Source organism: Phyllostomus hastatus, unplaced genomic scaffold (assembly GCF_019186645.2).
Source record: "Phyllostomus hastatus isolate PE091 unplaced genomic scaffold, TTU_PhHast_1.1 phas_contig_36, whole genome shotgun sequence".
Lineage (NCBI taxonomy): Eukaryota > Metazoa > Chordata > Mammalia > Chiroptera > Phyllostomidae > Phyllostomus > Phyllostomus hastatus.
In genome coordinates, this window is record NW_025333862.1 from 2484504 (window position 1) to 2536228 (window position 51725).

Consider the following 51725-nt stretch of genomic DNA (forward strand, 5'->3'; position numbering starts at 1 on the left):
CTGAATCCTCCCTGTCTGGCCCATTAAAAAAATCACACAGGCTTACCCAGCACCTTGGCTGATACCTGTGGTGGCGTGAGCAAAGAAAAGAGGAAGGCAGGCTTTACATGAGCCTCAGGCCAGCCAGAGACATAAGGAAGGGAGGAAGCCTGCTATTGCAGAGGCACGTGAGAAGTGTATAGTGACCATGGAGCCTATCGTCACTGTCATCACCCACTTTCTACTGGCTCTTCACGTACCACCAGGTATGGGCATACATCAGACTCCAGGCTAGTGTTTCACATGATTATGTAATAATATCCCCTCTAGATGACATATGTCCAAAGTACCAAGTTGGCACTGAAGTGTCCTGAGTATCTTTAAAGATAAATAAGACCCACACTCTGCTCTAAAGGAGTTTATCATCTAGCTGAGATGTCACAACCATGAGACATGATTCTCAGAGAGGCACATCCAAAGATAGACCCATCAACATATTCTGACCTGTGCCAGGGGATTAACATGATCTCGTTTAATCTTCACCAGAATCCCCTGAGGTCAGTACTATTATTATCCATGGGAGAAAACAGGTGTACAGAAGTTTAGGAATTTGTGAACCTGGAATGGTCTGAATGTGGAGGAGCCTGTGTTTCTACCATGTTACATGGCTACTTGAAGGTAAACATGGACCGAGCACACATAAATACACACCCAGCTATTGACAGACAGCACCTTACAGGGTGACAAATACATCAAAGAAGCAAGCACACGTAAGGTAAAAAAAAAAAAAGATATCGGGGTAAAAAACAATCTACAATCATGCTATCAAATAATTGATCAATACAATAAGCAACCAGTGAATGCATAAATAAGTGGAACAGCAAGTGGATGTTTCTCTCTTTCCCCCCTCCCTTTCTCTCTAAAATCAGTAAAAAAGAAGTACTAGCCCAAGCTTTTAAAAAAGAAGAAATAAACACACATACCCCGACCTGACATTAGACATAGAAATACCACAAACAGCTCTCTTTCTTTTATTTACTTTTTAATCCTCCCCTAAGGGTATGCTCATTGATTTTAGAGAGAGATGAAGGAAGAGAGAGAGGGAGGGACAACAATGTGAAAGAGAATCATCAATTGTTTGCCTCCTGTATGTGCTCCAACTGGGGATTAGACCCAAAACCTAGGTATATGGCCTGACCGGCAATCAAGCCTGCAACCTTTTGGTGTACAGGATGATGTTGCAAGCAAATGAGCCACCCAGCCGGAGCAGCTCTCCCCCTTTTAAACATGGATAAATCCCAGCTTGGTGGGAGCTAAGGATCACACATGCAAGAATATCCTGTGATTTATTTGTGTTCATAAAGCCTTGACCCATACTGCCATGATGAGCTATTTTTTTCCACCATCCCCAAAGGGAACATTCTCTCTGCTAATTTGTTGAGAGGATCAAGTGAAGAGATAAGGCAGAGGTAGAACAAAAACCTGCCTTCACCTTGACAACTAACTCATGCAGTGATACATCAAAACAGCTGCACACTTGGGCACCCAGGCATACACTAAGATAAACACACAGAGGTCATGGGTGCCCAAGCACACTCAGAGAACTACAGAGCCATCTCCCACACACACATATGCACATCGAACCCTCTCCCTACTTCCTTTCTAGCCAGGCACCTGTACCTTCATGGCGGCCTCTATGCATGTATATATTCCCTGAACCCTCCTCTCGCCCTGGCTAAGCCCACACTCCTTCCCAAGTTCTCAAACACTGTGTCTAGGGTATGGTACATCTGTTAAAGAATAGAGGAGCCCTGGCTGGCATAGCTCAGTGGATTGAGCACGGGCTGCGAACCAAAACATCGCAGGTTCGATTCCCAGCCAGGACACATGCCTGGGTTGCAGGCCACGGCCCCCAGCAACCGCACATTGATGTTTCTCTCTCTTCTCTCTCTCTCTCCCCCTCCCCCTCCCTTCCCTCTCTAAAAATAAATAAATTTAAAAAAAAAGAATAGAGGAACAACAGTGCCACTGCTGGCCTTAGCACAACCTGGTCATGATTTCAGAGGAGGCCCTGTCATTTCTATGCCCAGGATTAATGCCAGATGCCACCCACTTCAGAATGCCATGGAGGGATCCCTGTGAAGTGGAATCCCCTCATCCTCCCTCCACTGATAAGTCCCTTGTTCCCCAGTTTTATAGGGCTGGGCATCTGGGCTCCACCCTATCCCTCTCTTCCATTTCCAGCCAGCTAAGAGGGAGCTGATGACACAGATATGTCTGGAGGGTGGCATGGGACCTTCCCCACTGTGTGATATCATGTCTTCTACAATCTGGCAGCCTGAGGTGGGATGAAGATTCATCAAGGGCAGAAGATGACAATGGTTTGATGAAACAGATGTTCTCGGGCAGGAGGTGATTAGCACCAGGTGGCGGCCTCTGTGTCACTGAGGTTGAGCAAGAGACAGATTTAAAGAATAGGTCATTTACCAGTTTGTCCACACCCAGCTCTGAGCAAGGTGAGGAGACATCAATACTCACTAATACTGAATACTTGCTCTGTGCTAGGCTCTGCTGTGAGTATTCAGCATGCACCTGCTCACAGTTCTCACAACAACCCACAGGGGAGCAAGACTGTTACCTGTTTTGCAGATGGGAGAGGAGGCCCAGAGAGATGATCCCACTTATCCAAGTTCACCTGACTAGCTAATGGTAGCTCCCACATACAAACACAAGCTGCTTAACTCCCAAACTTAAACTACTAACATTCTTCTTTCTCCTGCTTCCCTTATCTGCACACACTTATTTGTATATGCACATGTGTGATCTCTCTCTCTCTCTCTCTCTCTCTCTCTCTCTCTCTCTCTCACACACACACACACACACACACACACACAATGGTGCCTATGCAACCTTTTGAAATAACTGCCTTTTTCCAATACTGGTGTATTTCTCCTAGCACATAATAGGAGTTCATTTGTTGAATGAATGAATGCAATTCTGGAGGTCCAGCAAAAGAGTAATCAGTGAGAGAGCTGTGTGCAGGTGGTTATGGGGGCAGAATGGGACAAGGGGGATTTCACAAACATGCTCACTTCTAACTCTGGGTTCCCAGCCTGTCATAGCACCTAGGAAGGGAATGAGAAATGTGGTTCACAGGGTTCCCTGAGGTGGAAGAGGGTCTTAACTCTCTCCCGCAATGAAAACAGATGACAAGAAAACTTGAGGGGAAATCTGGGGGGAGGGTATGGGAGCACACAGCCATTTCAGCCCAGCTCAGGTCCTGCTTGTCACCATTCCCTGCTGTGTCTCACAGTCTTCCCAGGTCTCCCTCCCAATGGCCCCTGAGCTTTGAAAAGCCCCAATAGCCTTGAAAACACAACTGTCCACACATGGACTCTGCAGAAACCTGGCACCCCTTGGCTGTCCTGGCTGAACAGTGGACAATTCCCTCTTTTCCCTAGTCCAACTGAAACAAGGGTGGAATTTTTCCAAAGGTTCTCTATTGGGAAAGCAAAGGGAAAACAAAGCCAGAAATAAAGACTACAAAAACAAAGAAACAGATGGGATAGTGGGGGTGAAGGAACTTGCTATGGGAGAGAGTGGGCCCAGAGTTCTGATGCTGCTGTGCCCCTGGCTCCCATAGCACTCTATCCTCAGCCCTTTGATGGCATTTACTCACTTTGCACTGTCATCATTTCAGGGCTTGTTTATATCTGCATCTCCATCTTGGCAGTGAGTGCCTCAAGACCACTGTTAGCTCTTTTTTGGCTCCACCCTCATGCCTAGCACAGTGCCTGGCAAGGAGTAGAAGCTCCATAGACATTTGCCAAATACTTAAGCAAGGAAGTGAGCAATATGGTGAGTAAGAGAGGAAAACTGGGTTCTTTCTGATAGCTAGATTGCCTCTGTGGTGGGCACTGTTGCTGCCTCTGGAGTTGTCTCACACTGGTCATTTTGATCCACAGCTCACAGAAAACTTCTCCTGTGTCAGAGCCAGAACATTTCAACCCTCAGGAAACAATCTAGGGGAGGGGAGGGTGCTGGAGATCAGATTCAGCTAGAACAGAAACTGCATCACCAAGGCCAGGACATTGAAAACAAAGGGCAGAAAATAATAGCTAACACACATGGAGCATTTGAGTTACCAAAATAATCTGATGAGTTAGAGCTGTTAAGAAAACCAAAGTTCAGAGAAACTAAAATTTTGTCTAGTGAGTGGTAGACTAGATTTCTTATCCAGGTATTCTGACCTCACAGCAGTCAGGACCATGTTTCTATGCTGCCTCTGTAGAGGATAAACCATCATCCTGAGAAGGTCCTGTGGTCTGGTAGAATAAAAAGGTGCAGGTCCAGCCAGCTGGCAAAACAGGGTGATAGGGAATCCAGGTGAGCAGGACTGCTCACTCCAGGTGGGCACTGAGGCACCAAGCACTGGCATGGAGGAAGCCAGCTCCTGAACTAGATGTCCCTGGGGATAGAGGATTGGACAGAACAAACCTAAGACTTAGGGGATGAGGCAGGTTACCAATGAGGAGTTCAGGCATATGAAACAGAGCTTCAGTGTTCCCAACTAAGTCAAAAATTTTGGAGCTAGAATTCCAGAACCAGACAGCACAACCTTGAGCGGACCTGAATTTGCCAGGTCTGTAGTCTGCATCCTCTACTTGGGGAAGCTTCCCAGGATCTTCGTTTCTCCATTTCCTCATCTATAAATTAGACCTGTTATGAGGACTAGACTAGGTAGTGCATTAAAAGGGCTAAAATCCTTAGCATGGTGCATCATCACCTGTTAGCTGTGAGGAGTTCAAGATCTGAGGGACAATCTAGCTCAGTTCATTCTTAACCCTGCCTGTATGTTGAATCATTGGGAGGTCTTTTAAAAGATACTGATGTCTGGGTCCTACCTCAGACTAATTAAAACATGATCCCTGGGGGTGAGGACAGGCATGAAACTTTAAATGTGGGGGTGAAAACCTCTACCCAGTCCAATTCCTTCACTTTATTGATGAGAAGTAAAGGACTTATTCAAGTTCACACAGCTAATTAATGGTAGAGCAAGTCCTGTATGGCAAGTTGCTGCCCTCCCTCCAGTGCAGCCCAGGGCGATTTTCAGTACTTCGTGGCTCAGCTTTTGCTCCTCATCTTTGGAATAGATGAGAGGCAGAGCCTAGGCCCACCCAGTGTCACTCAGCAGAAATTAAGGTAAAGAAATGGGGGTAGCTTGAGGAAATGAAGAAGAGCCCTTGAGGGCTACAAGAAGCCTTGGGCAGACTAGGTTAAGGGATGGGGTAGAGGGATTTCGATACTAAATGGCATGAGATTCTGACAAAAGAACCATCACACGGGAACCTTTCTTATCTTGATTGTAATAGTCTCTCCAGTACCTTGCGCAGGCACATAGCTAAGTGGTTAACAAATGCTGGGAGAATGTCTGGATGACACCACAGCATAAAAATGAGCATGCACTGTGACTGGTTTGCCAGGGGCACTCACATCTCCAAGAGGCAATGCTGAGAACATCCAGACAGGAGCATAAGAGTGAAGGGATTCCAGACTTGCAGAGAAACTGAGGCACAGAGGAGACTGAGCTCTCTGAAGTCCCAAGGAAAGCTGGTTATGTGGGAGCAAGGATATGGCCCTGCATCCCAATGTTTGCAGAGCATTCTGTCCTAGCTGGGCATCTGGAACACCAAAGGACAAACTAACAGAGTTGTACCCTGGGTCAATTAGAGGGGGCCTGGTAAGGGAAGAAAGAAGTAGGAAGAAGAAGGCAGGGGTCCAAGCCAGGCTGCCTTTTGATAGGGAGAATGGGGAGGCGGGGTGTTCTGGGCCAGTGGCTGGGTCAGATCTCCAGCCAAAGCAAACCTACCTCAGGAGGCTGGGGGGCAGCTCCCTCCCTGCCCAGATGGAATCAAAGGAAAATAGGAACCCTAGAGGGCCCAGCTGTGACCTTTGCCCCAACACTCAGCAAGAACCATTAACTCCAGCCTCTCCATCACCTCTGACATAATTTTCCCAGCCCAAAGAATCTCTGGAAACAGATGCATCTAACATTTGCTGATCAAGTGCCAGCCAAGAAATATCAGGTTCTTTCAGAGGGACAGGGCCTCATCCCCAGCCCTATCTTCTCCTCCAAATGTATCTAAACCCTGTTGTCTATCACAAGGGCTCTCTGTAAGAAACCAGGGTGGTCTCTGCCCAAACCCTGAGCCTTTCCTTGCTTTTGTGCCAAGAGTTAAAGGGATCAGACTCATTTTTGTGGGTTATACTAATAGACAAAAGAGGAGTACCTGCCCTCTTGATCTTCTTAATCCAGGTATCCAACAGGTAGTTCTCGAATAGATACAACTACAGGAAACTTCTCCTGTTCACCTGAGCTGATCCATGAGCTGAGGTGGAAATAACCAGAATTTGGGAATTTGTGAGTTATCAGAGCTACAAAGGAACTGCTGAGATTTTCTAACTCTATTCTTTGTTGTTCAGACGAAGATGCAAGGCCAGAGTAGGGGTGCCTCTTGTTCAGCATCACACAGCTGGTTACTGGCAACACTATAACCAACTTATAGACATGTACCCTTCATGTCTATAAGCTATGTCTAGAGCATGTCTAGAGCATGTCTAGAGCATGTCTAGAGCATGGCAGGGGCCATAGGTAGTGGAAGTGGGAAGACAGAGGCCCAGAACAGCCCTGGACTATCATGCTCAGGGAGGTGGGTTGACATGGGCCCCTAAGTAACACCATTTATCCTTTTCTGCTTTTCCTTTATACTTCTACCTGTGTGACTAGGTGGGACACACACGTGAAGCTCTCTAACCCAGAGAACAGTAAGAAGACAAAAGAAGTAGGATCGGAGCAGGGGCAGAGAGGCTAAGGGAAATTCTTCTGGTGTTCTTTTCTCTTTTACATTTTCTAAATTCTTTCTAAAATGGCTTTAACAATAAAAAATTATAAAAATAATCTGGGGAAAAGATTAAAGGTAAGAGAAGCAAAAGGAGTCAGAGGAAGAGGTTTTCAGAATCCATTTTGAGTAGACTGAAAAGAAAGACCAGAAAGAAAGCAGAGGAGCAGATATTAAGGGAGAGACAAAGCAAAAACCCAGTACCATCCCTGTAATCCAGTGGGGAAACTGAGGAAGCAGCAGGACTATGAACAGCCACTCTGTGGCTTTGAGCTAAACCTTTCCACCACAAGGTCACTACATTCTTTAGGAAGTGGGAGGAAAGAGGGTTGGAGAGACAGGGGAAATAAAAGGCACCTTTGTTGGAAACTTGTCATTCCCTTGCCACTCCCGCCCCCCCAAGGCCTTTCCAGACTCCCTTGTCCATCCTATCATCCCAAGGCAGCTTCCCCTTGGAAGAATAAAATTTCACCCACACCCCCAAAAGGTCCCAGAAGCCTGGCCTTGGTGACAAGACCACAAGCCCTGAAGAAGAAGAGAGAGAGTTGGAGAGAATGGAGCAGGGCTGGAGGGAAAAACATGACTGCCCAGAGAGGGCTGGACATAGGGAGGAGAAAGAGAGCAAGCAGGACTGGTAAGCTTGGCCCAAATCAGGACTGGGGCAGAGAAGAGGGGTGAGGGGGCGGGAGGAAGAACAGTGTGGGTGATAGAAACTCCCAGTGCTCCTTCTCTCCCACTCTCCCTCCCTCTCTCTCTTTCTTGATCTTGAAACAACCTTCAAGTCTGGGCTGGAGGCCCCAGGAGGCCAGTCACTTAGGAAACAAGACAGTTCCTTGGAGACCTTGAAAACCCAACTGCAGCTGAGCTGCACCCCCACCCCCCTTCATGTACATACACATGCACTCCCATGAATTCTCCCATGAACTCTCACGTACACCCACACACACTCCCTGGCTGGCCACATGCACACACACACACTCTCACACATCACTACACAAACAACTGATTTTTAACAGACTGACCCCACATCCAAGTGAGTGTTGCTTTCTGCTGTCTTAAGGAGTTTCTACACTGAAATTACCATTTGGTACATTCACATGGTCTTTTCCCCCCGACACAGATCTCACATAATCATGTCCACACACACACAGATATATGTACAGATGTGCGCCATGTACTATCCTCTGTCTCATTCTCTCATTTTCCCTCTATCTCCTACTTCCCAGATTTGCCCACACCAAGCACACATTGGATTTAGCATCCTCCATCCTGCACTTTGTCAATTGCCTCTCTGCCCTATGACTTTCAAACCCACTCCCCAGACCAGTCATCCTGACTTTCCCATGTCTTACTTTCAAGTCTTTTTTACTCTCTGTTTTGTTCCTCTCATTCCAAGGGCCTTGATCTAAACTGATACCACTGGCTGTGTTCAAAGAAAGAAGTAGCCCAACCCAGGCACCCCAGATCAAAAGGACCAGACTCCATTTATGTCCTGGAGTCTGACTGAGGTCCACGGTAGAGGAGCAGGAGGGAGACTCCCAGGGTCTCCACACTTACCTGAGCAGGGAGGGTGTTCAGGGACACATGGGTGAGAAATGGGTCCTGGATATCCTGTCCACTCTTTCTTTCATCTGAGCCCCAAATATGGGAGCATCAGTGCCCTTGGGGCTGTGCACTGGCCCCAGTACAGAGCATGGCAAGGAGCTTCGCCAAGCTGTATGGACACAGGAGGGCACAGTCCTTTCTGGTTCTGGGCCTGGCCACAGGGACAAGAGCCAGGGCCTTGGAAGGACTGGGCAGTTCTGGGAGGTACCAGCAGGGTGAGGGTGCAAGAGTAAAAACTGTGACAGCCCAGCACCTGTTATCTATACACCGTTTGGTTTGGAGGCTGTTGTTTGTTTGTTTTTTTTTTTAATCTATCTACCTTGTGTCCTGAAGAGGGCTGGGCAAAAGATAACCCAGGATGCCAAAGCAGGATGCCAAAACTAAGGAACAGGTGCTTCCTAAATCCCAAGTCATCCTCTCATCCACTCTGACCCCAGAGCAAAGTTGCCCTTCAGCAGCCCCAGTGTTGAGTGACCTGGCCACCTGTGGCTAGTGACTTGTAGTGACTTCCCTACCAGTCTTTCCTGATGTCTAACCATAAGACTTCTTGCTACATCTTCAGCTATGTCTCTCACTCTTTTCTCCACACAGGGGCTTGAACTAGGTCATTTTCCTCTGTTTCCTCCTGCTGTCTGTTCTCCCTCAAGCTCAAATTCAAGGTTAGTTAAGGGGCCCATGGAGTGATGGTGTCTGCCCCATCCAATCCACCCTTCTACTTGTAACCCAGGAGTAGAAGAGGGGTGGAATTTGGGTGTGACTTTCCAAATCCCTGTAATGGAAAATCTGGGAGGAGGCCTGTAACTTGGGGAATTCAGACTTGAGCCCTGTGTCCTCAGAGTGGATTTGTGGGAGGACAGGTCTATAATCCCTCTGGAAGGAGTCTCCTCTGGGGCCAGGGATGGACACAGCCCAGCCAGTGGCACCTGAAGCCTCTGAACCAAAGGTCCCATTCTCTCCCTCCTCTCATCCTAGCTTCCTTTGGGCTCAGGGTGTTCAGACCTGCCCCCAATCCACTGGCTTCCCTTCACTCCCTCCATGTGCCCAAGAAATGGGGACCCTCCAGGGGAATCCTTCCTCTGAATACTCCAGGGAGAAGGCAGGAGTGGGTTTTTCTTCTCTCTCTGCCCCTTTTTATTCTCCTTTCCTCCCTTTGCACTTCATTCTTTGACTCTTATCAAATGGGCAGCAACAACACCTCCAGATCAGCTGGTCCCACCCTGGTTCATCTCTTCTACCCCTGTACTAACTGGCACAAAGTTATGGACACCCCTTCCCACCCCTTCCAGTGAAGACAATGCCCTCTTGCTGCCTTCTCCAGACATTTTTCTGCCTTTGCAGCCTCCTTTGGCTCTCACCAGGGTTCTTCCAAGGTACCTCATATACAAGGGTTAGGCTTGAGTTCCTGCACTAGCTACTGTTTCCAGCTTCAGTGTCCCTATAATCTCTACAGTAGGGAACAATCTGTTTGTTTCTCTGAGGGGGTTGGATGTAGTAGGATCAGGAGACCTGGTTTCTGGTTCTATCAACTCATATTGTTTAATCTCTCTGGGCCTCAGTTTCCCCATTGAGAAAAAAAAGAAAAGGTGGACCATATGTCCTCTAGTGTCCTAGGATTCTGGGAGCACTACTCCCCTCCACTTGTCCCTAAGGGGCATACATTCCCACTCTCCCGCTTCTCCCAGAGCACCGGGAGGGGGTTGAGGGGGAGCACACAGCAGGACAAACTGACTGCCACTGCCAGTTGCTTAAGAGGCGGGAGGGGAGGAGTCCTCAGGGATCCTGTTTCAACAAACGTTTCTTTCCAGAAGAGGGGAAGGCGGAGGCGAGGGGGAGAGGGGCCTATTTAAAGCTACCCTGTTGCTGGCCATCTGTCTGGTTGCCTGGGTCTCTGGCCTTCCCAGACTGCAGTTTGGGCTTGTGAATCCTCCTGCTAATCTCTCCAGTCTAGATCCCCTCAGCCACTCGCCCCAAGATGGGCCGTGGGGTGAGTATCCCCAAAGAGCTGGGGTGGCTCTGTGGGAAACAGAAGGGCTGTCTGGAGGCTAGAGGGAAAGCATGAGGTGGGATGGGATGTGGAGGGAGGGCCAGAGAGAAGCTGACCCGCTGGGGTGATTTGAACCTGAAACTGTCTCTTAGCTACAAACACACACACAGATCCACTCCTCACATGCCCAAATGTTCTTCTCTTCGGCACCCTATGATCAGCATCACATCCCCTCCAGCTTTCACTCCAGCGCCTCTGAATCTCTGTCCTATATCTGGCACAGCCCCTCCTCTCTCACCGCATCTCCTGGCCTTCCAGCTGAAGGGATATTGGCACTGTTGATCCTCCTGCCTTCACCACTCCTGAAAATAATAATTTCTCTGGGAGTCCCAGCGTGAGAGGATGAAGGTCCAATCTGAGATCAAAGAAGGGCAGGAGAGCAACTGCTCCCCAGTCACCAAGCAGCTCTGGAAGCCAGCTCCAGGGGCCCTGAGTTCCAAGGACAGCTGGGAAGGGTGTGGTGATTAAAAATGATGTGCCCCCAGGCTCCAGCCCAGCACTCCTCCAAAATCTCCTAGCAGCATTGTCTGGGCCACGGGCTTTGAGGACTTTCCCAGAGGCTGGTGAGAGCTGCCAGCCCCCTGCCTCCCACCCCTGTCCAGCACTGCCAGTGATACTCTGCAGCACTGGGTATGTCAAGGAGAAGGTTAACAACCGTGACTCGGGGAGAGGGACAGGCACCAGGCCTTGGATACTTGGAAATGAAATTTCTATATGGAGAAAAGTGGCTCAATCCTTTTACACACTGCTCCTACTACTTTCCCTTTGTGCAATGCTGGGCACAGAGGGAAAGGGCACAGGGAGCCATGGGGGTTGCTGAGGAAAGAGGGGGCCTATGGGATTGTGGGGTGTTTCTGGGCTCAGCAGGGGTCAGGCAAGGACTTGTTATTGCACTGAGTTTAGCAGCTGGGAAAACTCTAAGCTTGGACACCAGGGTTCCTGAGCTAGGATGGGAACTATAAATAGAACCTGTGTGTATATGCACTCAAGTCTGCTTGCCTGCAACCCATGTGCTCCTCATATGCTGAAGTTGATACATATATTCATGGATGAGCACTTGTTTTTGTCTCAGTGGGTAAATTTGAGAATGTACAAAACTCCTAGCATGAGTGGACATCAATGACAGTGTGTATGTTGGAAGTGGGGGTATTGTAAGTGTCTGTGAGGAGCTGTCTCTGAGGGAGGGCTTCATGGAAGAAGTGGCAACCGTGGGAAGATATTCGCTCTTGGGACCTTCAGCTGCACCTTGGTGTGAGGTGGGGTGGGGTGTGGAGGGAGAGGAAGGAAGGAAACTCCTGAGGAAAAGGGAGTCCCAGCTAAGTTGTAGGACCTCTTAGGAGAAACCAGGTGACCCTCTATTCCCCCACCACAAACCCTCTCCACTGTTCCACCTTAGAACAGGGTAGACCCTAAGCCATTTGATCTTGACTTCTTTAGGGTACTACAGCTGCTTGGAGTCTGTTATTCTCTCCCAGCATTCATAAAGTCCCCTTCCCTGCCACCCCTAGCATCAGGTCAGGGAGCAGATCCAGTTCTGCTTGGACTGAAAGAATGGGTAAAGTCGGAGGACTTAGGGCTGGAACTTGGAATTCAGCCTACCAGAAGACCTCTTAGGACAAAAAGCACCCCTCCATCTGCATCCCCACATTGGGATTCACTCTGCCTCTATCCCTTTTCCCCTGCATCTTCCCTCCAGATCAAGGACTAACTGTCGCCCCATCACCCTGTGCCCATAAAGGGCAGTGTTGGAGTTGGGGGAAGGAGCAACACTGGTGGGAGAGAACCCGCCAGCTCCAGCTGCCACCAAGAGGCTGGGGGTGGGGGTAGTGGCTAAATTCCAGCTTCCCCCACTCTGTCCCTGCCTCTGGCTTTCTCAGAAAGAACTCTCTGTTCTCCTTCAGCATTCAAGCCCCAGACTGGAACTTGTTGGTTGGGGGAGGGAGGAACAGTCTTTGGAGGTGGGGGGAGTCCTTGCTTCCTCTCTTTCTTTCTTGCTTGGGCAGCCTGCTGGCCCCAAATCTCCACAGGCTGCTGGCGAGAGAGGCTGAGATCCTTGCCAGGGCAGGGGGAGGGGGAAGGGGCTGTGTGTCCTAAACTATGTGCCAGGAGAATGGGTGGGAACTGAGGGAAGGGGGTGCTCATGAGGCCACTAGCTCAGCCACCATCCAATATACCCAAAGTGCGTGAGCTGGCAATTTTTTTTTAAAAACCAGGCATTTGATTCTAAGCCTCATGAACTTTATTTTACATATGAATGTATAGAAATTCTCAGGCATTCTGGTTCCTTTGCCCCAGCTGCACACCTCCTCTGTGTACTGTATGGTGGGGAGAAGGGATGGAAGCCTCCACCTCCTCCCTGCCCCTTTAAATCCAGACAGCCTCACTAAAGCTCCAAGGACAACAATAAAGCTCATCCAGCCTGATCATTTGCTTTTCATCATTTCTTAGTCCTGTCCCACCAAGGACAGAATTAGTGAATCCAAAGCATTTTGATCTATTCAATGAACAATCTTAAGTCACTTGGGGAAGGGAAAGGCAGCACTCTTTGCAAGCCCTCCCCACTTCTCTGAAGGGCTGATTCAGTCTCATGGACACTTTATATGGAGATAAATGCAAACTGTAGTGTCTAGGGAAACATGGTGTCCACTCCCTCTGCACACTTCCTTTGATCTTGATGTCACTGGTCAGACTCCTCCCTCTATAAGGGCTGGATTCTGTGTCTATGATCAGGATAGCTGCTGCATTCTTGGAATTGTTCCTGAATCTGATTGGAAACAAAGGCATTATACTGGAGCACCAAAGGTTTTTGAAGCAGTGGGACTACTCTGTATGATACTGTAATGGTAGATGCATGTCATTATACATTTGTTTAGACCTGTATTATGTATAACACCAAGAGTGAACCCTAAGGTAAACTCTGGACTTTGAGTGATAATGTTGTGTCAGTGTGGGTTCATAGAATGAAACAAGTGTGCCACTCTGGTGGGAGATGTTGATCATGAGAGAAACTACACATATGGGAATAGGGATATAGGGGAAAAATTCCTTCCTGTACTTTCTGCTCAATTTTGCTGTGAACCTAAAACTGCTCTAAAAGAAAAATGTACTTTTAAAAAATGCATTATACTTCATAAAAGGGCAAACATCTTAGCCATAAATTCCATCTAGGTATCCCTTTCTTATGAAAAAAAATTATACCTAATATAGAAAATCTCATCCTGGAACAACCAGCATGGAGGCAGAAACTGAGCAGCCCCTGTGACAAGGACACAATATCTTGAGGGAAGGGCAAGACAAGGACTTGGAGAGAAAGGGAGTGAAAAGATACTTGTCATGGCCACCTTAAACCTTCCTAGCCTCCTCCTGTCTCATCTCCTCAAGACAGCCTTCCCCTGAGAAGAGGAATTTCCCACCCTCTTCCCCAGAAGTTCCCTGTGAGTCTCTGGAAGCCTGGTTTGGGTAAGGAGAGCTCAGGTGGTGAAGAGGAAAGGGAAAATGTTGACCTCATGAGGCTCCTGCTAAAATGTTTACCTGATTTCACCAGAGGTCCCAGGGATGCCTAGACCTGAGAGCGACATGCATTTTAGTTTTAGATTGATCCTCCAAGACATTTTTTAAAACTTTTGGACAAATGGGGCCTGGTCTATTTACCCCCAAAGTCCTACAAATTGCCTCTTGCCCAAATCCCCTCTGCAGAAGGCCTGCCCTCTCCAAGGGTTCTTGTTTTCTGAACACACTCTGACCCTCCAACTACTGACTTCTCTGAGTCCATGAGCCCTGCTCATTCTATGTCCACTTTCTACCACCAAGCCCTATTGGCTCCTCATCTTCCTCAAGACACTTCCATGTCCTCACCCCTGCCTCCCCAAAGACTCTTACTCCCCCAGATTCCTAACTGTCTACTCCTCTCTGAATAAAGTAACCATGGTGTTGGGACAAAGACATCCCTGCAGGGTGCTTCTGCCCCCTACCACCCACCCAATCCTGCCCACCTCCTTCCAGCATTTTAAATGGTATATGGTCATGGTTTTAAAGTTTTGGTTTATTTTGTTTTTGTATTTAGCAGTAGGATTCTTTCAACAAACAAAACCTTAGCAGAAGCCCAACTATTAAACAATTAAGAGTGGGCTTCTGCATTTTGCTAAGTGAAATAAGCTGGGCTGTAAAAGACAAGTACCATATGATCTCACCTTTAAGTGGAACCTAATCAACAAAACAAACAAGCAAGCAAAATATAACTAGAGACATTGAAATTAAGAACAATCTGACAATAACCAAAGGGAGGTGGGAGGGAATAATGAGAGGAAAGGGGGGAAAGGTTTTCAGGAATAACTATAAAGGACTCATGGATAAAACCAAGGGAGAGTGGAATCAGGGGAGGGAGGTGGGGAGGACTGGGGTGGGGCCAGGAGTGGTGAGGAGTAAATGCAGACAACTGATACTTGAACAACAATAAAACAATTAAAGAAAAAAGTGGGCTTCTGAGTCCTGAGCCTCTCAGTCTTTTGTGAAATTCAAACATAGAGCCCCATGACTCTGCCAATAGTTTTCAAGCTGAGTGCTTGGGGTATCCTCAACACCCCTTGCCCCCACTAGGATATCACTGCTTTGAATCCACTGCCTCCACTCCCAATGTCTGGGCTCCCTGCTGTCAGGTGTGAATAGAGGCTATAGGCTGTGTCTTCCTTGACTCTCTGGAATCTCCCTTTTTCTGCAGGCTGGACGTGAATACTCACCTGCAGCCACTACTGCAGAGAATGGAGGTGGCAAGAAGAAACAGAAAGAGAAGGAGCTGGATGAGCTGAAAAAGGAGGTGGCCATGGTGAGGCCCACAGCCTGCCAAGCTGGGCTGTGGAAAGGGGTCCCATGCTAGGAGAGGTGCCCCACAGTCTGGTGCACTCGAAGAAGCTCATGCCCCTGGCCTACCCCGCACCTTCCTTCACCTCTCTGTCCCTCATTGACCTCACATGCATTCTAAACACACAAACACACACGTGCGTGCACACGTGTGCATGCTCTCACACATGCAAAACCTCGCTCCCCAGAGTAATTTGGTTTCCCTTCTCCAGGATGACCACAAGCTATCCTTGGATGAGCTGGGCCGCAAATACCAAGTGGACCTATCCAAGGTGAGTGGAGGGCTCTGGGGAGGACACCAAAGAGGTGAGAGAACCATGCAGCAGCAGGGTGCAAGGGACATTAAAACTGTAATCTCTCTTTACAGATGGGGAAACTGAGGCCCAGTGACTAGTTGATGGCAGAACCAGAACTAGAACCCAGATTCCCTGCTTTCTAGTCTATAGCTCTTTTCCTGTGTACCTGAAAGCTAGGACTACTTAGAACCCAGACTCCAGAGGGTCCTCCAGGCAGGACTGTCCCTCTACTTCAAATAGCTTCAGTGATGCACAACCTCTCATGGTACTGATATACATGAAATTGTGGTATGACCCATCACTATTCAACACAGTGGTATGTTGGGGATCTGCTATGTATGAAGTATGTGATAAATGCTTTACATACACTTTTCCAATCTTTACAACAACCTTCAGAGATAGGTGCTGTGGGCCTCTTTCTTAGAGTAAGGAGACTTAGAGGAGGAGAGCAATTTCCTAAGGTCACAACTATAATAAGCAGCACAGTCAAATTGCCAAGCCCATAACTTCAAAAAAAAAAACATTATTAATCAAAAATGTAATAGTATAACCTCTTCCTGTAGGCCTTCCCTGATTGCCCTTTTGAAAATTCTATGCCTCCATTCCTTTACCTTACTTTATTTCCCTTGGTAACACTTCACTCTTTGGCAGTAATGTTTACTGATTGTGTGTCACCTCCCTAGATCATAAGCTCCAAAAGGCAGGAACTTAGTGGGTCTTATCTATCTCTGGGTCCCCAGAGCTAATAATAGAGCCTGGCACTCAATACACATTTATTAAATAAGTGAGTGCATAGATAGAAAGATGAATAAAAAGTGGCCTCTGCCTTTAAGAATCTCAAAGTCTAGTAGCAAAAGGGAATGCAAACATAGAATTCCAGTACCATGTGGTACTGCCTAGGATACAACATGATATGGAGAGGGGCATCTGAATCAGCCTGAAGCTAGGGGATCTGGGCCAGGCGATGCTTTCTGGGAAAAGTGATGGGCGATTGCTGAAGCTGGATGACATTGATGGTCAATAATGTAGGGCTCTTCTTAAATCCTTGGTGAAGTGGGGAATCTGAAAGAAGAGAGGTAGGGGGAGGGACCAATTGAGATGTCTTTCCAGGAAGCCTCAGCCAAGCTACCTCCAGAGGAGATTATTGTGGCCCAAAATGTGTCTCAATCCAATGATGACCAGAAAAGGGGCCACACTCAAAGTTCTCCTCAGCCTTCAAGGCCTCTGACACCCATTGCCAAGACCACCTCTTTCATGTGGCCTCTCCTGATGGTCCCTTACCCCTTCCAACCACGTGGGATTTTCCTCTCCGCTTGGATATTATTCTCTTCCAAAGTGTTGGTAAGAAGTGGTGAGGGGCTGGATTGGTTCTGGATACAAACTCCTGCACTCCCCCTTGCCTCCTGCAGGGCCTCACCAACCAGCGGGCCCAGGACATCCTGGCTCGAGATGGGCCCAATGCCCTCACTCCACCTCCGACAACACCTGAGTGGGTCAAGTTCTGTCGCCAGCTTTTTGGGGGCTTCTCCATCCTTTTGTGGATTGGGGCCATCCTCTGCTTCCTGGCCTATGGCATACAGGCTGCCATGGAAGATGAACCATCCAACGACAATGTGAGCTGGAATGCCTGATCCCTGGACCAGCCCATGACTTTGTCCTCTAACCCCAAATCTCCAGAATAGCTGGGAGGCAGGGAACAAGACCCTCACGTCGTAGTGCTCTGTAGGCTGAAAAGGGGTGAGGCTTCTATACATATCTATAAATACCACAACACACACATACACAATCATTCATGAATGAGAAAGTCTATCTCTGTTCTTTCACACTTAAGTGGGCTTGTCCACCATTCCTTGGTCTTTACTTGCTAGTGATATCCTAGTTCTGGGAACCCCGTAAGACTCTGCATGCCTCCTCCAGGCTTAGTAGGATGAAGACTAGAAGATTGAGGAGGAGATTAGAGAGAACTTTTCTCTACCATTTTCACTTCTATTCACAAAGATTGCATTTAATCCTTGTCCCACTTGGCAGCTACCCCTTTAGGGATGGGAGATGGGCATGTCTCTCAAACACTTTCCCTTCACCAGCTATATCTAGGTGTGGTGCTGGCAGCTGTAGTCATCGTCACTGGCTGCTTCTCCTACTACCAAGAAGCCAAGAGCTCCAAGATCATGGATTCCTTCAAAAATATGGTTCCACAGGTAGCTGGCCAGGCTGGGCTCTGGACTGGGGCATAATGTTTCTAGGAAGGTCTAGATCATCCCTTCTCAACTTCTTGTGCTCTGAAATGAAAGCCTTGGGCCAAAAAGTCCCTCTAGCTCTCCACACCAGGACCTAGTTTTATTGCTAAGAGTGCCAGGCTTCTTCTTCTCCTTAGTGGGGTTGAAGGAAAATTGGGAGACCAGTAAGAGAAGGAGGTAGCGGTAGAGACAAGCACTTCATTAGATGCCTGTGGCCTCCCTATAGCAAGCCCTCGTGGTGCGGGAGGGCGAGAAGATGCAGATCAATGCGGAGGAAGTGGTGGTGGGAGACCTGGTGGAGGTGAAGGGTGGAGACCGCGTGCCTGCTGACCTCCGGATCATCTCTTCTCATGGCTGTAAGGTGAGGAGATCATGCCAGAGCAACTGGCTGGGCCTATGAAGGCTGTATGGACCTGAAAGGGACTCAGTTAGAGGTCAGAAGATTGGGAGACCCAGGTCCAAATGCCTACTCCTGCCCACATACCTGACAGCTGCACCTTGTCTCATAAATAGTGTTTATGCATTGTCTCTTTGTATCTGTGTGTGATGAATGCTCTGTGCCCTAGGTATTTCTTTGATATCCATTTTATAGCCTTCTTGTATTGAGTACCAATTATTGTCAGATGCTTTATGTACATTCACATGTGTCATGTGATTCAACTCTGTAAGAATAGTCTGATCATGCATGGCTGTTGCATGTGGCCACACTAGGTAGTGCCATTTTCATAAACTACATTGTTGGTGGTACCCCCTGCAGTTGTGCAATGCATAGATTCTGAATACATTCCACATTTTACAGATGAATGAATGGAGGCTGTTTTGGTTAAGTAATTAGCCCAGGGTCACATAAGAATTTAGTAAGAGCTGAAATTCCAAACCAGTACAGGGACAATAGCTGAGTAATGCTATAAATGTGTGATGAGGACAAGTGTAATTTTGTTCCTCATGTCATGGAGATTGAGTACAGTTGGAGTCAGGAGACAACTGTATGTGCACAAGTGTGTCTGCCAGTCTGATGACTATACCTTTCCTTCTTTCTTCCTAGGTGGACAACTCATCCCTAACTGGCGAGTCAGAACCCCAGACCCGCTCCCCTGAGTTTACCCATGAGAACCCCCTGGAGACTCGCAATATCTGTTTCTTTTCTACCAACTGTGTGGAAGGTGAGAGGCTACCTTAGTTGGGGGCTCCCCATCCAAGCACCCACTAAGGGAGGAGTCTGAATCTTGAACTCCCAATCAGGATTGGGGGCTGTGGCTGTAGTTACTTGTCAAAAAACCCTGCTAGAGAGGAGGGGATTGAGGGTTTGAGGGTGGGGATTCCTAAATATTACAGAAATAGTACCATCCAGAGAGCAGGGTATTGGCTGGGATGGCATGACTCCATGGAAAAGTGACCCCCCTACAGACAGATCTCTGTTCTGTCCAGCCCAACACTGAGTGAACTCCAAATACCCTAGGTATTTGGCCAAGGTCCCCCTACACTCATACACACTCTCATACTCACACATATGACACACATACTCACATATATCACATACTCATATATACACAAATCACACGCATCACCCACTCACATGCATACATGTTCACACACATACACACACATCATACACTCACATTTACACATGTCCCAAGCCAGCCTTGACTTCTGAATGTCTTTGGCTTGACTGATGCCTTCTGTTTCTTTTTCGTGTGGGACTAGTTGCCTCCTTCTCTGGTCCTTGCTTTCACCAGAGCCCACGCCTAGGGAAGGGAAAGGAAGACTTCCATGCCAGATGGACATTTAGGCCCTTCTTTAGGCTATATCTAGGACTGTGCTTCACCAAGAGAAATTGTCATGCTTAGGCTGCCCAGTTTGCCCCATTCCTGTTCTGGGTTCTAGAGATGACCAAAGGCCAGAGAGAACTCCCAAAGCTGCCACCAATTAGTGGTTAGGGTCCAAGTACAACTGCAGCCTGTGCCTTCTGTGATCATTCCAGTGAATCAAGTCAGAACTGACTCAGAGAGGGAGTATGAGGCAAGAGCTAGAGGAAGAAAGAGGCCTGAAAAGACCATGGGCTTCAGAAAGTATGTCAAAGAAGACTTTGTACCCCACCTCCACACCTTTCCCTTCATATTTGTTATTTCTCTTCAGTGGATTGTGTTTCTCTGGGCTTTTCTCCTCTTTCAGCAACTTTGAATTACAATGAAAATCACCACACATTAAATTTCCTAAATTTTTAATGTGCTGAGATTCTAAAGTTTGCTCTGCTTTTCCTACAATTGTTAAAGATGCCTAGTGAAATATTTCCACTGCTTGCTCTGAAATTGGCTTTGAAGACAGTACAGGAAATGAATGGAACTAACATTTGTTGAGTACCTACTATATGTGAGACACTGGTCTATGTGTGTTACAGCACTATCTTATTTAATTATTAAAACAACCCCTTGGTAGGCATTCAAATAAGGATTCAAACTCCAATTTGGCTGATTCTAACTAGCATGCTCTTCTCACTGTCCTCACTGTCCTGCTGTTCTTCTCCCAAAGGCCCTTTAGTATCTACATAAAGGTCAGTAATTGCCTTATTTCTTCTATGGAGATTCATGCCTAATGTTAAGAAAGACAATCTTGCCTTTGCTGGTGTGGCCCACTGAACTGAATGACAGTCTATGAACGAAAAGGTCACTGGTTCAATTCCCAGCCAGGTCACATGCCTGGGTTGCAGGCCAGGTCCCTAGTTGGGGACATGTGAGAAGCAACTGATCAATGTATCTCTTGCACATTGACATTTCTCTCTCTCTCTCTCTTTCTCCCTCCCTTTCTTTCTTTCTAAAAGTAAATAAATAATTTTTTTAAAAGAAAGAAAATCCTAAGACTACATGGAAAAATCCATAAGTGCCTTCTTTTGTGTTCATAATAATGCTTTTGGATAATAAGTAGGAGATTAATTTTACTAAAGTATTGCAGGCAATATTTTTTGCACTTATTAAATCTACTCATTTTTAACTTTGAGTTTATTTGAAAGCCCTTTCTGCAGGCCCAAGTGTAAGATAAAATAATTTGCTATTGTACTCAGTCTGGGATTGGAGATTTAGATACAATCTACTGAAACTCCAGGATCAGAGTCTTTGGTTCATTTACTCTGGAATGGTTTTCCTTTCTCAGAAAGTAGGGCAGGACTTCAGTTCCTTAGACCAAAGGCACCCAGCCTGGTGTCCCTCCCTGTGTTGCAGGCACTGCCAGGGGTATCGTGATTGCCACAGGTGACCGGACAGTGATGGGCCGCATAGCCACTCTAGCCTCAGGCCTGGAAGTTGGGCGGACCCCTATAGCCATGGAAATTGAACACTTCATCCAGCTGATCACAGGGGTGGCTGTGTTTCTGGGTGTCTCCTTCTTCGTGCTGTCCCTCATCCTGGGCTACAGCTGGTTGGAGGCAGTCATCTTCCTCATCGGCATCATTGTGGCCAACGTGCCTGAGGGTCTGCTGGCTACTGTCACTGTGAGTAGTCAGACTGAGGTGCCACCAGGGGAGGGCCTTGTTACCCTTTCCTCAGAAGTGATAGAAGCTTGTTGCTTCTCAGCAATTTTTTTCACTGCCAACCCCTAAAATCACATAACAAATTCTCATTTAGTACATAGCTTACAGTGTGAGTCTGAAAATGATCATTTAATACATGGCTCAAAGGTTGAGTCTGAAAAGTCTCAGGTGGGGCTACATTTTGGCATGCAGTCTCTCTCCTAGAGTTTGTCATAGTCTCCTGTTCTCACCACCTATGTACTATTCATCTGCCCCTGTAGTCTGGAGATCATCCTGGCCCTTTTGTAAAGGCTTTCTCAAAGGTCACCACTGACTACCTACCAAATCCAGTGACCTTTTCTCAGCTCCATCCTTAACACAGCTGCTGAAATAAATACTGCTGACCACCTGCCATCCACCTGCCTACAATCTTCTCCTTCACCGATCACTGATGTGTCACTATCCTGGTTCTCCTCTCCTCTGTCCCTGGCAGAGTCTTCTCTTCTCAATACTGGTTTTCAGGCCTCAGCTCTCTGCTTTCCTCCTTACACACTTAAGTGAGCCCAGTTTTCAGTACCCGTTCTGTATGGGTTACTCTCACATCCTTATGCCCAGCTCTATTCTGGCCCTCTCTGGAGCTCTAGACAAATTTCTGATTGCCAGACTGGACATTTCACCTAAATATACATCTATGATCTCTGTTCAACTGCTCACACTTAGGTCCCACTAATGTTTATGGAGTAGAACCAAGGGAGAAGGGATAAAATCATACTCTGGGGTAAAGTCATAGATACCTCTGGCTTAGGCTTGGCCCTTATTTATTCTCCTCTCTCTCTACCAGGTATGTTTGACCCTGACAGCCAAGCGCATGGCAAGGAAGAACTGTCTGGTGAAGAACCTAGAGGCAGTGGAGACCCTGGGCTCCACCTCCACCATCTGCTCTGACAAGACCGGCACCCTTACCCAGAATCGCATGACTGTCGCCCACATGTGGTTTGACAACCAGATCCATGAGGCTGACACCACTGAAGACCAGTCTGGTGATTGTGCACCCCAGAAGGATGAAGGGTTCTTTCTTGAGGATGCCCAGGACACTGGGTGGCAGAGTGGGTGGGGAGAGATAAGAGTTCTAAAGGGGAACCAAGCTCCCTCATTTTCTCCCAGGGGCCACTTTTGACAAACGATCTCCCACATGGACGGCCCTGTCTCGGATTGCTGGACTCTGCAACCGTGCTGTCTTCAAAGCAGGGCAGGAGAACATCTCTGTGTCTAAGGTAGTAGAACAGGGCATTGCCATATCCTGTTCACTTTGCTGATGCCCAGCTTCCCCTCTCGCACCCTCTGGCAGCCTTCAAGGCTTCAGTGCCCTCTCACCTTGGTCCTCCATCCTTCTCCAGCCTCATTATAATACTGAATTCTCTTCTGGCAGCGTGACACAGCTGGTGATGCCTCTGAGTCAGCTCTGCTCAAGTGTATTGAGTTGTCCTGTGGCTCCGTGAGGAAGATGAGGGACAGAAACCCCAAGGTGGCAGAGATTCCTTTCAACTCCACCAACAAATACCAGGTCTGGATGGAGCATTGGGGCAGGGGAAAGGGAGGGACAAAAATGGAGGGTGCACAAAGTCAAGAGAGGATCAACAACATGAGGGAGGTGCATCTGACATCATGCCCTCTCACCCCTAATATATTACCCAGGGTAATATGGGTGACTATACATCTGGTTGCCATTACCCCTTAGCTCCCAAACTTTCATTCCTTGCTTCAACCCTCTTGGATTTTCCCAGAACTCCCTGTCTTCTGTCCCCAGTCTCTCAACCTTTTTATCCCACTCAGTCAGAACATACTTCTGAAATTTCCTTAGAGTATTCCTCAGACAGTAGGCCTCTATTAAATGCCAAGAATACAGTCTCAGCTATGTCCTGTGTAGGCCATAGAGGTAAAGCCCCACTGAGACCAGTATGATGGTGGGGAATGCTGACAAGAAAGCCATCTAGTCCCTGAACAGTGCCTGTCTTAACTGATCTTAATAAATATTTGTTGAGTCAATGAATGTCTTATGGGAAGGTGACTCTCAGGTTATAGGGTTGGGACTGTGAGATCAAAACCCTGCTCCACACATAGACTGTCCCTATGCTGACAAGGGTGAATGAGTCAGCAGTGATTATATTAAAGGAGGGTTTCTTACCAACCTCTGCTCTGTCCCAGGCTCCATGCTGGGCTCTGGAGCTAATAAGACAAGTATGGCCCCTTTTGACACCAGTCATCCTCTCTATAGCTGTCCATTCACGAGCGAGAAGACAGTCCCCAGAGCCATGTGCTGGTGATGAAGGGGGCCCCAGAGCGCATCCTGGACCGGTGCTCCTCCATCTTGGTGCAGGGCAAGGAGATCCCCCTGGACAAGGAGATGCAAGACGCCTTTCAGAATGCCTACATGGAGCTGGGAGGACTGGGGGAACGCGTGCTGGGTAAGGGTCCAGAAACAAGGAACAGGGATAAGAAAGGGATTCCCAATCCTCAGGGCCTTCCCTAGGGCGAGAGGCTTCAGGGGTATTCAGGCAGCCACCTTCCTGCTCTCACTCTCTCCTTCTGCACCCTTTCAGGGTTCTGTCAGCTGAATCTGCCCTCTGGAAAGTTTCCCCGTGGCTTCAGATTTGACACAGATGAACTTAACTTTCCCACGGAGAAGCTCTGCTTCGTAGGGCTCATGTCCATGATCGACCCCCCCCGGGCTGCTGTGCCAGACGCTGTGGGCAAGTGTCGGAGTGCAGGCATCAAGGTACTGGCTTCATTTCTTCCCCTTCACCCTCTCCTTCCACACTCCAAAGGTTAAGAGACTGCAGGGGCTACTGGTCTGGAGACTCTAGGCCACTGGTGATCTCCTTTCCACAGACTGAAAGGAGAAGCTGTCATTTGCAAGGAAATGTTGGCCACTGCCTTGGAGAGCTCACTCTTCTCCCTTGTGCTCAGAGTACCCAGTCTCCCATGCCCATCCTCTCCCTCCCTGGCATGGCTCATTCCATTCTTATGTCAAGCCGATCTGGCAGCCCTATCTTGGAGATATGGTGACCTACCCCTCCCTACTACTGCCCACTCTTTCTAGCCACTTGGGATGGGATTAGCAGGTTCCTGTCTTCACTCACTCACTACCCCCAAGACCCTGTATCATTTCTCCACACTCCTCCCACCTTGGACCCCTCTCCCAGGTTTTCTTGTCTACTGCTACTCTTATCCACAACTGCCTCTCAATGGCCACACCCTCCTTGGTGCTACAATTTTTCTTCATTTAACAAATATTTATTGTTTACCAACTATGTACCAGACACTGTTTAAGGTGTTGGAGTTTAACAAACAAATGAACATAATTCCCTTCCATCTTGGAGCTTACTTTTCTGTTCCAAAGATACAGCTCTATACCATTCCCCCTTAACCTAGCAACTAACCAGGGACGGTACCATTATTCGCTCCTCTTTTTTTCAACATCTCATCTCTTACCATATTAGTTCAACTCTACCTGTCTACTGAGTGTCAGGTACTGCACTAGGCACTGGGAATTCCAAGATGAACAAGACACAGCCTAGCCTCTGGAATTCATCATCTGTTAGGGGAAACAAATGCCTTTACAGTTAATCACAGAACAATCATAATAGCTAGGGTAGTTGAGCACTTACTATAGATCAGATACTCTAATAATAAAAACAGCTGGTTGTTTTGTGAGCCTTTATGTGAATTAGGTACTACTCTTAGCACTAAACCTGCGTAATCTCATTTAATCTTCATAATAACCTATGATTAAACACTAGTATTTTCCCTTTTTTATACAGAGGGACTGAGGCACAAAGTACCATGCCCCAAACCACACAAATGGTAGGGCCAGGATTTTAAACAAGACAGTCTGCTATTTTTCAACCATCATTCTTGGGGATATGTATATGTGTGTATATATATATATGTATCTGTGTATATGTGATTTCTAAACCCCATACCACTCTGTCTCTAAGGTAGGCTTCACTACTTCTTTAAAAATAAAAGAAGCTGAGACTCAGAGTGAGTAAGTAGTTTTCCCAAAATAAATCTGCTGGTAAGATGTGGACTGGCTATATCAAGTATAGCCTGTTTCTGTGGAAGGCACATGCTCTGCTCTTCATTAGACTGCCTCTTGCCATGATCAGAACTATCATGGAGGCCTGGGAAAAGTCCCTCCATGGGAAATCAGGGTAAGGAGCAGTTAATTCTGCCTCAGGAAATTGGGCAATGTTTTATAGAGGGCATGATATTTGATCTGAGCCTTGAAGATTGACAAGTATTTTGTAAAGCAGTGAGGGAGAGAAAGGCATGTCAAGAGCAGGGAACAGTGTGTACCCTGTGTGGTTACACTGTATTGGGTGTGTGCGTGGGTTGTAGGAAGAGGTGGCAGAGGAGCACTGGGAATTGAATTGAGTCTGAAATGTTTGGCCAGAGCCAGCTGGAAGAACTTTGCTGAAATGCCAGCCTTGGGTTTTATCCTGTCCACAGATAGCCACAGGTGTCACAGGACAGATTTAACCTTTCGTTGGAGGAGGGCCTAGATTTGGAAAAGAACTGGAGTCAGGAAGACAGTCAAGAAGCCATTACAATAGTTTAGGCAAGGGATGATGACCTGAACAAGGGCATTAACAAAAGGAAGTCTTTATATTTGAGAACCACTTTGAGAACTTGATGACTAAACTGGATATAGGAGGTGAGGGAGATATAGGAGACAAAAGGCCTGAATGGATACGGCATAGTTTCTAAGGTAGGGAGTAGAGAAGTAGGCATGGTGGAGGTGGTAGAGGCAGAAATAATGAGTTCAGTTTGACCTTCTATTCAAAGAATCTCTAAGACATCCAGGGAGAGCTGTTCTAGAGAAGGTTGAAATGTGATTTAGAGCTCAAGAAAAAGGATCAAGACTGGAGATTTGACTCTCTTTAGCCCATGAATGCAAAGTAAAGACATACTAGTATGTTTTATTATATTACAAAGGAGCAAGCCACTTCGCCAAACAAAATAGATGCCAAAGCAGCAATAGCATGAAGTAGCTCAGTTAAACTCTCAATGATTACAAATTGTAGTGCTTACTATTCCCAGGAAAAGATCATGAGTCTAGAAAGATGAGGGACATGAAACCCTGGGCCACATCAACATTTAGGGGCAAGTAGAGGAGCAAGAACCAGTGACCAAGGAAAGAGGGTGGTAAGACACAGCTAACATTTATTGAGCGTCCACTGAATGCCACATGCCCTTCATGACAACCATGAAATGTAGGACTCATCTTTTCCATGTGCTGAGATGCAGTGAAGGCCTTTGTCTAAGGTCCTAGAGTTGGGGTAAGTCAGCATTTACGTTTACATGGTCTTCTGATTCCTAAGCCACTTCTTCCACTCTTGTCAGCTGTCTCCCTGAGAAGGGCAGGGAAGTATGTGAAGAAGATGGAGAGGAACCATGTATAAAGAATCCATGGAAGCAAAGGGAGGAAAAGGTTTCAAGGAGGGGTGGTGCCAAATACCTCAGGGAAGTCAAGAAGAATGAAGATTGTAGAGTTGCCATTGTTTTTCAATTGGGAGGCTCATATAGCCTTTGGGGGACAGTTTCAGTGGAGTGTCACCGGGGGAAGAGAAGGCAGTGAGGCCTGGAGAGGCTTCTTTATTAGCATGTATGCAATTTGCCCCATGAACTGCCACAAACAAATGCTATATCCTAATCCAGCTCTGATCACTTTATGCTTACAATAGCCTCTTAACCGACCTCTCAGATGCCAACTACCCTCCCTACCCAATTCCATCCATTCTGAAACACAATGAACATTATCATTAGGGTAAGAATCACCTTCTTCCCACATCATGGAAAAATGTCAGGGCAGGGAGTGTAGGAGGGTTATCTCCCTGTCCTTATTCTGATCTGACCAGTTAGATGGCCTGCAGCAGTCATATTGGACACGAGAACCATGTCCTAGTTCTGGCTCCCTGTGACCTTGAGCATATCACAGCCCTTTCTAAGTCTTTGTTTTCTTATAGGTAACAGGAGGAAGCTGTTAAGGGGCCTCCTAGCTCTGACAGCTTCATATCCCATGAAATCCAAACATCTAAACAATCTTGGAGGTTTCTAACCCAAGGGACCCTCATTAACATGTCATTCTGTCATGGCAGCTTTCCTCCATCTAAGCAAACTATCTCTGATCCCTGAACACAACTTGACATTGTCTCTCCCCCAACCCATACCCCCTCCACACACACTTCCATTATTTTGGCTGGGATCTGTGAGCCCCACCACCTGCTTTTTCCTGACTTTGGGAAATGAATAGGCTGGGGTAAAGTAGAAGGGTCACTTGATATAGCTGTCCTTTACTCTTTTCTCCTTTCTCCTTTTTGCCAGGTGATCATGGTGACTGGGGACCACCCAATCACAGCCAAGGCTATTGCCAAAGGCGTGGGCATTATATCAGAGGGCAATGAAACTGTGGAGGACATTGCAGCCCGGCTCAACATCCCTGTCAGTCAAGTCAACCCCAGGTGACGCTTTTGCAGAATTCCCTGTTTTCAGTCAACCCATCCTCTCCCACAGGGTACCTGAATCTTCCCTGGGGTATCTGGATAGCACCTCTGGGAACTTCAGAGGCTTTTCCTTTGGTTCCTCAGTCCTGAACGTGTCCAACTGTACATTGTTTACTTGTGTAACCTTGCAGATGTCACCTTACCTTCCTGAGCCTACATGTTCTCAACTACAAAATTAAGATCCTATTTACACTGCAGACTGGCTACAGCAATGAAATACATATAAGAGAATGAACACACACCTAGCAAACTGTACTGACTGTGATTATACACATGGCAAAGATCTAGCATCATTTCCTCAGAGAAATGGGAAAAACAGGCCACTGAGCTTCAAGGGAGAGGAGGAGGAGGCCCTGGGGGAAACTGGAGGCTGCCTCCAGGCAGGAATCCTCATGACCTGGTTAGGTCATGAATCAGTGCCTCTGCCTCTGCCCCTGCCCTCCAGAGAGGCCAAGGCATGTGTGGTGCATGGCTCTGACCTAAAGGACATGACGTCGGAGCAGCTGGATGAGATCCTCAAGAACCACACAGAGATTGTTTTTGCACGGACATCTCCACAGCAGAAGCTTATCATCGTAGAGGGCTGTCAGAGGCAGGTGAGCAAGGTGGCAGAAGGTGGGGATGGGCCTGTGCAGGGCCTTTACCCTCCAGCTTGGCTGTCCCTTCTCCCAGGGAGCCATCGTGGCAGTGACAGGTGATGGCGTGAATGACTCTCCAGCACTTAAGAAGGCGGACATTGGCATTGCCATGGGTATCTCAGGCTCCGATGTCTCTAAGCAGGCAGCCGACATGATTCTGCTGGATGACAACTTTGCCTCTATTGTCACAGGCGTGGAGGAGGGTAAGGAGACTACTGGTGAAGTGGCATCTAGGATGATTGATGCCCGCACACCTACTTCTAGTGCCTTTTACCCCAGAGTCAACTCAAGATTCCAGGTGTCTACTGCCAGCATTAGCTTCCCTCACACACAAAATCTTCCTCTCTCAGGAATTTGGGCAGCCACACCTCCATGGCTGGGGTGGAGAAGGGTGCTTCTGATCCCCCTGATGCCCTTTGGAACTCTCCACAGGCCGCCTCATCTTTGACAACCTGAAAAAATCCATTGCGTACACCCTGACCAGCAACATCCCTGAGATCACCCCCTTCCTGCTCTTCATTATTGCCAACATCCCCCTGCCACTGGGCACTGTGACCATCCTCTGCATTGACCTGGGCACTGACATGGTAAGGACAAGGGCTGGTGTAGGATATAGGCAAGGCAATCTTATGGGCACAGTGAGCAGGGATGGGTAGCAGGAAGAGAGAGAGGAACAAAAGGCAGCTGACCAGACTGTGCTGGCTGAAGATAAGACAAGCACACGGCTCTTTTCCAAAGCCCTTCTCTCCCCTACTTCCCACCTCACACAGGTCCCCGCCATCTCCTTGGCCTATGAGGCAGCTGAGAGTGACATCATGAAGCGGCAGCCGAGAAACTCTCAGACAGACAAGCTGGTGAACGAGAGGCTGATCAGCATGGCTTATGGACAGATCGGTGCGGTGGGGCCCTGGGGCTCAGGAGGGAACCTCAGAGAATTCTTTCCCCAGCTTTTGGAGTCCACAACAGAGGCCAGCTTCCCCAGGGTCAGGGACATGTATCTCTGACCTGTTAGTTCTGGTGCCCTCCAGCTTCCTTTGACCCCAGGCCCTATATTTTGCCCATGACCCACAGGAATGATCCAGGCTCTAGGAGGCTTCTTCACCTACTTCGTGATCCTGGCAGAGAATGGTTTTCTGCCATCACGGTTGTTGGGAATCCGCCTCGACTGGGATGACCGGTCCACAAATGACCTGGAGGACAGCTATGGACAGGAGTGGGTGAGTGGGGCTGGGTACATGCAGACATATGTGTATGAGACAGGGGTCTAAATGCCCAGCAGAAGTGGTCAGTATTGGCCAACTGGGATTGGAGGCTAAGCATGGATCCAGTGCCCATTGTTTAACAATGGCACCAAACCATGCTACACTCTGGCCCTGACTTTTCTTCTCACAATGTTGCCTCTCTGCCCACTCTCCCCCAGACCTATGAGCAGCGGAAGGTGGTGGAGTTTACCTGCCACACAGCCTTTTTTGCCAGCATCGTGGTGGTGCAGTGGGCTGACCTCATCATCTGCAAGACCCGCCGCAACTCAGTCTTCCAGCAGGGCATGAAGTGAGCACCCACCCAGCCAGGCACTTGCCTACCCAAGCAGAAGGCTCTCACAGGCTCACCTCTACCCTCTGGGCCCAGTTCTGCTAGGGAAACCTAAGGTTTTAGTTACCTAGCTGTAGATCCAGAGGCATGTTTTAAAAATAAGAGAAGATTGATATGACTATTTCTGATTACTTTTATTTTGTTCCTAAAATGTACTTTGTCAAGGTCTTCTTCTACCTTCTTTCCTTTTCATCTTCTCTCCATGCCTTCTTCTTCTTTCCTTCCTTCATTCTTTACTTTATTTCCTTCTATCCTTCCTTATTTCTTTCTTTCCTCTCTTATTTTCTTCTTTCTTTACTTCCTTCCTTCCTCCATCGTGTATTCTAGTGATATTTATCTCTATTCTTTGTCCATCCCTAAATACAGGGTCTCCCATGCTCCCTTACACTCATAAGTAGGTTTAGTTTACAGAACTTGCCCTGTGGTAATGGTGTTATCCTTGGGGTCTCTATGAGCTGCTCAGGGTCAGGTTTAATGTGATCTTATAGTGTGAGTTAATATGTGTCAGTCACAGAAGCAAGTGATTCAAAAATATTGTTTAACCTCACAATTTATGGATGAAACCCCCAAAATGTTAAATGATGTGCCTGAGGTCACCCAGCTGATAAGGGTTAACACAGGTCAGCTTGTAAAGCCAAAGCTCTTGGCCACTGCATGGGGTGGTTCACCTATCACAGACTGGCACCTGTGAGGAACTCAATAACTACTCTGTGATTGTAGCATGGATGGTAGCAAGTGCTGAAGGTATCATTCCTGTTCTTTTTATTTTCTTTGACTGGAAATGATGAACACAATTATCCAAATGAGCCTTGTCATAATTTCTGAGTTTGGAAAAAAAAAAAGATGCCAAACCCTGGTGAAGTTAATAGCATTTAAGATCCGAGGGAGAAAAAAATGAAAAGTCTGTTAGATAAATAAAGGTAGGCAATTCCAGTAAGCTAAAAAAGATACTGATGGGGAAAATACAGTGAAAAGAGAACAAGGAGCAGAGAGTCCAAGAAATTTGGTACAGTTCTGGTCTGGGACTTATTGTGCAGTGCATGAGGGACACCGGAAGGTGAGAACATAACTGGCTAAATCCTGCCAAACTTAGAGGCAAATGGAAAAGAAACAAAAGTCAAGCTGGGTACAAGGGAGTACTAATACCAGCAAGTTACCTGGCCAAAGGCAGCCTCAGCACCTCAGGCCTCACCTGGGCTCCTGGATCTCAGGGGTCTTCTGAGATAGTATTTCCATCATTCAAAAAGCTTTATGGAAATCAAGCACTTTTCTGTGATAAGGCTCCTAGGCCCACCCAAGTGCCATTCTTAGGCAGAAGCCTAGGTATGAAGTATAGTGAACACATGCTAATATGTAGTTCCAGTTGGAAGCTTCATATATGTCTGATTAATTTTAAATGGGGAAGTATAGTCACTACTTAATTGACAAATGCAACTTGCAAGGAAAAAAATCAATTAAAATGTGGCCTTTTTGGAAGAAAATAGGAGGGGTCCTTAGTGAGTGAAAAGTTTGGAAACCACTGGCTTCAGCCATAAAGAGGTGATGTGCACAAGGTTATATAAAAGGTTGAGTAATAATATGACCTAGCACTGTCCACATTCGAGAGCTTCCCACGCTTTATCTCCCATAGTTTTCCCAGCAATCCTATGATGTAAAGGTGATACCTCCATCTTACAGAGAAAGAACACAAGGCTCACAGGAACATTGCTTATAACTAAAAGCTAGTAAGTGGCAGTGCTGGGACTAGATGTCACCTGTCTGACCCCAGAAATTGCCCTCAGAACCTTATTTTGTTTTGTTTTCCAATTCTGACACAGTAAACATACAATGCATTGAGCACTTATTCTCCAGTGAACTTTCCCTCTGCTAATACTTGCTTCTTTATTGAATATCTATAACCAAGAGCTAAGAGGGACTTGTAGGAGACACTGAGGATGTAGAAGACACAGGTGGGCCCTGTACTGAAGGAGCTATTGTGGCATCTTCCTGGGGAGATAATACTTTCACAGGCCACTTTCCTGGAGAGATAACAAAATTGTAAGCTGCATGAGGGCAGGTTCCATGTCTCCAGAAGGAAGCTCATGTTGCACATGGCATATCTCCAGAACAGAGCACATCACCCAACACATAAAAAAATCATTTATTTATTGAATGAATATATGTGTTATAGGTAACATTAGGGGGTAAAATCAATAAGCATAAAAATTAAAGAAAATCTTTCTTGGGTTACACACAGCATGAGAAGGTGTCTACAGAGGGCACAGGGAGAGGTCATAAATGACCCTTTCCTCACATTTCTTCTTGCCTCTTTCCCCTCCACCACCAGGTGTCTCCCTGAATCTCCCTCCTTTTCTTCCCTTTACACATTACAAACCCTCCTTTCTTTGCTTTTCCAGGAACAAGATTTTGATTTTTGGGCTCCTGGAAGAGACAGCACTGGCTGCCTTTCTATCCTACTGCCCAGGCATGGGTGTGGCCCTCCGTATGTACCCACTCAAGTGAGTGTTTCTTTAAATGGGCACCTTCTAGGATCCAAGTTCTGGTCCATTCAAATCCTCCTTTTTATGATCAGCCTCTAAAGTTCCAAACACTCTCCTCTGCTTCTTTCAGGGTTACCTGGTGGTTCTGTGCCTTCCCCTACAGTCTCCTCATCTTCATCTATGATGAAGTCCGAAAGCTCATCCTAAGGCGATATCCTGGTGGTAAGCATCTCCATACCTCACCATAACCCCCAGCAAATGCAACCCCCACTGCTGCTTACCCCTCCAGTGATCCTAACCCAAACTCCATTCCAACTACAGAGCCCTGCTCCTTTTCTCAGTGCCCTCAGGTTCTGGGGTCCCAGATCCTAGGAGCCCTGGCTCTGTTGAATTCCTCACCCTCTTTATCTCAGATTCTGGTCTACCCTAACCCACAGTTAGTCTCTGAGTCTCTGCACCTTCCACCTGGAATCACAGAACATCAGAATTAGAAAGGCCCTTAAGGTCATTTATTCCATCTACACATTTTACAGACAAAGAGGGGTGCAGGGGTGAATTCATTTGTTCAGGGTCATAAAACAAGAAGCAGTACAAATGACAGTAGAACCAAGGCCTCCTGATTCCCAGGCATCAATCAAGTATTTCTTTCCAACAAGCATTTTGATCACTTACTGGAGCTTAAACAAATACAGTCCATGGGTAGTGTTTGGTTTGGCCTGGCCTACATTGTGCAGGTGTGGTTTTTTAAATGTCTAGTATTTAAAACTTGGAGGCTTTCACATAAAATCTGAATTTCTGACTTCTTCTGAAAAATTACAAGAGCTGCCAACCCCATGACCACATTTCTTCTCAGCCTCAATAAGTGGCTGCCCCTTTAGAAACCTATTTGTTACCTGAATAGCCACTACAGGCATTTGCATTTTCATCCCCAACTACTCTATGCCCACTCACTACTGTGAGAAATACAATTCTCTCCTTTCTCCTAATCTATGGCCCCAGCTCACTGTGTTTTCTCCCCACTCCATTTTCACCTGCCTACAGATACTTACCTCAACTCCCTTCCCCAGGTTCCTATCCACCTGGCCTCAACCACATAAGTCCCTATGCCTCCTTGTATACTCACCTTGCAAACCCTGTTCTTAATCTCTCTAACAGGCTGGGTGGAAAAGGAGACCTACTACTGAGCACACTGGAAAGAAGAACCAGGCACGGGAAAGATGGGGTGCCCTGGAGGAGTTGCTGGGATGGTGATGGGTAGGGATGGAAGAACTGGGGTAGTTTTTAGGTGAAGATTTGGCAAGAGAGAATGAGGCAATTCAGCCCACCAATTTGGGGAGAGTGGGTGAATAAGCTCCCAGAGACCCAACTCTGATCAGTCACATTAGACACTCCCCCCAGATCCTGCTCCATCCCACTCTACCATGTTGTCTATTTTTATGAGGGCTTGAAGGTTACTCCAGCCCTCCACATTCTCTATCCCTTCTCCCCCATCTTACACTAGAACAGATCAACATCCAAAGGCAAGGATATGTCAAACCAGGAGGAAGGAAAACTTCTCAGGTCACCAATATCTCTTTATCTCTCCAGCCTCACCCCACTTCCCACCTTCACCCTTCATTTGCTTCCTGCCCAACTCTGTCCCCTGCTTCCCCCTCCAACCAACAAATCACAAATAGCTCCTCCTATTGAGTCCAGAAAGGGAAGCTGGTTGGAGAAGACAGCCTGTATCCCAGGCAAGGCTACTTAAGAACCTCTAGAGGAGAGCTGGGCAGACACAGACAGGTGAGAGGTTAGCGTATGGTAGAGGAGGCAGACAACAATGGGAGAGAGACAGGAAAGGAAAGATAGATCAATGACAGGGCATTTGATGCCTGGAATCTCCAGATAGACATCTGGGCTCCAGCTCTGTGTCCTGCTCTTTTAGAGTGTCCTGGCAGCAGACCAAATTCAAATGTTGTCAGAGTAGCAGCAGAGACAGGACCAGAATGCAGTCCTGGGACCTTCACTGAGATCCTACACCCATGTGTCACAGAGTTCCCACTGACCCTTGCTTTGTGATCTATTTGGTCCATGAGGTCCAGGTGTCACAGATGTTCCAGCTCTCTCAATCACATGCACTTGGTAACACCTGCCCTTTAGAATGTTAAGAACTCAGAAGTTTCATGTTGTTCTGAAAGGGATAGCTGCCACTCTTCCCCTTCATGCCCATGCTGATGAACCTGCATCATTCTAGGCACTGACAAGCCAGAAGTTCCCTGGCCAACAGCTGGAATCAGGGTAGAGGGATTTTCAGAACCTCCCTGTCTTCCAAGGATGTGCAGAATCAGCTTAGGTCATGAACATGGTCAGACTTGTGGACCAGAGGGAAAGCATTAGGGGACCTGCCTTTGACTTCTCAGTCAGCAGTGCTATTCCTCCCAGTCAAATACCCTTTATGCTGATGTTCATTGTACCCACTTTCCCTAAGATGAGCAATTGGTTTCCAGTTCCTATGGGAGATATTTTTCCTTCCTTTACTCCCTATCCACCTAGCACTTCTGCTCTGCAGGCAGTTCTGCCCACTCTTTAAGGCTGGCTTAGAAGGCATTGGGAATATCCCCTTGAGAGACCTAGATGAACAAAGCAAGTGAGAGACACCTAAGGAAAATGAAAGATTCTAAAGCAAAAGGAAGGAAGCACAAAAAGCAAACTTTAGGTGAGGCCCAATGGCCACCTCCCAAGGTCTGTTACTTCATTACAGTGAAATTGTACTTTATCAGAAGCACCTTGAAATAAGTGAATCATTGCCTTGGGTTTGGAAAACTAAGTGGAAAATCACAATATTTTGGGTCTAATTAATTTGAGATTTATTGACTGTGGACAAAAGTTTATCTTTACACAATACAAAAGGCATCTGTTCAGTAAATTAAGAGCATAAACAATATTGTTAAGGGTGACATATTAGTCTTCCTAAAACAATCTTTTTCAAGCACTTTAGGAATCTCCATTTAGAAGTAGTGAGTATATGAGCTAATTATCATCCATTTTTATGTATTTGTTAAAAACATCTGCAAGACCTTTACTTGGTGACCTTTCATAAGACATTAGTTTGAGGCACTACATATGTACTTGAAAATAATAAAGTTGCATTTCTTTATGAAAAAAGAAATCCCTTCCATAATTCAGATTTTTATACTTAATACTTGCTGCCGTTCCAAACTGTGATATTGAAATATGTGCTGAGATAAGAGAGCTTGTAGAGAAAGCAATAACAAGAGACAGGGATAGGAGGGAAATAATCTGGGAGCAGATGATATCAGTGGAGAAAGCTAAAGGGGCAGAAGAGGTTTGGTTGAAAATGAACTATAGAAGAAAATATAGTAGGGCCTCCTTCCTTATAGATGAACCCACTCCAAGCACCACAAAATGTTGTACAGGACAGAAAAGGGCCTATGAATCTATTGGGCCCAAATCCTTGCCATTTCTGCTTTTGTTTCAGACCTAAATCAAGCCACTCTCAATGTGAGGGGGTGGGAGAAGGAGATGCTGGGCCGAGGGGCCCCGACTATCAGCACCAATTAACAGTCTATACTGTGTGCAGAGGCCAGTTTTGGGTGTTATGTTTCGGGGCTGGAGGGAAAAGTAGATATAATCCTTGAGACTCGCAATGTAGCACATTTCAGAAACCTTCACAGATAGGGTGTGATGGGCAGAAAGGAGGGGTGCTTTTGTGCTGGAGAAGGATAGGTAGGTGGGAGGTGTGCATTCCTTCTGGGTTACGGGAATGGGAGAGAGGAAGACACCAACACTTATTGCAATCCTACTCTAGGACCTTGAATAAACAGTCAGAAGTCCGTTCTTGACCCCTTTATTACATCTGTATTACAAGAGCAGTGGTGATGGTTATTGTAGCAATAGTTGTGGGAGTATTAGTGGCAGCTCACTTTGTGCCATAACTATGCCAAACCTTTATCTGTATAGTCTCATTTAATCCCACCTCAGGGCCTTCTAGCTTGATCATCCCTCAGCCAGGACCATGTTTCCCTACTTATTCACAGGCCTGGCTTCCTCACTCCATGAGGGCTGCTCCTTAAACATGGTATCCTCAGAAAGGCCCTCAAAGACCACCCCAAATAATATAACACCCTGGCACTTCTTGCCCCATTCTCTGTTTTTATTCATAAATACTTACTACCTCAAATTTAGGTAGATAGAGGGATAGAGTGATGAGAAACAGATAGATAGATGGGCACATACATAATATATAAAAACATATACATATAATTCAAATATCATATAGTTGTTAGTTTGTTGGTTTATATTTTTTTGGTTTATTTGCTTGACTCCTTCTCCTAAATAAGTTTCATGCACACAGGGATTTTTTTTTATTTTGTTCACTGTCTTTATCTTTAGCACCTAAAACAATGGCTGACAAATATTAATTATACAATAAATATTGGGAGGATGACTGAAAGAATCCTCATAATGTATTAAGATGGAGACTATTGTTATCCTTAATTTATAGATGAGAAAACTACAGTTCAGAAAGATTAAATTATGTATTCAAAGTTTCAGAAGTGGGAAGCATCCAAATAAGGATTCAAACCTCCAGGGCCAGTCCTCTAACCACCATGCCCCCTTCATCTGCAGCTGCAGTAACAGGATACCTATGGGCACGAAAGAAGCCCAACCAGCCCCATGTTTCAGTGAACTGGAGAGGCTGCAAAGGGAGCCAGAAATTTGTGGACAGTGAACTTTTGAGCAGTAGGAGCTGGGTAGACCTTGTGATTAGAACCAGAGAAAGGTAGAGGATATAAACTTAAAGACACAGTAAGGAGTTAAGAAAAAAGACACATGCCCTGGCTGGTGTGGCTCAGTGGGTTGAGTGCTGGACTGTGAACCAAAGGGTTGCACGTTCGATTCCCAATTAGGGAACATGCCTGGGTTGCAGGCCAGGTTCCCAGTAGGGGGCACTTGAGAGGCAACCACACATTGATGTTTCTCCTGTTCCCCCCTCTAAAAATAAGTAACTAAATGTTTTTAAAAAGAAAGGAAGCAAAAAGACACAGCCTTGACTGGTATGACTCAATTGGTTGGACATCTTACCAAAAAGTGAAGGGTCATCAGTTCGATTCTTGTTCAGGGAACATTTCTGGGGTGCAGGTCCCATTGCCAGTTGGATGTGTAGGAGAGGCAACTGAATGATGTTTCTCTCACACAGACATTTCTCTCTGTTTTTCTCTTCCTCCCTCCCTCCCTCTCTCTAAAAATAAATAAAATCTTTTTTAAAAAAATATACAAAGACATTCAACAGCCTGCTAGACGATTTTAATGAAAAGGTGAGAGAATCTTACTGCTAGATATAGTGTTAAAAGCTCAGATCAACTTTTGACTCAGGCAGAACTGCTTTCCATGGCATTTTCCTTCTATCTAATGAATAAGAAATGCAGTGATTCATCAGAGATAGACAACAAGCTAAATATCCATAATGCTAAGAATGAAGTGAAAATTATGAAAAATGATTAGGTCAATATCAAAGGAAGACATTTAAAACAAAATGAATTTTTCAAAGACATCCTTGGCTTCAGTGAAGAATTTTTCAGTGAAAAATTCAGTGGAGAATTTTTTTCCAAATCCCTCAAAGAATATTTTTATATTATTTCAACTGTATTAGAATATAAAAAATAATATATTACCCAGCTTATTTTGTGAAATAGATATGATTTTGATAGGATTTAATTTAAAATATGTGTAACTTGACTACAACCAAATAGTGGAATGCAAGAATGTTATATAGAAAACTGACAACAAACATTCACTAGAAAAATGATTAAATAATTATTTCAAAAAATGATGAGAAGGTTATCAGTAAAATTCAACATCTATCTCTGATTTAAATGTTAGAGGAAAAAGCACATAGAAAAATGTAATCATGTTCAGAGAAGAGAGGAAAGGATGTGTTAAGTCTAGAGAACCAACAATAGCAAAGTATAACAAAAGCATGAAATAAAGAAATAAACTAGAAAAAATAAAAGCTTTTTTGGTAAACTACATGATTAAACACCTAAAATATCCAAGAAAGTCAACCAAAGCAAAGCAACAGCAGCAACAACAAAAAGTCCTAGAAGCAAAGAGTTCAAAGTTACAAGGTACAAAATATCAATTTTTTAAAAATCAGCCTGGCTGGTGTAGCTCAGTGGATTGAACACAGGCTGCAAACCAAAGGATTGCTGTTTCGATTCCCAGTCAGGGCACATGCATGGGTTGTGGGCCAGATCCCCAGTGGGGGCCACGTGAGAAGCAGCTATATATTGACGTTTCTCTACCTTTCTTCTCCCTCCCTTCCCCTCTCTCTAAAAATAAATAAATAAAATCTTTAAATATATATATGAGATAATGTCTTAGAAATAAAAGTTTTTAAAAATTAAAAAAAAATCCCTAAATATTAGTGAGATAGAAGATATAGTACAAGGCAATTCTATTTAGAACAGTACCAAAACAAATTACATTCCAGATTTAGCATGTGTGACACATAGTATTTATTAAGGAAAATTTAAAAGTGCAATGAGAATCATAAAAACATGAATAAATGGAGAGCTAAATTCAACTACTGCTTGGGAATATAGAGTGTAGTAAAGATAAAAATAAGTTACTAGAAAGAGTCAGCCCAGAGAGGGACTTCCAGCCAAAATGGAGGTATAGGTAGATACACTTTGCCTCCTCATACAACCAAAAGAAGGACAACAACAAATTTAAAAACAAAAAGTGACCAGAACTGCCAGAAAATTAAACTGTATGGAAGTCTGACAACCAATGAATTAAAGAATGAACATTCATCCAGACTGCTAGGAGGGGCGAAGACAAACAGCCAGGGTGGAGAGGACTCACTGCAAGGCAGCGGCTGGCAGAGCAGGCAGTCCAACATTTGTGTGTGGATGAATCAGGAGGAACAACTGGAGATCGAGACAGACTGTGCAACCCAGGTTTCCAGCGGAGGAAACTAAAGCCTCAAAACCTCTGACTGAAAGAATCTATGGGGGTTGAGGTGGCAGGAGAAACTATCAGCCTCACAGGAGAGTACAGGGTCCTACAATGTACACAAAACAACCCACTCAGGAATCAGAACCAGAAGGGCCCAATTTGCTTGTGGGTACAGGGGAAGTGAGTGAAAGCCAGCTAAGAGCCAAGCAAGTATCATGGTTCCCTCATGGACCCCCTCCCCAACATATAGCGCCACAACACAGCAACCTGGGTTGCCCTGCCCTGGTGAATATATAAGACTCTGCACCTTACTACATAACAGGCTTGCCAAGACAAATAAAATATGGCCCTAAAGAAAGAACAGACCAAAGCTCCAGAAAAAAATACAACAAAGTGATAAAGAGATAGCCAACCTATCAGATGCAGAGTTCAAAACACTGGTAATCAGGATGCTCACAGAAATGGTTGAGAATGGCTGCAAAATAGAGGAAAAAGTGAAGACTATGAAAAGTGAAAGAAAGGAAAATGTACAGGGAACCAACAGAGATGGGAAGGAAACCAGGGTTCAAATCAATGGTCTGGAGCAGAAAGAGGACATAAAAATAAACCAGAACAAGATAAAGAAACAAGAATTCAAAAAAAATTAGGAGAGGCTTAGGAACCTCTGGGACAACTTTAAACATTCCAACATCCAAAATCATAGGGGTGCCAGAAGGAGAAGAGGAAGAGCAAGAAATTGAAAACTTATTTGAAAAAATAATGAAGGAAAACTTCCCCAATCTAGTGAAGGAAATAGACTTCCAGGAAGTCCAGGAAGCTCAGAGAGTCCCAAAGAACTTGGACCCAAGGAAGCACACACCAAGGCACATCATAATTACATTTGCCAAGATGAAAGATGAGGAATCTTAAACGCAGCAAGAGAACAGGAGACAGTTACCTAAAATGAGTTCCCATAAGACTATCAGCTGATTTCTCAAAAGAAACCTTGCAGGCAAGAAGGGGCTGGAAAGAAGTATTCAAAGTCATGAAAGGCAAGGACCTACATCCAAGATTACTCTATCCAGCAAAGCTTTCATTTAGAATGGAAGAGCAGACAAAGTGCTTCTCAGATAAGGTCAACTTAAAGGAGTTTATCATCACCAAGCCCTTATATGAAATGTTAAAGGGACTTATCTAAGAAAAAGAAGATCAAAACTACAAGTGGTAAAATGACAACAAACTCACAATAATCAACAACTGAACCTAAAAAAAACAAAACAAAAATGAACTAAGCAAACAACTAGAACAGGAACACATTCACAGAAATGAAGATCACATGGAAAGTTATCAGCAGGGATGTGGAGTGGGGAGAGTGGGGAAAAAGTTAAAGGGAATAAGAAGCATAAATGGTACATATAGAATAGATAGGGGGAGGTTAAGAATAGTATGGGAAATGGAGAAGCCAAAGAACTTATATGTATGACCCATGAACATGAACTAAGTGAGGGAATGCTGCTGGGGTGGGGGGTACAGGGCAAAGGGGAATAAAAGGAAGAAAAAAATGGGACAACTCTAATAGCATAATCCATAAAGTATATTTTTAAAAAAGAGTCAATCCAATCTGCAGGTAAGAGGGAGACCTGCTGTAGACCCAGATGTCATCTTAGAATCAACTCACACTTGCCCTAAGCTTTAGAGAAGAGCCAGCAGCTTGAATGTGCCATGGATATATGGGGTGAAGCTGAATTGTCTGGCCCCAGGGCAACTGATGAAAGGACAGCTCTCTCCAGGACTAAAGTGCCAGCAAGAACCATTGTTCCTTTTTTGAGCCCTTCCCATACATAGCCTTCAGGCACAGTTGAGTGCCAAATCTGAATTTATACAGATATCTAACAGTGCTAGCCCCACTCTGGTGATTCTGTAAGGCCCTTCCCTACCCAATTCAGAGCTATTCCACTCAAATGGCTAGCTTTGGTGCATGCTGCAGACTTTCCTAACATCCCTGAAAGGTCCACAAAATCCAAACAGTCAGTCAGTTTTGGCATGTCTTGTAACTCTGGCTAAACCATCCTAAGCCAGGTGCTAGTGGCAGCCAGCCTCAGTTCAAAACGTAAACAAACACTCCCAGGTGCCTCCAAACTCAGCAGCTACCAACCACAGCTCACTTTGAAGCTCCTACATGGTGACCCGATGATGGACACACTGAAGCTTCTCCCAAGAGACCCCAGAATCAGCACACACAATGGCTGACTTCAGACCACACCAGAGTACCACTCAATTAGTTCCACAAATGATACACCCAAAGGGTAGACTCAGCAGGCACCAGAGCTCCACCAAATCAAACCCTGATATGAGGTCAGCCCACACATAGCAGCTTGTCCACTATGGTCACAGCGAGTCCTCACAGCTGGTCAGCCTAAAGCATCTACTGACATGCCAACAATAACCAGTCTTCAAATACAACAGGAGGGCACAAACAACCCACACAAAGGACACCTGGCCCAGGTGACCAAGGAGATTGAGCCTCATGTAACTGAACACAGGTCCAGCTGCCTGCTGCTTTGAAAGCCAATACTTGAGACATCAGTGCTGGTAGAAAGGGGTTTTATTTCAGGTTTCAGCAACCTGGAAGATAGGTAACTCATGTCTCAAAGCCCATCTCCACATCTCAGTGCAGGCAAAGGCTTTTTATAAGGAAGGAGAGGGGAAGCAGAGCAAAGAGATCAAGGAAGGGGGGCAGGGGTTAAAATGCTCTCTACTGCAGGTGGGCACAGTTCATTCCAATAAGGCAAGTGATGGGCTCATGTGGTCATCCTGCTTTAGTCATCATGGCTTCATGTTGTTACTAGACAGGGGCCTGGCACTGAGTGGGTCTGCCTAAGGCACCTGTAGTATGTGAGTTCTTGACTTCATGTAGGAAAGATTTCACAATATGAATCCAGACAATTATGGGGATACATTTATTAAAGCTGGGGACACGTAAACAAGAAAGGGCTTTGCATAGAAGAAGCAACAGGGAAAAATAAAAAAGAAGCAACCGGAAAGCCTAGGGTGGGCTGCCTTAGCTCACTGGGAAGTCAGAGATAAGGGGGCTGTAGGGACGGGTTCAGGGGATCAGCCTGGGACAAGCTGCCAATTGCCCATTGCCTTAGAGTTTAGGAGAAGGGTGCCTGTGAGAAAGAAGTGGAAGGGAAAGGGCAGGTTGCTCCCCAGAAGGAGAGTGTGCATGCTGGGTCCTTTGTCTTGAGGCTTTTATCTCTCTCTTGCAGGCAGTACTCTTAGGGGAGGTCTCAGGGCTGGGCTTCAGTAGAATATCCATCAGTTCTACAGTTGTGCCCTTTCAGGATCTTGGTCTCCACTGAATGGTCAATGACGGGGCAGAAGTTCTTTAATCATTGCAGCTGGTCCTGACATGCGCACTTGGTTTTGCTGCTTTTCTGGGCCTAGAGCTAAAATATAACTGAGGCCCAGATGTTATCTCCAGAAAGGTAAGGCCAGGGGAGGAAAGGTTACCCTGGGGATGGGGTCCTTGTTTTCCCAGTTTTTCCCCCTGCCAGGCACTCAGGACCTTCCTTCCCATCATGGTAACCATCTGCATCTGGCTATAAATTGCTAAGCCATTTTGTTCAGCTACCTGTCTCAGTTTGCCTATTGTACTTGCTTGCCAAAGAATTTTCCTAGCTTCCTATTTTCCTGTCTCACTGTCATCCTAGTTTTACATCATCCTGGTTTTATGGTTGAAGGTCAGCAAATTTCCTAGAGCTGGGATGCCTGAAGGGCACAGTCTGTATTTGTTAAAAGTTTGTTCCTAGGATTCTTATACAAAGATGCTGTTTATCTACAAGCTTCATATTAGTCAGTTAGCACTTACAGAGACAATGTTAAAAGAATGGTAAGGTGGGTTATAATTCCCCACTGTAACAATTTCCCACTGTCACATTCATAGGACACCTACACACCTACTTCATAAGACCACTCTGCCAGGATCAGGAGATAAAGCAGATCTACCTGATACATAGAAACAAACACTGAAAGGCTGCCAAAATGAGGAGACAAAGAAATATGTCCTAAATGAAAGAACAGAACAAGACTCCAGAACTAAACAAAATGGAGGCAAGCAATCTATCAGATGCAGAGTTCAAAATAGTGGTTATAAGGATGCTCAATAAACTTAGGGAAGAACAGATGATCTCAGTGAGAACTTCAATAAAGAGATAGGAAAGATAAAAGGGAAATAGAAAACCAAATAAAACAGACAGAAAAGAAGAATACAATTACTTAAATGAAGAATATATTAGATGGAATCAACAGCGGTTTAAACTGGTAAGAACAGATACTACACTTGATCTTAGCCAGAAGGCTGAGAAGCAATCAACAGCAGTTTAGATGAAGCAGAGGATTAAATCAGAGATTTGAAAAATAAGGAATCAGAAAACACCCAATTGAGACAGCAAAAATTTTTTAAATCCAAAAAATAAAGATAGTTTTAGAGACCTCTGGAACAACATTGAATGCAACAATATTCACATCATAAGCATGCCAGCAGAAGAGAGAAAACAAGGGATTGAAAACCTATTTGAAGAAATAATAACTGAAGACTTCCCTAACCTGGCAAAGAAATAGATCTATGGGTCCAAGAAATGCAGAGAGTCCCAAACAAGATGAACCTGTAACTAAAGATGTGAGGAGTGGACATTCTGGGGAGTACCTTCTCCCTGTGATGTAGATGACAAGAGCTCTTTTGAAGAGAAATCTAATAGAATCAAATTTTTAAATGAGAGTACTCTATGATTCAGAAAAAGGAATTGATTCTCCAGATGTTGAAGATTGAAGGCCTAAACATAGCTCTCAATAAGGATGGCACTGAATGTTTTTTTCAATTAAAATAATTTTTATTTTTCAATTACAGTTGATGTATATTATTATATTAGTTCATTCCAGTGATTAACATTACATACTTATTAAGTGATCATCCCAATAAATCTCATATCCATTGATACCATAGTTATTAGAATATTATTGACTATATTCCCTATGCTGTACTTTACATCCTCGTGACTGTTCTATAAAAATCAGTTTGTATTTCTTAATCCCTTCACCTTCTTCACCTTTCCCATCTAACAATTGTCAAATGTTCTCTCTATCTATGAGTCTGTTTCTGTTCTGCTTGTTCATTTTGTTATTTACATTCAATTGTTGATAGATACGTATTTATTACCATTTCATTGTTCATATTTCTGATATTTCTGCCTCTTCTCCTTTTCTTCCTCTTCCTCCTGCTTCTTTTTATTAATGGAAACCCTTTAATATTTTTTATACTAATAGTTTGGTGGTGATAAACTGCTTTAGATTTTTTTTGCTGATAAACTTTTTATCTGTCCTTCAATTCTAAATGAAGGTTTTGCTGGGTAGAATAATTTTGGTTTGTAGGTACTTACTTTTTGTGACTTTGAATATTTCTTGCCAATCCCTTCTTGCCTGCAAAGTTTCTTTTGAGAAATCAGCTGACAGCCTTATGGGAGCTCCCTTGTAGTTAACTAACTGCTTTTCTTTTGCTGCTTTTAAGATTCCCTTTTTGTGTTCAACCTTTTGCATTTTAATTATAATGTGTCTTGGTGTGGGTCTCTTTGAATCTTGTTTGGGACTCTCTGCACTTCCTGAACTTATATGCCTACTTCTTTCACCAAGTTAGGGAAGATTTCTGTCATTATTTTTTCAAATAGGTTTTCAATTTCTTGTTCTCCCTCTTTTCCTTCTATCACCCCCATGTTGCATATGTTGATATGCTTACAGCTGTACCAAGGGCTCCTTACACTGTCCTCATTTAAAACAATTTTTTTTGCTGTTCCAACTGGCTCTTTTTTCCTTTCTTAACACGGATTTATTGTTCCAATTATTTATGCAATCATTTGCTGATTCTTCTTGTATGTTCCCTGATCAGGGATCAAACCCACAACCTTGGCATATTGGGATACTGCTCTAACCAACTGAGCTACCAGGCCAGGGCCCTGCTCTATTGTTGATTCCCTATAAATTATTCTTTATTTCAGTTAGTTTACCCTTCATTTCTTACTGGTCCTCTTTTATGCTGTTGAGGTTCTCACTAAGTTCATTGAATATCCTTATAACCAATGTTTTTGACCTCTGAATCTAGTAGATTTTGTTTGGTTCTTTTTTTTAGAGTTGTGTTCTGTTCTTTCATTTGGAGCATGTTTCTTTGTCTCCTTATTTTGTAAACCTCCCTGCATTTGTTTCTATGTATTATGTAGAGCTGCTACATCTCCCAGGCTTGACAGAGTGGCCTAAGGAAGTAGGTGTTCTGTAGGGTCCAGTAGTACAACATCCCCAGTTGCCCAAGCTGGTCATTTAAGGTGCACCCCCATGTAGGTTATGTGTACTTTCCTCTTGTAGTTGAAATTTGATTGCTGTTGACACATCAATGGCAGAGATTTACCCCCTGGCTGATCAACTGCAAGGACTGGCTGTAACCACTCCACTGACCATTGATTTCTGACCATGGTGAAAGGTGAGCTGTGCAGGGGCAAACCCCACAGAGCAAGACTTACTTTAGCAGTGTTTGAGTGCTGGTGAGTCTGCCCCTTGAGTGTCTTGTTTGAAGATTTGGTGGGTGGTGGTGCTTGGATGTGGTCTAAAGCTGTCCACTAGGTACACTCGCTCCAAGGCCTCCTGAGAGGTGCCAGCCAAGGTCAGCCACCACCTGTGTTCTGCCCAGGAGCACCAGATATGAGTTACAGAGTGATCTGCAGATGGCTGCTACTTGTACTGGACTTGGAAGTGCCCAGGAGAGGCAAAGCTGTGAACCAAGGCTGTTGACCACTAGTGCCACTTATCTAGAGAGGTATGGGGCACACTGAGGCCAGATGCTGCTTGGTTGAGATATTTTAGGAAAATTTTGAAGCATAAGCCAAGACAGGCTATTTACATGGAAAAGCCACTGGAAACAGCTTGGGTGGACCTAAAAGTTGGGTGGGGCAGGGCTTTAAGGAATCACTAGGGTGAGGCAAACAGTGTGAGCCAGGTTGATGGCACCTCAGCTATGGCTCCCACCTGCTGGCACTAGGGAATGAGGGATCATCAAAGGAACAATGGTCTCATCCATTCTGTCTGAAAGAAAGCTGTTCCCCAGCTCTTGCCTTGATACTGGATAATTCAGTCCCACATATGTCTCTGGTACTTTTAAAACTGCTGCCCCAGTGCTGGAGCTCAGAGGGAGTGAATGTAAGTCCGTGTGCAGGCCCTCCTCCTTCAGCCTCAATCCCCTCTGGTTTTTACAGCTGGAAGTTATGGGGACTTCTTTTCCTGGTACTGAAACCTTGGGATGGGGAGGTCTGGTGTGTTGGGCTTGGACACCTTGATCCTCAGGGGGGACCTCTGCAGCCAAAATATTCCTCCCAAAAACCAGGAGGGACACCTGGGGATCTAGTGATCCAAGCCCCCAGGCCAGACCATGGAACCCAGGGTTCCAGCACTGCGGAAATAGTCTCACAACCTCTGGCTGTAAAAAACAATGGATATTGGGTGGCAGAAGAAACTGCCTGTGTATCAAGAGAGTCTATTAAAGGGCCCCCATAGTCCTAGAATGTACACAAACCCACCCACTCTGGGAAACTCTGCCAGGGCAACAGCTAGAACAGTACCAGTTGCTTATGAGAAGTGGGTGAAGTGACTGGAAATGGGGCAAGTGCTGAGTAAGCAGCATTGTTCCCTCTCCAACCCCTTCCCCCATGCAGCACCACAAAGCAGTGAAGTGGGCTGTCCTACCCTGGCAAACACCTGAGACTCCACCCCTTACAACGTAACAGGTGTGCCAAGACAGGGAGTCAAAGCAGCTGTACCTAATAAACAGAAACAAACACAGGGAGGCTGTCAAATTGAGGAGACAAGGAAATATGGCCCAAATGAAAGAACAGGTCAAAACTCCAGAAAAAATACTAAGCAAAACATAGATAGCCAAGCCATCAGATGCAGAGTTCAAAACACTGGTGAAAATGGTGCTCAGAGTACTCACTGAGTACGACAATCGCATAAGGGAAGAAATGAAGGTTACACTAAATGAAATAAAGAAAAATCTACAGGGAACCAACAGTGAAGGGAAGGAAGCCAGCGTTCAAATCAATGATTTGGAACATAAGGAAGAAATAAACAGTCAACTAGTACAGAATGAAAAAAACAAGAATTCAAAAAAACAAGGAGAGAATAAGAAGATTCTGGGATATCTCCAAATATGCCAACATTTACATCATAAGGATGCCAGAAGGAGAAGAGGAAGAGCAAGAAATGAAAACTTATTTGAAAAAATAATGAAAGAAAACTTCCTTAATTTGGTGAAGGAAATAAACATACAACACAGAGAATCTCAAAGAAGTTGAACCCAAAGAGGACACACCATAAAACATCATAATTAAAATGGCAAAGGTTAAAAATAAAGAGAGAATCGTAAGAGCAGCAAGAGAAAATCAGAGAGTTACCTACAAAGGAGTTCTCATAATACTATCAGCTGATTTCTCAAAAGAAATTTTGCAGGCAAGAAGAGACTGGCAAGAAGTATTCAAAGTCATGAAAAGCAAGTACCTACAACCAAGATTAGTCTATCTAGCAAAGCTATCATTTGGAATGAAAGGGCAGATAAATTGCTTCCTAGACAAGGTAAAGCTAAAGGAGTTCATCATCACCAAGCCCTTATTATATGAATGTTAAAGGGACTAATTTAAGGAAAGATCAAAACTATGAACCATAAAGTGACAACAGACTCTGAACTATCAACAACTAAATCAAGAAAAACAAAAACAAACAACTAGAACAGGAACAGAATTATAGATGTGGAGATCCTATGGAGGGTTATCAGCAGGGGTGGGGAATAGGGAGTTAGGATGAAAAAGGTACAGGGGATTAAGAGGCATACTTGATAGGTACAAAATAGATGGGGGGAAGTTAAGAATAATATAGGAAATGGAGAAGCCAAAGAATTTATGTGCACGACCCTTGGACATGAACTAAGGGGAGGGGGATTGCTGGAGGGAAGGGGAATACTGAGTGGAGAGGACCAAAGGGGAAAGAAAATTGGGGCAACTGTAACAGCATAATCAATAAAATATACTTAAAAATAAAATAAAATGAAATGAATCTCCCTTGTCATGTCTATTTGTGTAAACATAGAAAAAAGATTGGAAGACCATGCAGCACACACTGTCAACAGCAATAATGTCAACGGTAAGGAATCTATGTTTAAAGAGAGAGAAAGTGGAACTTTCAGTTTTTATTTTGTACATTTTTAGTAGAGGAGAAAAATCCAATCCATTAGGAAGCAGACTGTTACTTGTCCAATTGGGAAAGCAACATTTCTATTTCTGAATATTGATGAAGGATTGCATCAGCACCAATATAGATATTGTCTTATATGATCATATTTTTTCAATGCATACCAAACCAAAATGTAATTAAATAAACCATAGAAAGAGAGAATATATGTGACATGCATAACTGAAAAAATGTATAAATTATAGAAATATATATGTTTCAGATCTCTTTGGAAGAAGGGAAACTATAACTTACAAAACAGGTATGAAGTTAATACAATCATACCACTTACCTAAATGCCAAAGAAGGTGAACAGAAGAGATAACCATGGCATATTAAAATGAGAAAATACAATGTTATCACATGTAAATGCATATTTTTACTCTCACTGAAAAGAGCTGCACATTAAGCCACAAATAAAACTAATAATATTTAATTCAAGCTTCTTATTGAGTACATACCATGTATGTCAGACATTGTACTTTACATAGAGCACCTCAGTTTAATCCTTGCCCTTGATGTCATGAGACATAGATGGTGTACCCATCTCAGATCAGGAAAGAGAGGCATACAGAGGTTAAGTAACTTGCCCAAAGCCATATAACTGGTAAAAAGAGGAGCCAGGATTCAGACTCAGAACTGATTAAAAAACCCAAGCAATACTGTCCATAAATCAACAAGCAAGTGCTGGTAAGGATGTGGAGAAAAGGGAACCCTAGTGCACTGTTGGTGGGAATGTAGACTGGTGTGGCCACTGTGGAAAACAGAGTGGAGTTTCCTTAAAAAATTAGAAATGGAACTGTAGCAGAGCAAAAACGGAGGTTCAGCTACCTGTCACCACAGAAGCCAAATTTGTGAGGCAGATGTTGGTACAAAAGAAAAAGAGGTTTTATTCAGGTGCTGTGCAATCTTGGAGAATGGAAGACTCCTGTCTCAAAGCCCATCTTCTTTTCCTACCATGGAAACAATCCAACCATCCTCAAGCAAGACCAAGACAAAAGCAGTGTCCAGAGTTCCAGATCCATTTAAAAGTACAATGCTTTGGAATTCACAAACAGCTGCTAAGTGGTCTTGGTCCCCATCCAGGTAGCTTAGCTTGTTCCCAGCTTCTGCCTTTCAGGCTCCTCCTGGAGCCTGCATGTGGAGCCCACATGGCCATAGGCCATGCAGCTGCTAGGGGCCACCGGGTCACATACACCTAAGAGAGAGTGCAAATGCACCAGCGAATGCATCACCAGGTGGGCAAGGGAGATAGCAGGAGGCTTCTTTCTGGAGGCCATGGGTTGCATGGCTGATAAGGCCAATGTGGCCCATGGAGAGAACAGGCAAGTGCATGGTATGAGTGCAGGTCACAAACAAGAGCACCTCTTTGTTTTCCTGGGATTATATTAGCTTACATGTGGGGTGGACCAGGTGCTTTCTCAAAATAACCAATTCACTTCCCAAACTTTTGCATGCACCATGTGGGTCCACCTCCCTTCTTTCCCCATGCTAGACTGACAGACCTCTTTGATCAGCACCTCCCACTGCATCATTTTGATGTCCATGGTGCATGTGCCTGCCTTCCCCTGGTTCCACCCCCAATCTAGTCCTGGAGCAGGTAAGGTTTTTTTCTATTCAATTATCTGGCTAGCTTTTCATGTGCTCAGTGTAAGAACTTCCCTATGCCACCATCTTGGCCAATGGGAGACTCTCCCTGGCACTCCAACTGACTGTTTTATGGAATTGAACTGCCTTTTGACCCAGTGATCCCTATTCTGGGAATATATCCTAAGAATCCTGGAGCACTGATTAGAAAGAATATATGCACCCCTATGTTCATAGCAACATTATTTACAATAGCCAAGATCTGCAAACAGCCCAAGTTCCCATCAGTAGATGAGTGGTTAGAAAAACTGTGGTACATTTACAGAATGGAATACTACACAGCAGTAAAAAAGTAATGAACTCTTACCTTTTGGGACAGCATGGATGGAACTGGAGATTGTTATGCTAAGTGAAGTAAGCCAGTGAAAGTAAAATAAGTCATTAAAAGAAAAATACCTCATGGTCTCACTTATATGTGGAATCTAATGAACAAAATAAACCAATGAACAAAACAGAAACAAAAGCATGAATACATAGAACAGATTGACAGCTCTCAGGGATGGGGAGGGGGACCGGATAAAAAAAAAGTGAAGAGATTAGCCAAAGAACATACATGCATAACCCATGTACATGGACAACAGTATGGTGATGTCTTGAGGGAAGGGGAGTTGGGGCTGGGTAAAGGTGGGCAAAGATGAGGGGAAATGGGGACATTTCTAATAGTGTCAACAACAAAAAAAATTAAGTTAAAAAAAAGCCCAAGAAAGATATGACATATTCTATCTGATCTCCTAAAACTAAAAGTGTAAAGTCAATGTCTGTGGAGAAGTACACATCAGTAAAAGTGTGCTCACACACAGAGTGCCTGCTTTACTTTTTGAGTCACCTTTTTAACGTACCTCTAAGTACCAAACTAGGGCTTTATTCTAGTTCTACCCTCAAATAGAAATTTTCTGTGGCAGAGCCTACTTCAATCACCCTCACACCCAGAGACTGAGACTTCTGGGTTCTCAGTTAGAATTTTCAGGAAGCCATTGTGATGGCAGAGTTGGACTGTTGCCATGGTGCCCACAGGCCCTGGGGCTGGGGACTCCCAGCATGCCCTGAAGCCCAGCTGGCCCCTCGATTCCACCTCCTCAGTGCCCTGTGGCATCTTTATCACTTAGGCTCATCTACCTATTCTTC

At 45.2% G+C, this 51725-nt stretch overlaps 1 protein-coding gene, 1 long non-coding RNA gene and 1 pseudogene across 2 annotated transcripts; 1 reads left to right on the forward strand and 2 right to left on the reverse strand.

Moving 5' to 3' along the window:
* Positions 1-1998: 1998 nt before the first annotated feature.
* On the reverse strand, positions 1999-8608 carry LOC123820678. Its single transcript, XR_006786005.1, has 3 exons — positions 8436-8608; positions 6270-6368; positions 1999-2423 (listed from the first exon to the last, which is right to left on the reverse strand). It is a non-coding gene; the product is annotated as an uncharacterized LOC123820678 (long non-coding RNA).
* A 1753-nt stretch (positions 8609-10361) lies between these two features.
* Positions 10362-35844, forward strand: ATP1A2 (ATPase Na+/K+ transporting subunit alpha 2). The gene is made up of 23 exons (XM_045841354.1): positions 10362-10467; positions 15245-15349; positions 15597-15656; positions 17090-17293; positions 17765-17878; positions 18144-18278; positions 18963-19080; positions 21133-21401; positions 22261-22459; positions 22584-22693; positions 22849-22983; positions 23695-23884; positions 24020-24195; positions 27807-27943; positions 28431-28581; positions 28658-28826; positions 29056-29210; positions 29394-29517; positions 29695-29840; positions 30044-30174; positions 32613-32714; positions 32827-32918; positions 33852-35844. The coding sequence occupies exons 1-23, from the start codon at positions 10456-10458 to the stop codon at positions 33878-33880; spliced, it is 3063 nt and encodes a 1020-aa protein (XP_045697310.1). The 5' UTR covers positions 10362-10455; the 3' UTR covers positions 33881-35844.
* An 8054-nt stretch (positions 35845-43898) lies between these two features.
* On the reverse strand, positions 43899-44007 carry LOC123820695 (annotated as a pseudogene).
* Positions 44008-51725: the final 7718 nt, after the last annotated feature.

Excerpts from the sequence above, each read along its gene's own strand:
- ATP1A2 (XM_045841354.1), top strand. Across the intron at positions 17,294-17,764 it reads ATGAACCATCCAACGACAAT|CTATATCTAGGTGTGGTGCT; the intron begins GTGAGCTGGAAT and ends TCCCTTCACCAG. Across the intron at positions 29,518-29,694 it reads CATGGCTTATGGACAGATCG|GAATGATCCAGGCTCTAGGA; the intron begins GTGCGGTGGGGC and ends CATGACCCACAG.